At 45.3% G+C, this 71,232-nt stretch overlaps 4 protein-coding genes across 4 annotated transcripts; all 4 read left to right on the top strand.

Moving 5' to 3' along the window:
- The first annotated feature begins 15,432 nt into the window (after nucleotides 1-15,432).
- Nucleotides 15,433-17,993, top strand: LOC108177670 (uncharacterized). Its single transcript, XM_070076889.2, has 2 exons — nucleotides 15,433-15,886; nucleotides 17,272-17,993. The coding sequence occupies exon 2, from the start codon at nucleotides 17,293-17,295 to the stop codon at nucleotides 17,722-17,724; it is 432 nt and encodes a 143-aa protein (XP_069932990.2). The 5' UTR covers nucleotides 15,433-15,886; nucleotides 17,272-17,292; the 3' UTR covers nucleotides 17,725-17,993.
- Nucleotides 17,994-23,950: 5,957 nt separating this feature from the next.
- Nucleotides 23,951-25,023, top strand: KPLCE (KPRP N-terminal and LCE C-terminal like protein). Its single transcript, XM_008264426.5, has one exon. It carries the CDS (start codon nucleotides 23,967-23,969, stop codon nucleotides 24,819-24,821), a length of 855 nt encoding a protein of 284 aa, XP_008262648.1. The 5' UTR covers nucleotides 23,951-23,966; the 3' UTR covers nucleotides 24,822-25,023.
- Nucleotides 25,024-41,486: 16,463 nt separating this feature from the next.
- On the top strand, nucleotides 41,487-42,761 carry LOC149125515 (uncharacterized). Its single transcript, XM_089301646.1, has 2 exons — nucleotides 41,487-41,532; nucleotides 42,167-42,761. The coding sequence occupies exon 2, from the start codon at nucleotides 42,189-42,191 to the stop codon at nucleotides 42,552-42,554; it is 366 nt and encodes a 121-aa protein (XP_089157772.1). The 5' UTR covers nucleotides 41,487-41,532; nucleotides 42,167-42,188; the 3' UTR covers nucleotides 42,555-42,761.
- A 19,644-nt stretch (nucleotides 42,762-62,405) lies between these two features.
- Nucleotides 62,406-66,929, top strand: KPRP (keratinocyte proline rich protein). Its single transcript, XM_017345872.3, has 2 exons — nucleotides 62,406-62,521; nucleotides 63,827-66,929. Exon 2 carries the CDS (start codon nucleotides 63,855-63,857, stop codon nucleotides 65,625-65,627), a length of 1,773 nt encoding a protein of 590 aa, XP_017201361.3. The 5' UTR covers nucleotides 62,406-62,521; nucleotides 63,827-63,854; the 3' UTR covers nucleotides 65,628-66,929.
- The last annotated feature ends 4,303 nt before the right edge of the window (nucleotides 66,930-71,232 follow it).

Below are 71,232 nucleotides of genomic sequence, written 5' to 3'. Positions count from 1 at the left end.
TTCCATTCCAATTTTGATGTACTTTCTTTCTCTTCTCTAAGTGCTAACATTTGTGTTTCTGTGGTATTGGTTGTAATGTCTCCCTTTTCATCTCTAATTTTATTTATTTGAGGTTTCTTTCTATTTGTATTTGTTACTCTGGCTATACTGATCGTAATAGCGGTTCTGATCAATGATTTTGCTTGCATACAGCAGCCCAGTTAAATGAACCAGTGGTGAAACTTTTCTCCTCACCCTCCCTTCCCTCCTCCACTCCCTTCCCTTCTTAATCTTCTCTCCCCCTCCTTCCTCCCTTCTTTCCTTTCTTTCTCTTTCCTTTTTTCTTTCTCTTTCTTGCCTTCCTTCCTTCCTTCCTTCCTTCCTTCCTTCCTTCCTTCCTTCCTCTCTCCCTCCCTCCCTTTAATTTTCTTTCAGAGAAGTGTACCTACAATGACCCAGCTTTCTTCTCCACCGTCTGTCCTGGAGACACAAAGCCCTCATTACACACTGCTGACTTAGAACTCTCAGTAATGCACTAACACTACATAGGGACCGCACAGGACAGACTGGAAGTGCACCCCCTTCTGGTCTTGTAGGGAACACAAACGACTTCATCTAGAAGTTGTTGAAGAAGTTGTCATGGCTCGCTGAGAAATCTCTATTCAAATAAACTTTAGATTTAGATTAGATTTGTGATTGATTTAAAGTTTTGTCTCTTCAGGCTATTATAGTATATAAGATCTGTGAATATGGGGGCTGCACTGGTCATTGTCCAGTCAAAAATGCAGAACCACTGAGAATAAATATTTCAGAAAGAGAAGCATGTAAGGCAGAAATTCATTTCAAGCATCTTGGACTGATGAGAAAAGCCAAAGCACAGGGATTGTTTTCCAAATGTCAGGAACAATTAGCTTCCTATGATAGAGGAATAAAGTGACAAAGATGTTATCACGAGAAGATTAGGGAGCAGCCTCTAGCTCCGGCCACAGTCCACACTTACTACTGGCCTTGTGGCATTGCTCCCACTCCCCCTGCTGGAACTATGCATCTGCTGCTCCCCAGGACTGAGCTAAGGCCCATGCCACTGTTGATGCTCCTGGGACCACTGCTGCTGCCCTCCCACACCTGCTGCAGCACCGGATAGAAAATGGTCATTACCGGCCTCTCACCTCCCATGAACAGAACCAGCCAGCTGGTCAGGGCATCTGGTGCATGGCAGTACTCAGGCTTCTAGTCCTGGTAATCTGAAACAGCACACAGATACCAGGACAAGGATGCATGGTAACAGACAGCATTTGGCATAGGGGCCATCTCCGTCTCCCTCACCATCATAGCCCCAGTGTGCAGCACATGGTTCCGGGAACAAGTTAGGTTCCTAATATTAGTATTTAACTGAGGAATAGATGCTCTGATGCTTAAGCTCAGGGAAAGGAGTCAATTTAAAAACTGATACATTTCTTTAATATCACCTCAAGGAAAAAGTAATTATCTCTACTAAGTCTTAGAAGTCATAGCAGACACTATTCTTGTTTATGTGATCCCTTTGGTTCTTAGTCCTATCATTATGATCAGTTGTGAACAGAAATTGATCACTGGGACTAGTGAGATGGCATTGGTACATGCCACCTTGATGGGATTGAATTGGAATCCCCTGGTATGTTTCTAACTCTACCGTTTGAGGTAAGTCAGCTTGAGCATGTCCCGAATTGTACATCTCATCCCTCTCTTATTCCCACTCTCATATTTAACAACGATTACTTTTCAGTTAAGTTTCAGCACTTAAGAATAATTGTGTATTGATTACAGTATTCAACCAAAAGTATTAAGTAGAACAAACAAAAAAATACTAAGAGGGATAACATATCAAGTTGCTCATCAACAGTCAGGGTGAGGGCTGATCAAGTCACCGTTTCTCATAGTGTTCATTTCACTTTAACAGGTTTCCTTTTTGGTGCTCAGTTAGTTGTCACCTATCAGGGAGAACAAGTGGTATTTGTCCCTTTGGGACTGGCTTATTTCACTCAGCATAATGTTTTCCAAATTCCTAACAGGGATCACTTTTCAGTTAAAATTTAAACACCCAAGAATAGTTGTGTGTTAATTACAGAGTTCAACCAATGGTACTAGAACAAAAAAATACTAACATGGATAAAGTATTACATTGTACATCAACCGTCAGGACAAGAGCTGATCAAGTCACTGTTTCTCATAGTGTCCATTTCACAACAAGTTTCCCCTTTGGTGCTCCTTTAGTTGTCGCTGACCAGGGAGAACATATGATATTTGTCTAAGAACCAAAGGGATCACATAAACAAGAATAGTGTCTGCAAATACTAGCTGATAGAATCAAAAAGGGAGAGAACGATCCAACATGGGAAGTGAGATACACAGCAAACCCATAGAATGGCAGATGTCCTAAACAGCACTCTGGCCTCAGAATCAGCCCTTAAGGCATGTGGATCTGGCTGAAAAGCCCATGAGATTATTTCAGGCATGGAAAGCCAAGACACTCTGGCAAAAAAAAACAAAAAAAAAAAAACCTAAATGAAAGATCTCCACGAGTGAGATCCCAGTGGAAAGAATGGGTCATCATCAAAGAAGGAGGTACCTTTCTCTGAAGGGAGGAGAGAACTTCCACTTTGACCATGGCCTTGTCTAAATATGATCAGAGTCGGTGAACTCAGGGGGCTTCCACAGCCTTGGCAGCTCATGACAAGAGCCTAGGGTGATTACTGATGCCATAAACAAGAGTGTCGGTTTGTTAGGTCAACAACAGGAGTCACTGTGCACTTACTCCTCATGTAGGATCTTTGTCCTTAGTGTGCTGTACATTGAGATTTAATGCTATAACTAGTACTCAAACAGTATTTTTCACTTTATGTTTCTGTGTGAGAGCAAACTTGAAATCTTTACTCAATGTATGCTAAACTGATCTTCTGTATATAAAGCGAATCGAAAATGAATCTTGATGTGAATGGAAGAGGAGAGGGAGTGGGAAAGGGGAGGGTTGCAGGTGGGAGGGATGTTATGGGGGGGGGAAGCCATTGTAATCCACAAGCTGTACTTTGGAAATTCATATTCATTAAATAAAAGTTAAAAAAAGAAGAAGTCATAGCAATGATTGGAAGATAAAATACTTACACCACATCTGACTGGGATTTCTTGAAAGACTGCTAAATTACTATCAATCATAAACAAATATATGAATGTCATGAACCCACTGTTAGACAGTTAGACAGCAGTATGTAAAGAGGTGAACATATTGTTTCTAATTGCTGATTAGCCCAAGAATGCAAGGTAGGGATCACTGTTAGGAAACACACTTCTCTAAATTAGTGTGTGAGAAGAAGATGCAAGGATGAGACCTGATTACACCGCCGCTCTCTGGGAGCTTTCATTCTAGCTGGAAGGACAGATAACAGAAGATCAATTTGTAATGTGTGCTGATAGCAAAAAGGGAGCCAGGAGAGTTGAAATGGAGCATAATAGGGTTTATGTTTTGTTTTCTAATGTAGTCAAAGAAGGCCCTTTGGAGGGCTGGCATTAGGCAGGACACCAGTGGAATGTGTGAGTGGCCAATTCGCCATTTAGGAGAGACTTCTTCCAGGTAGCTGGAAGAGTAAGCATGAAGACTGTTAGTAGTGAGTGTGCGTGACAGGCTGGAAGATAAGCAAATGGAGTGAAGTGGGCAGAGACTAGAGACTGTGGGTAAGAGGCTAAGGAAATGCTGTCAGAAAAGAAAGCAGGATCAGACAAGACTCCGTCTCCCACAGCCTGGAGACCAATTTTGTTCTAAGTGTTGCTGTGGGGCGCATAGATTAAAAACACAGCAAGACTTTTGAAGTCTAATTAGGAGACTTTATTAGCCAGCCGATGTCCAACGTCTCACAGGACCCGGAGAAGTCAGCATCAATTTGCAGAAGCCGGCGCAGGATTTAAGTACAAAACCTTTTCTTATCAGTCACTTATTCAAGAGCAGGCACAGAGGCGAGAAGCCGCTAGCCAATCAGCCAGTTTCTCTCTAACTTTGTTTCTTTGAAGAATATGTAATGATTCAGGGCTGGTGCTCTGGTGTAGTGGGTAAGGCTGCTGCCTGCTGTGCTGGCAGCCCATATGGGCACTGGTTCGAGACCTGGCTGCTCCACTTCCGATCCAGCTCTCTGCTGTGGCCTGGGAAAGCAGTGGAAGATGGCCCAAGTCTTTGGGCCCCTGCACCCACGTGGGAGATCCAGAAGAAGCTCCTGGCTCCTGGCTTCGGATCAGCACAGCTCAAGCCCTAGTGGCCATTTGGGGAGTGAACCAGCGGAGGGAAGACCTCTCTCTCTCTCTCTCTCTCTCTCTCTCTCTCTGCCTCTCCTTCTCGCTCTCGGTGTAACTCTGACTTTCAAATAAACAAATAAATCTTAAAAAAAGTAACTATTCAATTTCTCCCTGTCAGGGTGAGGTGCCACCTGTGTTTTCCTGTGGCTGCAGCCAGGAGGCAAGAAGAACCATAGTCTGGTGGCTTTGGCCATTATCAAGCAAGCAGAGGTATGGAAGCCAGAAACAGGCCAGTTACAAACCAACATTTATTTTTATGAAGAACAGGCCCTGCTTTTAAAAGAACCAAACAAAATAACCTGTAGTCTGTAACCACCTGGGCATGCTATCCCTTGTAGACAGTTTAAACTTTTGAGTCACCTGTCACAGGGCAACTAGAGCAAGAGGAGATTTGAGAAGAAGAGGGAACACACACTGCTTCAGCACTGTGCACGATAAACACATTCATCAGAAACAGAAGGAGGCCCATGGGAGAAGCCCAGGCACACACTGCAGCTCCTGTTCAAATAGCTGTGGCCTTCTCTTCTACCTGCTGGTCAACATTGTATCAGATTCCCAAGCCATGTGAGAATGCAGAGAAAAATATATAAGCTACAATATTTTATTATTTACAAATGACATTGCCTGCTTTGGAACCTAATAAAACACTTGGGAAAATATTAGAACTAATGTGCAGGAAAATGTACCAATATCAAGATCAATATGCAGAAATCAGTAGATTTCCTAAATGTCTGGGAAAAAGAAAAACCATGGGTGGACCGGAGCATTCGACACCCAACACTGCTGGGTTAAGCTGGAACACGGTCCTCCAAAGGCTCTCATTCAAATCCTGGAGCCTGCGAAGGTCGGCTTCCAGGACAAGGAAGATTATTTGCAGATGTTATTAAATGATAAGTCCTGGATGAATCCGGATTATCTGAGTGAACCCTAAATTCACATGTATCCTTACAGAAGAGAGAGAGATGGAGATTTAAACCAGACAGAGGAGAAAGAGGCACCGACTGGGCTGAGGAAGCTCCGCGCTGCGCTGACAGGTGCTGGCAGCCCCTAGAAGCTGGAAGAGGCAAGGCTGGGATTGTCCCCCTGCAGCTGCCAGCAGAGCTGGGGCCCCACTGCCGGCTTCGTTTCTGCCCAGGGAAATGGATTTCAGACTCTGGCTCCAGAGCTGTGAGAAGATAGATTGCTGCGGTTTTAAGCCGCCACGTTGTGGTAATTTGTTACAGAAGCTACAGGAAACCAATGCAATTGCCAAATATTGTAAAGAGCACTGAAACACACCCAGGGAGAACTGGGAAGAAAGTCTGAAAACACTTTTTAAAACTGTGAAGAAGAACTGGATGGATGTTGAGAAATACACCATCTATATATTAGGTAACAAAAACTTGGAAATATATTAGTTTTCTTTAAAAGTAGCCTAAAATTTCAAAAAAACTTAATCAAAGGATTTTTTTACTTTAGTTTTAAAAATAGTGTTTGAAAAGCTGATTCCTGGGCATATTTGAAAAGGCCAGTGCTTGGTGATAGCTAGAAATGCTAGAGATAGCATAAAGAAGAGGAAATTTACGTTTCTAAAGCTTCACAGTGAATGTATGATTACTAGCAAAGACACAAAATAAAAGACTCAAACAACCCCACAGATATTTAATAAGTTTCCTATGTGATAATGTTGGCCTTCTGAGGTTACAGGGAGAGGACACTGCCCTCGCTTGTCATCCGGAGGCTCACTTGCCAGGAGCTGGGAGCTTGGTTCCCGCTGCGACCTTTAAAGTGACTGCAACTGTTTATAGTCTACAAAAACTTCATTCCTGCAGTTCACAAAAAACAGTTCTTGTCCTGCCTATAAATAATCAGTGCTCCGATTATTTTCTCCCTTATTGACACCATATTTTGGCATCTTTTGCATTTCCCTGTAACGGACTCATCTTCCTACCGTTCCTCTCCTGAAGACTGCCTCCTGTGGCCTTTTCTTCCCCCTGTCTTGATTACTCCTCCTTTCCTGCATAAGCAGGAATAAGAAAGAGAAAAAAAAGACAAACATTCGTTAAAGACTGGAATCTTTACATCGGCCGTGACTTGTTTCTAACCACGCTTGGAGCAGAATCGTTGCCATTTAAGGTGCTGGAGAACTGAATATGGTCATTCATTCAATCAAAAGGCAACACTGAAAGAAAACCTTTCACTGGGAAAATCAAGATGCCATATGAAATTTGAAGGAAGCCAATTTGCTGAAAGAATCAACATAAATAATGCCTGTGATTCATTCTTTCTGTCTCATTTGAAAACTTTAATTGGCATATAGAATTGTTCACATGTGTATATATTTATGGAGTAGCACATGATTTTCCAATATGTGTATATCATGTGAAACGCTGGAATCATAAGCATATCTGTAAGCATATCTGTCTCTTCAAAACATTCTGGTGTAAACATTCAACATCTTTTCTTCTGTCTTTTTTAAAACACAACACATTGCTATCTTAGTCACCCTTAGGTGCAGTAGGACACTAGAGCTTATTTCTCCTTAGTACCACTTAGTAACCGTTTGTGACTGAGTCTTCCCCAGCCCCTCCATCCCAGTCTCCCACGCTCCCCATATTCACTATTCTACTCTAAACTATTATGAAATCAACTTTTGTAGATTCCACATGTGAGTGAGATCATGGGATCATCTCTTTTTTTCCTTGTCATTCTGGCTGAAGGGTTGCAAAATGTATTGGTTTATTTTTAAAAAGTCAGTTTTTAGTAGTATTTTCTCTACTATTTTTCTGTTCTCAACATGATTGACTTATGATATTAATTCTTTTATTCTCTTCATTTTGTCTTTGGTTTCGTTTGATGTACCTTTCTTGGGTTCTTAAGAAACAGGTTACGTTATTAATTTGAGAGTTTTGTTATTTTCTACTATAAGCATTTAATGCCATAAATTACCCTTGGAGCACTGCTTTAGCTATATCCAATAATCTTTGATGCTCTGTATTTCAATTTTCATTCAAATAAAATATTTTCTAATTGCCTTTGCAACTTCTGCTTTGATTCTTAGGTCATTTAGAAGTGTGATCTTTTAAAATTTTTTTGTTTATTTATTTGAGGGGCAAAGAGAGAGACATGCATACGGAGCTGCTATCCACCAAACGACTCCATAAATACCCACAATGGCTGTGGTGGGCCAGGTCAATCCAGGTTTTCCCATGTAGATGGTAGAAGCCCAACTACTTGAGCCGTCACTGTTGCCTCGCCAGCTCCATATGAGCAGGAAGTTGGAATCGGGAATCAGAGCTGGGAATTGAACCCAAATCCTCTGATGTGAGACACGGTCATCCCAACCAGCATTTTAAGCACCATGATAAATGCCCACCTCAGATAAGATGTTTTATTATTCTATGTCTTCAGAGCCAGAGTTTATTTTATGTTTATAGCGTGTCTCAATTTATACTAGCTATTTTTAAGTGTTTAATTGACTCATGTGACTATAGGCTACTGTATTGGACAGAAAGATGAGTTAGAGAGAGAGAGATCTTCCATCCACTGGTTCACTCCCCAAATGGCCGCAATGGCCAGGGCAAAGCCAGGCCAAACCCAAGAGCCAGGAGCTTCAACCATGTCTCCCATGTGGATGCAGGGGCCCAAGCACTTGGGCCATCCTCCACCACTCTCTGAGGTGCATTAGCAGGGAGCTGGATTGGAGGTGGGGCAGCCAGGACTCAAACCAGTGCCCATATGGGATGCTATCACTGCAGGTGGAGGCTTTACCTGCTATGCCACAGCGCCGCCCCCTCACCTGCATTTTTCATGTAACAGGACATACTGGTCACATACCAAGTGCTCGTGTGTAGCTAGTTATTGCTTCTTACAACAGTTCTCTCTAGCTAATAATTGCCCAGTCATAAGAACCCAGGACTCGGGACATAGGATGGGAAGGGAGAGATACAGAGGGTGAGGACATTCCTACAGACAGATTTGCCGGAAAACAACCCCCTCTTCCCAAGCACTCCACCTCTGCTTTCCAAATGTTCATTTTCGGAGTTGGCTATAGCAGAAGTTGCTATAAAAGCAGATAATTACTGTCTTCATACTGAGAAAATGTAGGCTAGAGATTCAGTAGTCTTCCTTGCCATTATTATCAACTAAATTTGCAACCATTGGGCAACTGTCTAGTAGATATTTCCAGAAGTACTCTGTAATTAACTGTGTGTGTGCGTGTGTGTGCACATGTGTGTGTGCATGTGTGCGAGTGTGTATCTCTGTGTGTGCACGCGTGTGTGTGCATGTGTGTGTGTGTTCATATATAACCTGTGTGAGAATGGGAACAATGAATGAATCTTTTTGAGCTTCATGAAGAGTTGTTTACCTTGGAGACTTTACGTGGAGAGTGAGGGCCACTCGCAACACATTTCTTTATTTTTCTTGTCTGTTTGGAGTGACTTGGTGAATAAAAGAGAAGTTTTCTTTTCCTATCTCTTTGTAATAGTGACCTCTATGCATGTTTGTTGAGAAAATATTAATCATTACTTTTTAAATAGTTGTAAAGATGCAACACATGTACATGTATTTGTGTGTGCAGTTGACAGAGAGAAAATTTAATGAAAGGCTCCTAGATTGGTAGAAGTCTCAAAGCAACCTGACCTCATCTCATGAGCTACTTAAATGAGGCAGAACTGCATAGATAATATCCAACAGGGAAATGCAGAAATTCCTACTCAAATGACGTGTTAATATCTACACATATATTGGTAACAAGTGAAGTAGACAAACATAATAGTCTTTGAACTTCAGGCTGAAGGGTTCTTCAAAGAAAAATTCTAAAACTAGGGAAGCCTAACTCAGGGTATCCCTCTCCAGACACAGGAATGGGGTCTGTTCCTGAACTGAAAATATAGAGAATATTTTCTTTAAAAGAATAGATGAAACCTGGGACACTGGACCAGCCTCTCAGGACTACCAAACTGGAAAAGGCCTGAGTCTCTGACTGAAACTCGGCTAGAATACACTGGAGGACCAATCTGGGGGTAGCTTTGGAACCCTTGATGCCAAAAGATCTACCTGAGTTACTGAGTAAAGATCATTCAGGAGGGTGGTTAGGAAAGAAGGATTTCACATCATTAGACCCTTCTGCCTTTGTGACAAATTTTTTTGGTGATCCTACCCCTCAGGAGTCCTGTTTTGCTGATTCCTTAGTCACCAATGATGGAGCAGTGAGCAGAAGCAGCTGTTTATGCAACTTGGAGTTAGGGATCAGATCACATGGAAGAAGCTCCATTCTTGGTCAATATCATTAGTCCAAAATTGTTCCCACCTCAAGAAGCCAGGAGCTGTCCCGGGCGTTTTGATTGGAGGATCTCTTGGCAGAAGTAGTAGTGCTAGTCCCATAGTATGGCTATGAGTTATTTCTTTAAGTTGTCTCACAAAGCTTGTTTAAAGCCTGGCTTCTGGAATCTGGAAACCACACAACCCAGCCAAAGGGAGCCCCAGTCTTGAGGCTGTAGGGAATGAGAGTAGTCTAAACTTTGACTAATCATTGATGGAGTCACAAGGTGTGGGTTTGGGTATCCTCTGATGACAAAGTGTGGGTTTGAGTCCACTCTGTCATCACTGTGAAAGGGAAAGTGACACAGTGTGGACTGAGTCCCTCCAGGGCCACTGGGTGACTGAATCTTGTCAAGGATGCCCAACTTCTCTCTTGCAGCATTAACTGACAGACTGGATTTCATGTCCTGAAACTGTGAAATTTCTAGAAGAAAATGTAGGGGCAACATTTCAAGACATTGGTTTAGTTGATGACTTCTTCAATAAAAGCAAAATTAAATAATTATGATTATATCAAACTCAGAAGCTTTTGTACAGCAAAGGAAATAATCAACAAAGTGAGAAAACATCCAACAGAATGGCAGAATATATTTGCTAGCTCCGTATCCAACAAAGCATTAATAATCAGAATATACAGCAACTCAAAAAACTCAAACAAAATAATACCTGATCCAGTTAAGAAATGGGCAAAGGACATGAATAGACAGTTCTTAAAATAAGAAATACAAATGGTCAACAAATATATGAAAAAAATATGTTCAAATCACTAGCCATCAGGGAAATGCAAATCAAAAGCTCACCCCTGTAAGAATGGCTATTATCCAAAACACAGGGAGCAATAAATATTGGTGAGGATGTGGAGGAAGGGGAACACTTATCCACTGTTTGTGGGAGTGTAGATTAGTGCAGCCACTGTGGAAAACACTCCGGAGACTTCTTAAAAATCTAGATGTAGCCTTGCCATATGATCCAGGAATCCCACTACTGGGAATGAACTCATTGTATCAAAGAGATACCTGCTCCACCATGCTTGTAGAAATCCTGTTTATAACCAAAACATGGAATCAACCATCGTGTCCATTATCAGATAAATGGATAAAAGAAAATGTGATATACACATACGTATATATGTGTATATATATATATATATATATATATATAAATTCCTATCAGTTTGACAACGATTTAAAACAAAGTTAGACAAAACACTGTATTTGTGGTGAAACTGATACAGTCATTTATTTCTGCCCTTTTTTTAAGATTTTATTTATTTATTTGAGATACAGAGTTATAGACAGAGAGAGGGAGAGGCAGAGAGAGAAAGGTCTTCCACCCACTGGTTCACCCCCCAAATGGCCACAACTGCCAGAGCTGGGCAAATCCAAAGCCAGGAGCTAGGAACTTCTTCCAGGTCTCCCACATGGGTGCAGGGGCCCAAACACTTAGGCTGTTTTCCACTGCTTTCCCAGACCATAAGCAGACAGCTGGTTTAGAAGAGGAACAGCCAGGATATGAACTGGTACCCATATGGAATGCCAGCGCTACAGGTAGAGGCTTAACCTACTATGCCACAGCACCAGCCCCTTATTTCTTTTTCTAAAAAAAAAATTTAGATCCCACATATAAGGGAGAACCTGCAGTATTTATCTTTTTGTGTTTAGCTTATTTCACTCAACATTATGTCTTCCAGTTCCAAATATTTTTCTGCAAGTGATAAGATTTCATTCTTTTTTATATCTGGATTACATTTCATTATACATATACATATATATGTATAATGTAAAAGGAAAAAAATTCTCTAAATGTTCTGAGCCAAGTTAACTCGGAAATGTAGGCACAAGGACATGTGGAACAGGTGGCCTAGAATTAAAACAGATTATTCTGGAAAAAGCAGAATCCCTTAAAGCCAGGAGCTCTAAGAGGAATCTTTCCTGTTATCAGTAGGCTCTTAGAGTATGGATCAGGCAATGCAGATCCCCATGTTAACACTGTAATTTTGTCCATTAAAAAGCTAGGAGTAAGAAAATACAGATTTGCTCAAGACCTTAGGGCTATCAACACAGAGGCCAAGTCATACATCCCATGGTACTTGAACCTTACACCCTACAGGCTGATTTCCTTGGGGAAAATACATTACATACAGTATTAGATCTAAAAGATGCTTTTCCTCCCCAGATACCATAGGTGCTAAATCTAATGAGACATTTGCTTTTAACTGAGAGGACTCAGACTCCCTCCAGAGCAAAAGCAGCACTAGAATGTTTTACCCAAAGGGTTTACAAACTTCCCTGCTATCTTCCGGGAAGTTCTGGGTCAGGGTTTAGGGGAGTTAAGATTAAAACAGAGCTCTGTGTTACAGTATGTAGATGACATTCTGAGTATCAGTCCTACTAAGGAACTCTTGAATAAGGACACTGTAGCTATGCTGAACTTTCTAGCCAGAAAGGGATAAAAATTGTCTAAAGAGAAGCCCAAATACCTAAGAAAATTTTTGAAATACTTGAAAGTCAATATTTACAAAGGACAATACAACCTTCTTTAAAAAAAAAAAAAACAAAAGAAAACAAAGTAATATTCCAACTTGCTCTGCCAAAAACTCATAAACAGCTATAAGGATTCGTGGGGATGTTGACGTTTGCATTGTCTGACTGCATTTGGATCCTGAACTTTAGATTGATGGCAAAACTCTCCATAATAAACTACAGGGGCCAGAAACAGATCTGTTTGAATAGCATAAGTTATATGGCAACATTTTCAATATGCTCAAAATTCTGCTTATGAATACACCTGCACAGGATCGACTCAATTTTTTAAAAAAGTTTATTATATTATATTTTAAAGACAGGATGTGTGTGTGTGTGTGTGTGTGTGAGAGAGAGAGAGAGAGAGAGAGAGGATATCTTCCATCTGCTGGTTCACCCTCCAAATGCTCACAACAGCCAGGGCTGGGCCGGGTGAGCCAGGAGCCAGGAACTCTATTTGAGTCTCCCACGTGGCTAGCAGGGATCCAAGTACTTGCATCACTACCTGCTGCCTTCCAATGCATTATTAGGAAGCTGGATCAGAAGTGGACACGGGACTTGATCTCTTGTACTCTTACATTATTTGCAAGTATCCCCAGCAGTAGCTTAACCCTCTGTGTCACAATGCCTGCCTCAGCTTTACCCAATATAAATAAGCCATTTGATGCAGATGTCCATGAGAGGCAGGGAATAACTATGGGGGTTTTAGGTCAGATGTTGGGGTCTTTAAAAAGAGTATAAAATACTTTCAAAGCAATTAGACACCACAGCAAAAAGACAGCCCCCATGGTTAGGGTCTACAGCTGCCACTTGCTTCTTAATTAAAGAAGCAGGAAACATGACTACAGGCCAACCTTCGATGATATGGACTCCTCATCAGGTCTCCAGTCACTAGAGAGTAAAGAACATGTTTAGCTGTGTCCACATAGAGCACTACAATATCAAGCTATGCTGCCAGACGCTCCTCAGAACTCCTAAATACACTGTTATATCCTGAACTCAGCTACCCTGCCCCCTAATCCCGATGGGCCTATTACTCAGGCCTGCTCAGAGGTGACTGACAAAGTCCACTCTAGCTAGAAAATATCCAGAGTGAACTCCTCCTACCTAATGCTGAGGAAATATGGTTTGTGGATGGGAGAAGGTTCCTGAATAATGGGCAGAGAAATCCTTGCATCCTTGTATCCTAGTATCCTTGCATGCAAGCACAAAGGCCAAGGGACTAGCATCAGGCCTCAGCTCACAAGGCAGAAATGACTGCATTAACTAGAAATTTGGGATTGAGAAGCCGAACATAGTAACAATGCACTCAGATTCTAAGTATGCTTGCTATGTGGGTCACACATATGGAACCATTTAAAAAGAAAGAGGAATTCCTAAAATAGTAGTAAAAAATTAAACATGGGCTAGAAATTCTCAACTATTAGAAGCAGTACCTGCTTCCCTCTCCCCAAAAAGAAAGTAGTTGTGGTCATCAAAGCATCAAAGAAGGAATCAGAGGCCATAAAAAGAAATAATTCAGCACTTGCAGTGACAGAAATGCTGCTGTTTCCATGAATCCCCTTTACCTTTCTAAACTTTGGCTAACTGCTAGGAGACACAGGAACATTAACTAAAATTACTGCCAATAGCTCTGACTTGGATAAAGGCAGCTCCAATACAAACAGAAGCTTAGTTCCTCTGAAATAACTTATGGGAGGTCATTGCTTAACGATTCAAACTCCCTGTCGAATCCAGAACCACAGATCTCCATTTAATTAACAACCCACTTAACCGAAGAATTGTCTTAGATTATCCTTTGACACATCCCACTGTTTCTATGTCAGTACAAGTGACCCTATCAAAGACAGTACAACTCAACTGCCAGAAGAAGCCGCCTGGCTAACAAAAATGTCAGCCTGACCTTACAGAGCAAATATGAAATGGAATAAAAAGTCCTTCCTAGGGTCATTCATGGCCATTCTTTTCCTTTTGCCCTTCATACCCCATACACTTAATCACTTGTGCAGTTTATGACCAAATTAAAGCTATATAAATTACAGATGACTGTTACATGGGGATGTGTTAAATTAGGGTTTACTTCTTGGGAACCCTCAAAGCTATCTCAGGTTTGCAGGTGAACAGTTCTGCTGCTGCATTGGCACCATGATGATGTCCAATACCAGCAAGAGGCAGTTACGGAAGATGGACCTTTGTCGCATGCCCCCCCCCTTTAAGATTATTTATTTATTTGAAAGGCAGAGTTTCAGAGAGGCAGAGAGAGAGAGAGAGAGAGAGAGAGAGAGAGAGAGAAAGTCTTCCATCCTCTGGTTCACCTTCCAAATGGCCACAACAGCTGGGGCAGAGCCAGGCCAAAGCCAGGAGCCAGGAGTTTCATCTGGGTCTCCCATGTGGGCACGGGTGCCCAAGGACTTGGGTCATCCTCCGCTTCTTTCCCAGATGCATTAGCAGGGAGCTGGATTGGAAGTGGAGCAGCTGGAGCTTGAACTGGTGCCCAGATAAGATGCTGGCACTGCAGGTGGAGGCTTTACCAGCTATGCCACAGCACCAGCTGGCATTGTTGTGCAGTAGGTTAGGCTAATACCTGTGATACCAACATCCCACATCAGAGCATCGGCTCAAGCTCTGACTGCTTCTGATCTGGCTCCTTGATAATGCACTTGGGGAGGCAACAGAAGATACTTGGACTCTTGCCACCAATGTGCAAGACTTGGGTGGAATTCCTGGCTCATGGCTTTGGCCTGGCCCAGATATGGCTGTTGTAGTCATGTGGGGGATGAATCAGCAGATGGAAGATCTCTTTCTTTCTCTCCCTCTCGATCTCTCTTTCTCTTTCTCCCTCTCTCTGACAGTCGCCTTTCAAATAAACAAATAAATAAATTTTAAACAAAAGAGTGAAGAACAGGGTAAAATCAGAGGGAGATTTTCTAACTCACAAAATGAGAGTTTGCAAAAGTTCTGTCTTTGGGCAAGCAGGCAAAAGAGTAACATTTCCTCCAAGCTATTTTTTCAGTTCCAAACACAGGAAACAGGCACATCAACTGACTCAAGAATTTAGCTGGAACCAGTCATGACCACAGCCGCGATAACAGGATGTGCACATGACTGAGAGTTAACATTTTCCTCATTTTAGTGCTAAGATCTCTGCAACATGGGGAGCTTAAGCCTCATTGCCATAAACATGTGATTGAAGTGTTAGCCTGTCTTTGAATTGTCCCTGCGTGAGCCTCTGCCCACCCCTTCATGTGAAGACATGTACTTGCTCTTTTGCATATTCACATGTCCTAAGATAAAACACACCCACTTCCATTTGCTCGGGGAGCCGCGGCTTTGGGAATTATTCTCTGTGGTCTCTTTATTTGCTGCAAATGAATTACTTCATATGACATCTACTTATTTCTACTCCCTGAGAAGCAAACCTCCAACTTGGGTGGATAACACTTGGAGCCAAAGTTCCAAGGCTATGCCTTGAGACCTTTACCCGGGAAATGGATGAATTACATTAAGAATCCCATAGAAACCACCCTGTTGCACCCAGTCCCAGAGGGGCTGCCTGGGAATTTCAGGGCCCAGCTTAGGAGGAGACGAAATCAGAGACAAGGGCACATCAGGAACAACCCCACAAGCGCTTCCAGAAGCACGACTCATCCGAAGCCCAGCCCAGGATGCCCTGTAATATAAAAACATACTCCTACTGCTGACTCCTCATCTGCTGCACTCCTCAGGGACCATCTGTGGCTGTGGCTGTGGCTGAGACTAGGGTGAGTGCTTTTATGGGAACCCAGCGGGGAATGGGGATGGGCTGAAGAGTGACTTTGGGAGAAACAGAGAGAAGTATGAAGGTTGCAGTGTGGACAAGGAGAGAGGCCAGCAGTAATGGTTTGCTCCGGACAAAGCAGGGGCAGACCTGGGAAGGGTTGTCCTTGTGGTCAGATAGGGAGGTGGTAAGTGATCTGGGACTGCTGTAGCCCTGCCAGTGAGTGGCCTGCTGGTGCTCAGCCCATCCCTTCAAGGAAGCTTTTCTCTGACCATGGGTGCAGACCTCTCTCTCCCTCCCTCTCTCTCTTCTCTTTCTCTCTCCCTCTCTCCACCTCAATATATACATATAAATATGTATAAAATATTTATGTAAGCATGTGCATGTGTGCATGTATTTCCACTACTCTTTTTTTTTTTTTTAAAGATTTACTTATTTATTTGAAAGGCAGAGTTTAGAAAGAGGGAGGGAGACACAGAGAGAAAGGTCTTCCATCTGCTGCTTCACTCCCCAAATAGCCACAACTGCAGGAGCTGGGGTGTCCAAACCCAGGAGTTTCTTCTGGTCTTCCATGTGGGTTCAGGGGCCCAAGCACTTGGGTCATCTTCCACTGCCCTTTCAGGTATATTATCAGGGAGCTGGATTGGGAGTGGAGCAGCTAGGACTTGAACCAATGCCCATATGGGATGCTGGCATTGCAAGCAGCAGCTTTACTGGCTATGCCACAACACCGGCCATGACTACTTTCTTTTTTTAAAAAATATCTATTTGAAAGGGAGGGGGGAGGACTCATCTACCTATTGGTTCACTTCCCAATGACTGCAATAGTTGGGGCTGGGTCAGCTGAAGCCAAGAACCAGGGACTCATCTGGATGTCCCATGAGGGTGGCAGGGACTAAAGTACTTGAACCACCAACTGCTGGTTCCTAGGGGCATTAGTGGGGAGCTGGACCAGAAGCAGAGTAACCAGGACTTGAGTCAGCACTCTGATACAGGGATGTGGCCATTCCCAGTGGCAGTTTAACCTGCTGTGCCACAGCGCCTGCCCCTCTACCAAGCTATGGACTCCAGTTCTAGATAGATTCATGTGTGTAGAGTGGAATAAACTTAACATGTCTGAAATGAAATGATACAAAACATCCATTCTGGTATTTCCAGTGTTGCTCTATTTACTATTTTAGCAGCCATTTTTACTCACCTGATAAATAACCAAGAACAGTGGAAACCCCTAGAAGTGTAATGAAGACATATTCTTTACATCAAAGAGGTTTCTGTAGCTGTGTGTGTTTTTAGCTAGTTCTCTTCACTTTAGCGAGGGATTTAAAAAATAGGAACAGAATTAATGGCTCTGTATATTGAGTTTCTGTATAAATTTGTTTTGTCGTTCAGGTTGACCTAAATACCACCAAGATGTCCTGTGAGAAGACGCTGCAGCAGTCCCAGTCCCCTCCCAAATGTGCTGCACTCAAGTCCCCAGCCCCAAGCCCTCCTCTAGTTTCCTCCTCCTGTGACTCCAGCTCTGGGGATGGTGGCTGCTCCCTGGGTCACCACAGAGCCTGTCAGTCTCTTCAAGGCCAGCACCAGAGCTCCCGCTGCTGTTGCTGCAGCAGCACCAATGGCAATGGCAGCGGCAGCGGAAGTGGCAGTGGCAGCGGCAGCGGAAGCGGAAGCGGAAGTGGCAGCGGAAGCGGAAGCGGAAGCGGAAGCGGCAGCGGCAGTGGAAGTGGCAGCGGCAGCGGCAGCGGAAGCGGAAGCGGCAGCGGCAGCGGCAGCGGCAGCGGCAGCGGCAGCGGCAGCGGAAGCGGAAGTGGCAGCGGCAGCGGCCGAGGAAGCGGCCAGTAGTCCCGGGGCTCCCACTGCAGCCGTGGGAAGCACTGAGAAACCCCCTGGAGGAGTGAGAGGACCGTGGGCCCACTGCGAGGTCCCAACCCTTCTCTTTTCTCCGTTGCCACGCACCCCTCCAAGAAACGCGTGAGATTTGCTTCCTTAAACAGCCACTCACCCTGTGCCTTGGACCTACATTTTCAGTCCAGCGTTATCTGTAGTCCTCACTGGGGAAAAATACTGTGGAACATGTACTTTGCAACAGTAAATTTTGTTTCAAATCTCAATTTGGCAGGTTTTTTTAAAATTAAACTTTTCTTCCCTTTTACATAAATCCCAATTATTCTCCCTGAATATGAAGATGAATTTATAGCTTTCAGTGGACTGGAGAAATATCAACATATTGAACTTCAATAAATTAATTCTTAATGTGTTTATACCTTCAAGAAAATTAAAGTTGTGCTGGATTTGTGAAACCAAATAAATAAGGGTTAACTAGGATTCTAAGATGAAATAGCCATTCATTCAGATCATTCAGACAGAAAATGCTATTTACTTAAACAAAATGAATGTACTTACTGCTTCAGGCACACATTCACAAGGAAGTGCTTAATCTTCTTCCTTCCCCTGCTTTGCCTCTTCCTCCTCTTCCTCCTCTCTCTCTGTCTCTCTCTCTCTCTCTTTTTTTTTTTTTTTTTTGGCAGGCAGAGTTAGAGAGAGAGAGAGACAGAGAGAAGGGTCTTCCTTCCATTGGTTCACTCCCCAAAGACTTGGGCCATCCTCCACTGCCTTCCCAGGCCACATCAGAGAGCTGGATTGGAAGTGGAGCAGCTGGGACTTGAACCGATGCTCATATGAGATGCTGGCACTGAAGGCGTCAGCTTTCACCGCAGCGCTGGCCCCTCACTCTCTCTTCTTCCTTTCCCATTATGTGTTAAAATGGGAAAACTTTCTTTGTGGCTGCATTTAGTTGGGTTGTGCACACACAAGTTAAGTAAGATAGGATTGAACTTATTTTTTTTTAAAGATTTATTTTATTTATTTGAAAGACAGAGTTACAGGGAGAGGTAGAGACAGAGAGGTCCTCCATCTGCTGGCTCACTCCCCAGATGGCCACACGGCCAGAGCTGCACTGATCTGAAGCCAGGAGCCAGGAGCTTCTTCCAGGTCTCCCAAGGACTTGGGCCATCCCCCACTGCTTTCCCAGGCCACAGCAGTGACCTGGATCAGAAGAGGAACAGCTGGGACTAGAACCAGAGCCCATATGGGATGCCAGCGCTTCAGGCCAAGGCTTTGACACACTGTAGCACAGCGCCAGCCACTGGATTGAACTTATTTTTAAAGGAACCTGTTTACAGTGATCCATAGTGAGGGCTGGATTCCAATGACATGCTATCTTTCCTTTCCCTTTCTGTCCTGAAGACAAGGAGCCCTTGCTTACAAGGCTTTTCTGACTTAGGGTCCCCTCTTGTCAGAAGCACTGGGTATGATAGATCAGGTATTTTTTTTTAAAAAAAGAATTATTTATTTATTTTTGAAAGAGTTACACAGAGAGAGGAGAGGCAGAGAGGGAGAGAGATAAAGAGAGAGAGAGAGGTGTTCCATCCACTGGTTCACTCCCCAGTTGACCGCGCCAATCCAAAGCCAGGAGCCAAGAGCTTCTTCCAGGTCTCCCACGAGGGCACAGGGGCCCAAAGACTTGGGCCCTCTTCTACTGCTTTCTTAGGCCATAGCAGAGAGCTGGGTTGGAAGAGGAGCAACCAGGACTAGAACCGGCACCCATATGGGATGCCGGCACTTCAGGCCTGGGCATTAACCCACTGCACCACAGTGCCGGCCCAAATCAGGCAAGGTTTAAGCTTCATGGTTGTGCAGAAAGCTCAAATGCATGAACCAGTGGAAAGTGCAGAACTGAGCTGGACATCAGCTGGCTCTCTTGGGCCTTTCCAGAAAGCCCTGTTGAAATAAACTTTGGTTTTATTGCTGCTGTTATTATTTTCACACTTACCACCACTTGCGACCATGTTTTATTTTGTTTCCCATGTTCAGTGCCTTTTGCTTTCTTCCCATGCTGCAGGTTGCTGGTTTCCAGACATGAAAAATATGTGGCTATGTGTAGCAAGGAGAGGGTTAATGCAGAGGTTTTGTCGCAAAAGCCATGGAATGGCTGAGGTAGTAAAAGAAGAACGGGATTACCCAGATATCCCAAAGAAGCAATGGCAGAGCAGCAATACCCAGGCTCCCATCTGTGACCCTAGAACTTGCCAGATAGCTTCCCCCTGACAGAGGGCTCTAGTGTGACAGCTTTCAGGTCACATTTGCAATTCTCTTCTCCCAGTCTCCAGGACAATGTACTAGGATGGAGACAATGTACCTACCATGGCCAGAGCTGGTATGACTGGTCACAGCCTTTCTGGAATGCATCCAGCTGAATGGAAAGAAGTATCCTGTTTCTCACCCGAGTCGCAGGATTTAACCTCAGGAGAGCCAGGATTCATGGATGTGGATGTTCCCTGCGACCTGAGACATAATCTGGTGTTCTGTTTCTGACTATCTATGTGGTGAATCCTAAAATAAGCCAAGTGGAGGGTTTCGGATGACGCAGAGATCCAAGGAGAGCAGCCCATGAGTGTGGATGACACAGCTAATCACCTGCATCCTGGTAGGGACATTGTGTGCCTGTCTTGAACCCTGCATAGGAGATGATTCTCTCTGCCTATTACCCTATGAGTCTACTGGGCTATTATTTCATGAATCCACCAGTGTCCATGAGCCTGTGTCCAAAGAGATAAGTGGAAGGGAGGTTCTGGAGATTTTTAGGAATAACCCCATGACTCATCCTGGAACTGGAACCAGTCACCTTATTTCTCCATGCCTTGCCTTCTCAGCCTATAAAATGGGTGGGGCCCAACCCACCCACCTTTTTTGGCAGCACATGGATGCACCATCTTTCACCAGCATTGCTGGTGCTGCCTGCAGATGTTAAACCCATTAGTGAGGCCTGAGCTCATTGAGCAGGCCATGAGCCAATCAGAGCTCACAGGTGGAACAAGATGCAAAGACTTAACACATGGTGGTGGGAGATTGGTCTGGGCTGTACCACTAGTGTGAAGCACCCTGCTCATTCACTCGTTTTATCAGCACTTCCAGGTCCTGTGATGACATACAGAGTCCAGAGTTACCTATTTTGGAAAGTTACAGTCTAGTGGGAGTAACTCCATGGGCAGTGAGGCCAAGGAAGTACACAGATTATTTGGAGAGCTCTACCCCCCCAAGCATAAAATATCACAGCCAGAAGAGGCCTCTTCTGACTTCTTTACTTTGCAGGGAGAGAAAATGCCTAGAAGCCCAGAGACAGCAGGGGACAGGCAGGGGCAGACTCAGGACAAGAGCTCAAGTTATCCTACTTGTGCCTAAAATATCTGTCTTATTTTGCTGGCTGACCTTGGAAGGCATTTCTTCCCTGTAAAGTTGGCCTGTCCCATCCTACATACAGTGTAGACATCCTCTTAATGACTGTCTTCTGGCCTGTGAAAGGTACAGTTCCTAAAACATCATGGGTTTTAATACTAGAACATCATGTGGTGGTAGGAAAACAATAAAATTTGAAGTTGGTTCAAAGTCTGACTCCTTCTATCTGTATGAGCATGGGTAAGTTATCGATTGATTCGTTTGCTTATTTGAGACACTATTGTGAAGATTACATTTGAGAACTAGCTCATGTAAAGCATCTGACACAACCAGAGGTTGCTACTTTCTGCTTCCTCCACAAAGCATCAGGCATGGGTTACAACTGGGGTGGGACACTTAGGAGACCAGGAATAGAATGGCTTCCCTCCTCACTGACCCCATCTCCTGCGGACTTCTAGGAGGAAGCTGTGGACTGTGACAACCAGTAAGAGGCAGGAGTGGCGGGAAGAAGCAGGACCCTTTCCACACCCAAGGCTGAACCCCATCTTCTTCTTCCCTTCAAATTGTTCAGGGGCAGGTCTTGAATGACCCGACCCATGGAGAGGGAGGCATGGAAACTAGTGGGACTACGCATTTCCTTTGTTTAGGAAGCTTGCGAGTCCTTGGGCTGACAGGTCCTGGGAATGTGAAAATTTATTATGGACAAATACAGTGGGGCCTAGACTGGCTGATAGGAGGGAGTGACATTTGGAGCCAGTAGTTGGCTCAGGCTCAAGACACCCTTCTACAGTGAGAAACCCAGCATGGGTGAGTGAGAAGAGCATGGGTTCTGGAATGGGACCAGTTTGAATTCCAATGCTACTCTGTTATCTCCTAATCTGAAGATGCTGGTGGGTGAGACGTCTGAGTGTCAGTCTCCTCTTCTGTAGAAACAGGGCTAACATGGCCCAACTCACAGGCTTACTGAGAAGACCAGGTGGAACAGCACAGGTAAAGCCTAGGACAGTATCCAGCATACAGTAAGCGCTCAATAGCCATTGCTTCCATCTCTCCTTCTACATCTACTGCAGGGAATGAGAGGAAATAAATTCTAGGATAAAGCCATCTCCAGAAATACAATTATCACATATTGTAGTGATTAAGATCATGGCCTATAAAAACAGCCTGCCTGCACTAGAGTTCTGGTTTTTCAACTTACTTGCTTTGGAATGATGGGTAACGTCTTTAATCCTTCCATTGCATCCATTTATAATTCGTGCTTATGAATTGTTTGATATGTAAAATCTCTCATGCAGTGTTAGATTCTAGAATTCTTGCTGCATACAGTGTTCATTTGGGTATTCTGGACTCTAAGCCTGTAATAAGGTCGGGGGGGGGGGTGTCATGAGAGGGCTGAGAAGAGGCAGTCTAGACACAGTGCCTGGGGTCTGGGCTCATAAAACACCCACTCAGTTTCCCAGATGAGCTTCTAACAACTGATGGTCCACGGGACAACCTACTTCTTGAGGGGCTTGCTGCAGTGTTGAAACAGGGACCACTGGGCCAACCCACATCAGCATAAACACCAGTGGATCCTCAGAAAGAATACTTAGTGTAGATGGAGAAGACATAGTGTAGCTTTTGGTAATGTATATGAAAAAATGAGAATCTAACCAGATCTTGGATAAACTCGTCAAGCCCCAGATGACATAGAAGTTCTTCTAGGACAGATCACATAGGAATCACACAGCTTCTGGACAAAGAAGGTGGGGTTATTTCATGAAGAAGGCAACAGGAATCATTTATCGCACATTGGGAAAACTCATTGTCAAGCAGAGACATGCTCTGCCTCTTACTGAAGAGGCAGGAATACTGGGGTGGAATCTCACCTATGCAACGCCAGCCCTCGTCCTCGTGATCTCCGGTGCTTCATTTAGATGCCATTAAATTGCCTCACTGCTGCTCTATAAAAGTCTTGCCACCTGCCAGTTCCTCAGATCTTTGGCTTCTTCCAGTCTTGCTCCTGCCAGCGAAGAGGGTAAGTTGTTATACTTGAGATAAGGACAAGGCAAGAAGCAGAGCCAGAGTGAAGTTGGGGTGGAGAACCCTGGCTTGAAGAGTGAGCCAGGAACAGGCATTGGGGATAGCCATGAAGGAGGCTGCTAGCAGCAGCTGGTGGGAGGTGTGGAGTCCAGGGCAGAAGAGGAGAGGAGGAGGTGGGAGCTGAACTGGTAGACGAGTGTAGGAGGGAATTTCAGAGAAGGAGCTTCCCCACCCTTTGTCCAGGTGCACTTGTGCCATCTTCTCTTGGGTTCATGTGCTGATTAGGTGCAGTGATGGTTGAGCTGATCCAAAGAGCAAATGGTGAAACTTATCAAACTTGGTCTTGTTCTTTGCTCCTTGTAAGGTTCAGCTTGAGACTTCTATTGGGTACGGGTCTATTGACAAATTGGGTACTCCCTGGCGAGGCAGGAGATGGGACTGGTGGCAGACGGGAAATCAGCTGGGGAACTGAAATCTCCTAAGGATAATTCATAATGCAGACACTGAAAAGAACAGAGAGGAAGTGTGGAGAGTTGGGTAGGATTGCAACGTTCTTTCAATCCCTTCATTTCCCTTTGTGGGCACTGATGAGAGAGCTGAGCAGTGGCTTGGCTGGCATCACATGGTCAGGCGAAGGCCTGAGTTTCCTGACCCTGAGTCCATCCCTCTTCCAAGCATGCAGCCTCTGCCTGTCTGTGTCTCAAACATATCAGTACTTATAGATGCTTCTATCCACAAGGGATGCTGCAGGTATCCCGGAAACCTTCCCAGTCCCACTGTTCTGATGAATCGGTTTTGTTTTGCAGAACTTTCAAAGCCACAGCAAGATGTGTGACCAGCAGAAGCAGCCACAGTTCCCTCCATCATGTGTGAAAGGGTCAGGATCGGGAGTTTTGCAAGGGACCAACGGCGCTTCTGTGAAATGCTCACCTCCCTGCCAGACCCAAACCGTCTATGTGACGGGCCCTGCTGGGGGCTCTGGCCCAGGTCCTGCTGCAGGCTCTGCTGCGGGACTCACTCTGGGTCCAGCTCAAACCTTTGTGAAATGTCCGGCTCCAGTCCCAGCTCAAACATACGTGAAGTGCCAAGTTCCATGCCAGACTCAAACCTATGTGCAGTGTCTGGCTCCTTGCCAGCCTAAAACTTATGTGAAATGCCCAGCTCCCTGCCAGACCTATGTGAAGTGCCCAGCTCCATGCCAGACGACCTGCGTGAAATGCCCGGCCCCATGTCAGACGACCTATGTGAAGTGCCCACCTCCTTGTCAGACATACGTGAAGTGCCCAGTTCCCTGCCAGACTCAGACATATTATGTCCAGTACCCTACTACTCGCCAGAGCTACTACGTTCAAGCTCCTGCAGGTGGCTCAGCCTCCCAGGGCTGTGCCCCTGACCCATGCTCTGCACCCTGTTCTACCAGCTACTGCTGTCTGGCTCCTCGGACCTTCGGGGTGAGTCCCCTGAGACGCTGGGTCCAGAGACCTCAGAGCTGCAACACAGGATCATCTGGCTGCTGCGAGGATTCCGGGTGCTGCAGCTCTGGGTGCTGCAGCTCTGGGGGCTGTGGCTCTGGGTGCTGCAGCTCTGGGGGCTGTGGCTCTGGGTGTTGCTGTTTGGGTATTATCCCCATGAGGTCCCGAGGTCCTGCATGCTGTGACCATGGAGATGACTGCTGCTGTTAAACACAGAAGGAGAGCCCTGCTCCAGGATTTGCTACCCTGCTCTGCCTTTTGGAACACTCACCTGCCTCTGGCCCCTTTCCTGTCATTCCTAGCAACATAGGACCTCACCACTTCTCTCCGTACTTTGCTTCTTCACCAAGGCAGCCTGCCAGAGATTGCACAATCTTCAAACTTTGGCAAGAATAAAGCTCTGAATGCAATTCACAGTGACTTCCTATTTCTTTGGTGCATTTTTTAAAAAAGATTTTATTTATTTGACAGAGTTACAGATGGAGAGAGACAGAAACAGAGAGAAAGGTCTTCTATCTGCTGGTTCACTCCCCTAAAAGGCCAAAATGGTCAGAGCAGAGCTGATTCAGAGCCAGGAGCCAGGAGCCAGGTGCTTCCTCCAGGTCTCCCATGCGGGCACAGGGGCCCAAGCACTTGGGCCACCTTCTACTGCTTTTCCAGGCCATAAGCAGAGAGCTGGATTGGAAGAGGAGCAGCTGGGACTCAAATCAGAGCCCATATGGGATGTTAGCTCTGCAGGTGGAAACTTAGCCTACTGTGCCACAGTGATGCCCCCTTTGGTCCGTGTTTATACTTACCTGTCAAAAACGCTCCTGCCTCTCTCTCTCTCTTCTTATTCTTGTTTCTCAATCAGAAGAGAGACCTACATGAATGTGAACAAGCAGACTCAATTGAGTGTACTCTCAGCCTGGGAATCCCATGACTTCTAGAATTCTGTGAATACACTTTCCTACATAAATTAGCAAGATCTGAGGCAAGAGACTTCGGGGTGGAGGGCTGCCTCTTTCCTGCTCTCTGGTTGGTCTGAGAAGAGGGTTTTCAGACTGAGGTCCTCATGGCAGCATGGGGGCTTTATGCAGTTCCACAGTTTGTCTTCCTGGATGTGGGAGGGATCGTGAAATCCTGTCTTTCTGGGAGCATCGATGGATGACGTCCCTGCTACTGTGCAAGTGCCTTGAACCCAGGGTGAGTTTTCTGGATTATGTTTTCTCATTTAATTGGCTTTCCCTCTTGAGGGCATGGAGTAAAGGCAAGAAGAAAGAGGCTAGAGCTCCCCTGAAGCAGGTAGATATCCTGCAGGTTCACCCTGGGGGTAAATGAGGAATCTTCTGGCAAAAGGTGAGTCTTGTGGGATGAGAATCCTGGCCCCAAGTCCACTTATCCACAGTGATTGGCACTTCCTTATCCTTGTGTAGACAGTTCCAGAGGGTTTGAAGTGGATTTTTATCATGAGAGACTCTACAATACATATAATAAAAATAGACAGGAGGATAACCATTGCACAAAACAACCCGAAGTCCTGCTGCATGGGAGACAGCATGCTTGGAGAATGCATAGATGAAGAGACAATGAGAACAGGGGATGGTGGCGTTTCTGAGCAGTCTTGGATTCACCGACAGGGACACCAGCACAAGGTCATCTTGACAACTTTGCTGCTTTGAACATCTGAACACCTGTGGCCTTGAAGGTCATTTTCCACTTCCCCACCCAAATCCTGAAACTTGCAGCCCAGTCACTGGACACTCAGAGTGGGGAGGAGCCTTGCCCAGGACAATGAGTTCCTCTTTTTTTTTTTTTTTTTAAGATTTACTTATTTATTTGAAAGGCAGAGTTACAGAGAGAGAGAGAAGGAGAGGGAGAGAGGGAGAGAGAGGGAGAGAGAGGGAGAGAGAGGGAGAGAGAGGGAGAGAGAGGGAGAGAGAGAAAGAGAGGTCTTCCATCCGCTGGTTCGCTCCCCAATTGCCTGCAAGGTTGGAGCTGTGCCAATCCGAAGTCAGGAGTCAGGAGCCTCTTCTGGGTCTCCCACATGGGTGCAGGGGCCCAAGGACTTGGGCCACCTTCCACTGCTTTCCCAGGCCATAGCAGAGAGCTGGATCAGAAGTAGAGCAGCCAGGACTTGAACTGGCCCCCATACGGGTTGCTGCACTGCAGGCAGTAGCTTTACCCATAATGCCACAGCGCCGGCCCCTCCATGAGTTCCTCTTACACCACAAGTGGTACCTGCAATGTAGGCAGATGGGACACTGCTTATGCTGCAGTTGACGTGAACAAACGATGGTTCTTAAAATATTTAAAAGTCATACAAGCAGCATGAACTATGTAAAAATGTTGATAGTGCAGAAGCATAGGTAAAATTAAAATTCAACTTCCAGTTCCACAGTTTGCCATGGATGGCATCGCTCATCTAGATCTTTGTCTGGGTGCTACTTTTACATGAGCTGTGGAAAGATAAATGACTCCTGAAGAGAGTGGAGCCCACAAACCTCTTCCCAGTACTGACGTGTCGTGTGCTGTAGGGAACCCGTGTGATAGGTCGTGACACATTTCTAAATGCTCAGATTTCTCCCATATTGCACGACTGTCCAGGAGACACTCCCTGGACTCCCCACCCCCACCCCACCCCATGCTCTCCAACATCCAGACACTACAGCTTCTTTGTCTCTTTCTCCCCTAGCCTCCTTTTCTGTCCTCCTCCACCCAGCCCAGGCCCTGGTCCTGCACGTGTAGATAGTTTGAGTCTTTGGGGCTTCCTTGTTGGTTTTCTGTGTGTTTTACCCACCCTTGATCTCCTCTCTTCCGGAGGCATTGACACACATAGAAACCTCTTTTCCTTTCTCTGGTCTCTCTATCCTATTATGTTGATTTGGGATAGGGAGGAGGGGAAGATTTATTATCTTTAGAGGTGAAAGTATAATCTAGGAAGCAGGGAGTAAAGGTGGAAAGAAAATCAGGGAACAAACACACATTAATATATCTCAATTGATTTCATATATTAGAACTTTCCCCATTTTATTAAATGGAATTATATGTACTGACTATGATTAACTATTTTAATTTAATAAATTAATATGGGGCATAAATTTTTGTAAGTGCATATAATTGTATCTTGTTCTTTTTGTTGCTTGGTTTTTAATATTTCTATATTGTGGCCAAAAATTTATTAACCACTAATTATTGTTATCCTTTTTGTTCTCTCTCTCTCTCTCTCTTCTTTCCTCTATTTTCCTATTTCTTTCCCTTTCTTTTATTATGATGGGGGTTTTATTTAGGCTTTTTTCAAATTTTATATTGAATTTAATGAACTTTCAGAAAGTATACAAAATATAACTACATTGCTCAATAAACAAGCTGTATAACCATGACCTAAACCCCAGAAAGTTAATATCATTTTGAAAACATAATCCCCGATAGCCAAGAAGTAGGGGCCTGGGTGTGGAAACAGAAGATGGAGTACGACAGAAACAGCTTTCTGTTTGGGAAGGCCCAGTTGTGTGTTAGGTGCATTTATGGAAAAGACGAAGTAAAGAGATACAGCTGCTGAAGGCTCTGGGCTCCCCAAGCACCCAGAGCGCGTGTCCAGGAGCATCTCCCAGTGAGCCCTGGCACCCGGGAGTGAGGACCTCCCCCTCTTCAAGCTTCAGGAAGCAGGGCTTGGGAACCCTCAAGAACCTGGCTATTCTGAAAGGTCCACAGAAGAAAATTTTATGTAGAATTTTCAATCTTTCATCTAATAAATTATTATTTAACATCTATTTTAGTCCAGGTATCATTTCTATTAATTCAGAGTTTACAACACACACATACATACTAAACAACACATACACTGGGGGAGAGAGAGAGAGAGAGAACCAAATAACCCAATACCAAATGTAAAGATGCATCTATGAAGCTATGAGCTATGAAGGAGGGATATAAAATACTCTGTAAGATGAGATTTTACTTGTTCAGGGAGAGCAAACAAGACTTCCCTGAGAAAGTACAGCTTGACACCAAGGTGGGGCAGAGTTGATTGCAGAGCAATGAGAGGGGACTTCTCTGTGCAGAGGCCAGGGCTCTGTGGGAGGAGAGAACTTGACAAGCAGAGAGAGCTGGGTGACCAGAGAGAGGAACAGAGGAGGCCGAAGGGCGGGAGGGCTTGGTGATACCGTGGAGCACAGCATCGTCAGTGGAGCTGTCCAAGCAGCCACTGTGAAATTTCAAGCAGGCAGGTGATACAAATGATTTGTGGCTCTGAAAGTTTATCTTTCTCTACAGAAAGATATTCACGCTTTTTAGAGCATGTAAAGGCCACTCTGAAACAATTTCCCAGTGGTTTTAGTTACATTGCTCTCTCCCAGCCCTACCACAGGTAACCTCCCCATCTCAGGTTCTAGTTGTCACGTCTGTGAAATATCAGCTTGGGTCATATCCTGAGTGACAGGACTTCAAATGCCAGCAGTAGGTGATTTTTGTCTCCCAGTGTAGGAACTTCACACTGAGTAATCCTGGCTATTTTATCTCTGTAATTGCTGGTCCAGAGATGTGACTTCCAGAATACTCATTTTCAAGACATTTTTTATGTTAAATGAAAGTGCTACCATAGCCCATTTTCAAAATAACACACGACATCTTGATGCAGCGGATCTTATGTAAAACAATCCAGATTTCCCCACTTCTAGTCCCTTTTCAATATGTCTCGGACACTTAACACTGAATGATTCAGGGAGAATGCAAGTCCGGAACACAGAACCAACCCCATGGGAAACTGGCAACAGCCTGAGGTGCTGCCGCCCTGGGATCTAGGACGAGTATACTATCCAACAATTTCTCTGGAATAGAAAAGTCCACTGAATAGAATCCAACCCTTTCCTTGGCCAAGATAGTTTTTATAATGTTTTTGCTTCCAGGAAAAGCCTCTGTCAAAATTATTGATAGGTAAGGTTGGTGTACACACACACACACACACACACACACACATGCATATATATATATATATATAATGTTTCCCAAAAGAGACTGCTAAAAATAGCCATGCACATCTCAGTGTTTGAGTCTTACACATATACTATACATATACTCTATATGAAAGTATAACCAGTATTGTTGAATACCCAGAAGATAAGCAACAGTAATCCATTTATTCTTGACTGCAAAATGGAAGGGCAGAGAGAAGCAGTTTTGATTTATTGGGGCCTGCTGCGTGCTGGGCATCTTGTGCTGCTCTCCTGCTGGAGCGATGCAATGTCTGATCTGAGCTACCTGGTGAGTGATGGAGGAGCAGCAGGTAGGGCTGTGGTGACATCTGGACTTGCGAGCCAGGCAGATCTGTTTGCTAGCTCTGTGGGTCCAGGTGAGATACGTGATCCCTCCGCTCAGAGGCTGTGTGCCATCAAGCCACATACAACAGCACCCAGCACATCTAAGGTACACGATGTGCTAAGCCACCAGGTTCTGTCCTTGGTTGGAGGGGTTGTGTCACTAAGTAGAAAGGAAGAGGGTGACAGAGGAATCAGATGAAAAGTATCAAGGGCTTCTTACAATGTGAAATGTTTAGTCCTATAATAAAATGCAACAAGATTTTCATTATGGATAAAATTATGAGAATGAGTGACCTGACATTACAAAGGACCAGTGTCTCACAGCTTCTCGTGTCTGTTATCTCCCATCTCTGCCACTAATTCCCTTTGTGACACTGAAGAAGCCACTTTGTCTCTGGGTCTGTTTCATCCTCTCTAAAATGGGGAGGCAGAGGCGCCGGCATTGTGGTGTAGCAGGTAAAGCCACTACTGCCTGCAGTGCCAGCATCCCATATAGGTGCCAGATCAAGACTTGGCTGCTCTATTTCCAGTCCAGATCTCTGTTATGGCATGGGAAAGCAATAGAAAGTGGCCCAAGTGCTTGGGCCCCTGTACCCATGTGGGAGACCCAGAAGCAGCTCCTGGCTCCTGGCTTCAGATCAGCCCAGTTCTGACTGTTGCGGCCATGTGGGAAGTGAACCAATGGATGGAAGACCTTTCTCTCTCTCTGCTTCTGCCTCTGCCTCTCTGTAACTCTGCCTTTCAAATAAATAAATAACTCTTTTAACAAAATGGGGAGGTGGGGCAGGATGATTACTGAGAGCCTTGTCCAGCTCTAATAGTCTGTACTTCCATTATGCAGATTCTCCTCAGAGTGCAGAGAGAATATCTTCCTAAGACAGTGGAGACAGGGCAGCGTTTGATGGATAAACCACTTGTTTCCCTTGAAGGGGCATAGGGAGTGGGGCACCCAGATGACGGTTTCCCACCTGGAGTCAGCATTTGACGTGAAGGGGGAGTCTAGACCAGGTCCCCAGACAGAAGTTGGCTGGGAAGATGTCCTACTCAGATAACATTCCCTGCCGTCTGTATAAGCATCTCCACCCAGCTGATGGCAGCTGGTGACCTGATGACCACGTCTGCCGTGTCATGTTAGGGTGGGCTGAGCCACGGTAAGAGAAGAGGGGGTGGAATAGTGTCTGCAGCACCAAAGGGCTGAGCAAGGCAGGCACTGAGTAATAGTCTCAGACATCCCCATGGGCAGCCTCGTGTGCAGCCCACACAGGTGCTCTGCTCTGAGACCTGTTCATCATGACACTGGGGAAGAGCTGGGACCAGGCCTTCTTCTCTCTGATGTCTCCAGAGCCAAGCACAGGGTGGCACTCACCCTGTTCTTGTCAAATAAAGGGATGACTTTTCCCCATTTTTGTGTTTGTCTTAAGGGCTCTTTCCTATATTGTGTGAATCCAATCTGATGACCCCAGAAGCACCAGGAAAGACTCATGGGCTTAGCTTCCATGGATTTTTCAGACAGAAAAAAATCCAATGTAAATAATGTCTACTATTCATCGAGCTGTCATAGTGCTAAGGACTCCATGGACCCCACCTCTGACAGCCCTGACTCAGAGAGTGCTCAGACCCTGCTCATCATCCTACCTTACTTTATTTTTCTTTCTAGATTGTTATACTACTTAAAACTATATGACATATTTATTTCCTAGTGTTTTGCATTTTGTTAGAATGGAATCAGGGCCCTTGTGTTTCTTATTGACTATTTGTATGCCCTGTGCCTAGAACAGCATCTGGCAGGTAACAAACAGTTAATGTGTATTTGTTGGAAGAATATTTGGGTCTCATTTATTACTCAAGAGGTAGATACACTTTCTATACTCAGTTGCTGGGATATTGAGACACCTAAGCCTAGACAACTTGTCTGAAGTCTCATTAATGGTAGGTCAGACTTTAGCCAGGTTTACACGAGGGTGCAACTAGGGTGTGACTGTCCCCCACACTAGAACTTGAATTCCAATGCATGGAGGGATTCTGGGCCCCATGACTTTTGAGAATCTGATTTCTGACAAAGAAACTGAGTTTTGTCTTCCACTTCTCTTCACTTTGTGCTTCTTTTACTTTCCACATCTACTTTTAGATTCTACTGTGATGATAACTAAGAACTGCAAGGTAAATCTGGTTTACATGCTCTTTTTTAAATTGCCAAGCGATTTATTTATTTCAGAGGGAGGGAGGGATGGGGGGGGAGAGAGAGAGAGAGAGAGAGAAACAGAGAGGGATAGAGTGCTCCTATATGCTGGTGCTCCCCTAACCCCCAAAATGTCACAGTGGTTGCAGCTGAACTGGAATCAAAGCTGGGGGCAGGGTCTCCTATGTGGATGTCAGAAACCCAACTACTTCAGCCATCACCGCTACCTCTCAGAGTCTTCATTAGCAGGAAGCTGGAGTCAGGAGCTGCAGCCAGGCATTGATACCAAGCACCCTGATGAGGGACTCATGCATCTTAGCCAGTGTCCTAACCATTAGGTCCAATGCCCATCCCCAGGCAATTTAAATCCATGACCTCATTTAAAAGGCAGCAGGATGCAATAGGAAAGGAAATATTGATATCCTTCCTGCTCCAGTGTAAGGGATGAGAAAACTGGAGTTCAGAGAAATCACAGGAATGACCTGGTTGGTCCTGGGTATGGTGGGGCAGGACTCAAATCTGAATGGTTCCAGGTATGGTGGGGCAGGACGATGGGGCAGGACTCAGGTCCAGATGGTTCTGGGTATGGTGGGACAGGACTCAGATCTGATGGTTCGAGGTATGATGGGGCAGGACTCAGATCCGGGTGGCTTTGGGTATGGTGGGGCAGGACTCAGGTCTGGATGGTTCCAGATATGATGGGGCAGGACTCAGATCTGATGGTTCCGGGTATGATGGGATAGAACTCAGATCTGATGGTTCCAGGTTTGATGGGTCGGGACTCAGGACAGGACTTCCATCCTCACAGCCCATTCTCTTGCTCACAGCAGTTGAAGCCCTTTGGTTCCCACCACTGTGTGGCCTCTTGTCCTCATGCTGCTCCTGTCCCCGCTGACTCCCACGCTGCTCCTTTTGTACTGTAGGGGCTCTTCAGGAAAACTCCATGCCTTCTAGCACAGCACTCCTGCAAAACATGAATTACATCATCCCATGACTGGGCATTTGTTGTCTGGGGAGCTACCAAGGAGGCCCTGGGCAGCCCTGGAGGAGGTGGAGTTTGGCCTCATATCTCAGGAGTCACCTTCCTTGTTCACTTGGGATTCTCCTCCTCAGTGTCCGCACCCTCAGGAAGGTGTAATCACTCATTGAATAAGCGCCTATGCAATAAGCACTCTGGACTCAGGGCTGGGCCTGGGGAAGACCAAGATGAAGAATACCTGCCCCTGTCTCTGAGGAATCCGTAGTCTTCTGCTTAAGCCACACAGAGGATGTCGAGTACAGTAAATAAGACCTCATGGGAACACAGAGGAAAGATGGGCAACTTGGGTAGCAGGAGGAGGCTGGGGTCAGGACAACTATGGCGAGTCTACCTTCAAATCTTCCTGAGCCAGAGAGATGCAGCACCTCAACCACACAGAGTGCAGACAGGCATCACTTGTTTGAAAATGTCCCTGTGGCAGCCACTGAGGGCCTCCTCTCCAGAGATGTTCCTGTCCCCTGTTCTTTCCCCAAAGACATGGGCACAGTGTGCTTGGATCACAGCGGCTGTGTGAGCAGCCAGAGTCTTCTGGTCCAGCCTCACCCTGGGAGTGGGCCAGCTGACCCCGGGATGGTGGCTCTCCCACCCAACTCTCCATCCTGTTGGGGGTCTGGGCTCTGACTTCCTCCTCAACTAGCAAGGGCACCAAAAGGAAATCTGATGAGCTTGATTTAACCCTTAGAGCAGACAGCTTGCTCCACCCCTTTCTCTGGTTTCTGTTTTTTTCTTTCATTCTAGCCTAGTAATTCCTATCCCTAAGTAATGTGTATGAATGTGAGTGTGCTCGCACATACACACATAGACAGAGGTATGCACACAAAAACACAAGAGTGTAATGAATCTATACCTACACACATGTAGTACACACATATCCATAGGGATGCATGTGTTTGTATAAATATAAATATATAGGTTTGCATTATTCATTTATTTTTAAATACTTTCTTTTTTAAAGATTTATTTATTTATTTGGAAGGTAGAGGTTCAGCAATGGCCTGGGCTAGGCTAGGCTGAATGAAGTCAGAAGCCAGGAACTCCACATGAGTGGCAGGGGCCTCCATTTTGATTTTAACCTTTAAATTAAAAGTTTAAAGGTTAAAGGTTATGTTAAGCTGTTGCTTTAGTGTGAGAGTTTATCTGAATAATATGTCCTACCATTACTGGGATCTACAGGTTTGATCAGGTCTCTGAAATTCTAATATGCATAGTATGAGTTCCATAAATCCACCACAAAAATGGCTTCCATGTTCAAATCCATCAGGAGAGCATGCGTGGTCTGAGACAGCATTGTGATGAGCCGCCTGACTATGGTCATGTGTGATCACTTAACAGAGGGTCTGAAAGTCCTGATGCAGAGAAAATAGTTTCATTTTATAAAACCTCTTGTTTCCTAGGTTAACTCAATTGTTGAGTCCTGCCCTGTGTGCCGCTGTTTCATGGTGTGACCTGCGTTACAAAAATGCTACATCAAACACAAAATGATTATAAAATATTGGAAGTTTTCTATAAAAGATAACTGACAGGTGTCTGCTCAATTCAAGCAATCCTAATGCCAATTCCCTTATTGTATAGGATACATTGTATAAAGTTCACCAGTAAACTCTCCTCTTGTGCTATGGTGGGAAGAACACAAGCTTTGAGTCAAATGCCTCTGGATTATAATTTCACTACTACTACCTCCTGGAGCAGTGAATTTAGGCAAGGTATTTTAGCTTCAATGGGTCTTGACTTCTTCACTTGTAAAAGAGAAATATCGTTTCTTCCTTGCTGCGTTATTGTAAGGATTAAATGAAATAGTACCATTCGCAGACCATTTGAACCGCTAGGGACATTGAGCTGTTGTGTTCTCCTTGCTGTCTCCTCTCATCCGTGTTTCTGATTCACGGCCCCTCTTGCCTTCCAAGGAGAAAAGAGGTTTGCCAGAGTCTGAGAGAGAAGTGTTTGGGGGAGCAGAGTGACTAGTGGCTGAGCGCTGTATTACATTGGTCCCCACTATTGCTCTCTGTTATTTTTCTGGGGGAAATGGGCAGATCGGGACTCGACTCTGCTGTGTGTATTCTAGGGAAGCCACAAGTTGCCTAAGGCCACGTAAATGGCAGGTGTAACCTCCAAGTACATGGAATTCTTGCTGGTAATGATTTGTAGATGAGATAAATATTCTGACAGTTGAATGGAAATTTGGAAGATGTGGAAACAGGTATTTAGCTCTCTCTCTCTGTGATCTTTGGAATTCCAGAATATATGCTGGGGAGCCTTCCTGGGTTTGGGGAAAGGTAACTTCTGCCACACGGTAGAAAGCTGTGTGAAAAGATGGAGAGATAGCCTCCTGCAACCCCGCCACCAAACTTGGAGAGGGAACTCATTGTGAGGAAGATTATCTACTAGGAGTACTCTGCTCTTACTCAAGCCTCCTCCGTTTCTGTAGCTCCCTCATCTTTAAATAATACTGTTTTCTTAATTGACCTCTTCTCGTTCTGCCATAGAAGATTAAGAAAAGAGTTCAGGGAAAATTTTTAAGCTTTCAACATGCTCTTGGACTAGAAATATCATTATGGGGGTCAGTGCTGCGATGCAGAGGATAAAGCTGCTGCTTGCAGTGCCAGCATCCTATATGGGTGCCTATTCAAGTCCCAGCTGCTCCACTTCTAATCCAGTTCTCTGCCATGGCCTGGGAAAGCAGTAGAAGATGACCCAAGTGCTTCTGCCTCTGCGTCTATGTGAGAGACCTGGAAGAAGCTCCTGGCTCCTGGCTTTGGATCAGCTCAGCTCTGACCATTTTGCCCATTTAGGGAGTGAACCAGTTGATGGAAAGCCTCTCTTCTCTCTCTCTCTCTCTCTCTCTCTCTCTCTCTCTCTCTCTTTCTGCCTCTACCTATATAACCCTGCCTTTCAAATAAATAAATGAATCTCAAAAAAAAAAAAAAAAAAAGAAGAAGAAGAAAAAGAAATCTCATAATAGAATAGTCCTTCTGTTGAGGATTGTGTGACCAGATCCAAGTTTCTGACGATGTGACCCTACCCTCTGGGACTGTTGTTACTGGGGACATGGCTTAAAGGAGGGCTGGGACATTCGGAAGGGAACAAAGAGGTCATCGAAGGACAAGATGACTTTTAGGATTAAAGTTTTAGCCTTGGATCTAGCGTAAACTGTCTTGTTCTCGCATTGTTTCATAGAAAGCATATCCGTTATCTAAGGCAAATTCATCAATTAGCTGCACGTTTAGATCAGGCTTTGATCTGCATCCTCTGATTCACAGATCTGTATCCTTTCCATGTTCTCCATAGCCAAGGAATTGAAAGAGAAATTTCCACAACAGAATAAGAACAGGAATCTCCACAATGGAACTAAGAAAGCACATACAGAAAGATGTTATTAGAACACCAAACTGAGTTCCATTTACAACTCAGTCAAGACCGCAAGAGATAATTTTTCTGGGAAGCCGCGGAAGATGGTTCAAGTGCTTGGGCCCCTGCACCCATGTGGGAGACCCAGAAGAAGTTCCTGGCTCCTGGCTTTGGATCTGCTCAGCTCTGGCCATTGAGGCCATTTGGGGAGTGAATCATTGGATGGAAGACCTTTCTCTCTGACTTTCCTTCTCTGTTTATAACTCTACCTCTCAAATAAATAAACAAAATGTTATAAAAAAAAGAATTCTCTTAAGTTTCAGACTAGATAAACTTGTCAAGATTCTCATTATTATCCCCCAGGTGTTTAAGGGACCGGGGTCACTAGAAGGAGTGTCCTAGAGGTGAGTAGTGCTGGGTGGTGCTCCTGCTCTATGCGGTGGGGTGTGGTCACCTCTGGTCTCATACTCATTCCATTCCTGACCTCCCCTGGCCATACCTTGGGCATCACATGTTAGGATGTCTGCTTTGTAGGTGAGACCTGTGGGGTGGTGACTGTCATGGTATGTTTGTACGTGTGCATGCTCTGTATGTCGGGCACATGTCACTCTGCAACCTAAACTTTTGAAAAAAAAAAAGGCTATGTGGGTGGGAGGGGAAGGAGGGTGGCTTTGGGGGGACAGCAGGATACTGAGGTATCTGGGGCTGGGGTTCAAAGGGTTGGAAAAAATGATGCAAAAGTTTGCTCTCTCACTGTCTGTAACTCTTCCTGTCAAATAAAAAAAAAATCGTTTGCATTTCTTGAAGAACAAGGACTCTTCCATTTCTAGGATCTTTGTGTCTTGCTTGTTACCAACTATTTACCTAGTTCTCTGATGGCTACTTTTTCCTTCAAAATGAAAAGGGTCTGTATGCCCCTTTATGAAAAACCATTGTGACAAGTGAGTCAGAATTCGCTTCTTCAGCCAGATTTAGAAGGAAGGAAAACTGAAGGAAAGTGGTTGGGAGATCAGGTCTCTCTTCCACATGCTGATTTCATTTCCTTCAGCTATAGACCCAGCAGCGGGAGAGTGAGGTCGGATGGTAGGTCTGTTTGAAGGGTTTTGAGGAATCTCCACACCATTCTCCTTAGGGTGGTCCTCCTGCTCTGTGTGGTGGTTACCTTTGGTTCTCCTAGTTATGTCATTCCTGCCATACCCTGGCCATACCTCAGCCATTTTAGATCACAATGTCCGTTCTGTAGCTGGTGCCTTGGGGGCAATGCCAACCCACCCTGAAAATCACATAGCCTCTACATTGCAGATGTACTCGTAACAGTCAGGATTTAGAATCACCTAAATGTGCATCAATGGATAAAGAACATGTGCTACACGTATACAGTGTCATATTATTCTGCCACAAAAAATAAAATCTTGACATATCCAGCAAAATAAATGGAACTAGAGATCTGTAAGTTAAGTGAAATAAGGCAGACACAGAAAGCCAAATATCATATGTTCCCCCTCATATTGGAAGTTAAACACACACGCATGCACACACACACACAAAATGAATTCAAAATACTGATTACCAAGAGGCCAGGAGGGAGGGGAAGGCTGTAGTGCGGGAGACTGGGTAACGGGTACCAAAACACAGTGGGACGAATGTAGAACATTCTGGTGTTGTGTAGCACATTGAGAGTGACCATGGCTCATGCTGATACATTATAGTTGGTATAAACAATTGAAACAGAGAAGTAGGATTCCACATAAATAATTGAAACAGAGAAACAGATCGGCTACAAACATGAAGAACAGATAAGGAAACATAGAGTCTGGTTTCCTGGTATAACTGGTTGAAGCTATGTATATGTGTTGAAATATTGTATAGTATCCCTTAAAAAATGTTCAAGTATTCGATGCGAATACAAAATTTAAACATTTTAAAATTGAACAAGAAAAAGTGGTCGTAATGCTTCTTTGTAGCTTTGACAATTTTTTTTCAAATTTTCATTTAAAAATCATTTATTTGAGAGAGAGATAGAGGAAGAGACGGTAACCATCTGCTGGTTCACTGTCCAAATGACGGCAATGGCCAGGACTGGATCAGGCCAAAGCCAGGAGTTAGAAACTCAGTCTGGGTCTACTGTATGGGTGTCAGAGACCAAAACACTTGAGTCATCACTTGCTGCTTCCCAAAGGCTAAAACCTTGCCCAGAATGCTTGGATCTTAATCTCTGGTCCAGCACCAGTTCTGGGACTTGGAATAAGTTTCTTAATGTGTTTTTGCCTCAGTCTCCACAATCTTTACTGTTGTATATATAGGCTGCCGTGGACATTAGGTAACCACAGCATGTGCAATGACTGGAGAGGCCCTGGCTTACAGTATGTGGTACTCCATAGATGTTATCTTTAATGGTTGACACCTGAGCTGGAAAGGAGAAGTGTTGAAGTCTTTGGAACACAAGAAAGAGTCCAATCCATCCAGTGAGCCAGATGTGGGTATAGAACTGGAACAGAGCCCAGAGGTGGCCTGGACCCAAACCCACAGAGATCCTTCCAACTGCCTCTTTGGCCCATCCTCTCTGAAAGCAGCTCTCAGTAAAATGGTGTTCTCTCCGATATGTCATTCTAGACTTGCTGCCTGCACCAGAAGGTCAGAAAGCATTTCCTATTTCTTGTAAGTGTCTTCCCATGGATGAAGAGATCTATTAAAACCATCTATTAAAAATAATCTGGGGTCCAGCACTGTGGCGTAGCGGGTAAAGCCGCCGCCTGCAGTGCTGGCATCTTATATGGGCGCCAGTTCGCTTCCCGGCTGCTCCACTTCCAGTCCAGCTCTCTGCTATGGCCTGGGAAAGCAGTAGAGGATGGCCCAAGTCCTTGGGCCCCTGCACCCACGTGGGAGACTGGGAAGAAGCTCCTGGCTCCTGGCTTCGGATCGGCACAGCTCTGGCTGTTGCAGTCATCTGGGGAGTGAAACATTGATGGAAGACCTTTCTCTCTCTCTGCCTCTCCTCTCTCTGTGTAACTCTGACTTTCAAATAAATAAATAAATCTAAAAAAATTGATTTCAAGAGAACAGACTTTTTTCTCTTTTTGAATATCTGTATCTGACACATGATAATTATACATAGTTACAGATTCAATGTGACATATCAGTACATTAACATGTTTTGTAATCATCAGATCCAAGTAATGGGCATATCCACCGTCACAGATGTTTAGCCTTTCTTTCTGTTGGTGCCATTCAACCTTTTCTCTATTTTGAAATATTCAGTTAATTGTTGTCACCCATAGTTATCTTCCTGTGTCATAGGACACGAGAGATTATTCCTCCTCTCCAATGGGACCCTTACACCTGCTGACCGTGCTCCCTCCCCTCCCCCCTCACACCCTCCACAGGCTCTGGGAACCACGATTTCATTCTCCACCTCTTAAATCCTTGGAAATAGTGATCTTTGTTCCACTTGCTCTAATCCTTTCTGAAATTACTATGGTTTCAGCCCTTGCCACTGAACAAGTATTTCCAATGCCATTAATGGACCCCATCTCCATGCGTTCATCTTTTGAAATTTCTTTCTCCATTTCTCCCAGAATGCCAGGATTTTCTCTTGATTTTTTTTCCACTAAGCCTCTCAACTTTGCCTACCCATTCGGTTCCACCTGATTCTGCCTCTTATTCAACCCTGTCTCCTCGTAGTGTGCACGTTCTCCATCAGTGGGTGCAGCCTCTCACACGCCTTCACATTGTTAATTAATTACCAAGGATCCGATCCAGCCTGCATAATGTGATGCTCTCTCATACATGACCATGAAAGCCTGGCAAATTTCTCTAGGAGAATTACTGTTTTCTTAAAATACAGAAACAAACAAAAACCAACAGCCCAACTACAATATGTGCTCATTAAAGTTAATGAGGATTCCTTATTCACAGCAATGTAACCCTGTTTACCAATTAGTAGGTGCTGAACTAATGTCAAGTGAAAGAAATCCTTTATTCTATTTTTCTTGCTAGGAGAGCCTACCTATAGACATGCAACAGCTTAATAATGTAGTTATTCTAATTCAGCCCTCAGCTCCAGCCCTGAGGCAAAAAGACTGTTAGAACTTCCAAGTTCAAAATAGCATTTATCTCTCTCCCAGACCCCTTTGCAAGCCCCCCTCTCCTGGGATGGTGGCACCACACCCTCCACGTGGCTGCTACCTTCCGGGGTCATCAAGGCTTGCCAAGGTCTTCACTCCCCGGTGGATTCCCCTTCTAGTCCACACTGCCAATCTGACCTCGTTCCCAGGAGTCATGCTCCCAATTTATCTCTTGGGAATTAATATTCAGTATTAGTGGAAATAACGTTAAGCCTCCCTGGGAATCTGTCTTGGATTCCGAAAACAGAAGACCTGCCATACTGTGGCTGGAATCCCTGCCTCTGTGCTCTGGAAATGCCCGCCTTCCTGTTCCCTGATGTCCAGTCTTCATCCTCTGCTTCTTGTGCCAGATACTGTCCCAAGCACATAGAATTCAGGGCTGAATAAAACATAGGCTACACTCGAATGGCTCCTAGGTTGGAAAGACATGTAGAAAGCTTATGAAACTGTTCTGGAGAAAAGCTATAAGGGACCCGGACCAAAGACCAAGACCACATAGCCCAGAAACTTACAGATCCTTGCTTATACATTCATGCTCTGAGATGGCAAGGAACTCAGAGCATTCTGTGTCATATTTGTGTCATTGATATCTTGCAAAATTATGGGCCCAGGAAAGACAGTACATATTTATTGAATTAATGAATGAGTGAATGCATGAATGTGGAATGGCTGGACTGCATCAGGTCTGTGGAGCAGATACCTGGGCAGTCTCTAGCTTCCAGATTCCTCTTAGCCTCTCTCCCCAGAGGTCCCCGGGGGCCCCAGGGCTGGGAGTGTGAGGACCCGCCCTCATCTGGGTTGTGAAAGTGACTGGTCTGCATACACAGGCCGTGCCTCACTCCCAGGGGCTCATCAGGCCCAGGATAAAAGGGCTCCAGCGCCCTGCTCCTCAGTCCTCAGCCTTCCACTGACAGCTTCCACTTCCTCCACTGATCAGGTGAGTGTCAGGCTGTGGGCAGCGCTGGGTGGGGAGAGGGCAGAGGAAGGCAGGGAGGAGGAAGGAGTTCCCGGGGGAGAAGGGAGCTGCTGGCAGAGGTTCTCCAAACTGCGGTTGAACCAGGCCTGGGCTGGCTTTGTGTAACTTTGTCAATGCCAGCCTTTCCTGACTTCTGAGCATCCGGCCGGGAGCTGGCTGTGGGACTGTGTCCCAGCCTGGAACCGGACACCAATAGAACCAGGGGGTAAAGGTAGAAGAGAAGGAACAAGCCGACAAGTCATGGGCCTTGAGCCGCCAGAGTCGGGGTCGGCAAGAGCTTTTCCTGATCCATCTACTGATCCATCCCAGGAAAGTTTCAAAACACACAACCAGCCGTGTTACCAAGTGCTTAGGAAGCTTTATAACGGGGCTGATTCTGGAGCTCATGTGGGAAGATGGTCAGTGTCTCTCAGTGGGGGCAGCAAAGAATTGCGAGGGAAGGAGCTTTTACTGCACTAGATTTTACTGCACATTCGTTTCCACATTCAACTTATAGATTGCAAAGAACCTTGTGCCAGAGTGAGCATCTCCAGGAAGGACAGAGCAGCTTGATAGCTGTGCGGCCGTCTCTTCCATCTCTTCCATTTCTCCTTAGGTTCACGGACTTCCCCTCGAAGATGTCCTGCCAGCAGAGCCAGAAGCAGTGCCAGCCCCCTCCTAAGTGCCAATCCCCGAAATGTCCCCCCAAATGCCCTCCGGTGTCCTCCTGCTGCGGCTCCAGCTCCGGGGGCTGCTGCAGCTCCGGGGGCGGCGGCTGCTGCCTGAGCCACCACAGGCCCCGCCGGTCCCTTCGTCGCCGACACCAGAGCTCTGGTTGCTGCAGCAGTGGTGGTGGCAGTAGCTGCTGTAGCAGTAGCTGCTGTAGCATTAGCAGCGGCGGCGGCAGCAGCTGTGGTGGCGGCAGCAGCAGCGGCAGTGGCTGCTGTGGCAGCAGCGGCGGCGGTGGCAGCGGCCAGCAGTCTGGGGGCTCCGGCTGCTGCTGACCTGGGCCGTGAGGAGCGCAGACAAGCAGGGCTGGAGGAACCAAAGTGCAGGACACCCATGCCAGCCTGCTGCTTCCCCACCTTCCTTCCTCGCTGGCCATGCCCTGGCTCGGAGATGCTGAGATCTTCCTCCTGAAGGTGCTGAATTTTCTCCTACATGGTCGGCTCCCCTATTCTGTGCTGTGAAAGAATAAACTCTTCCCTGCAGAACCTCACCAGGCTCTTGCTTATTTTTTTTGCCAGCAGCATCCCCACAGATCAGTGTTAGCAACTTGGTGCTCAGCCATGTGCTGACTGAGGACGAAGTCTGGCTCCTTCACCTTTCCAAAATGTAACTATGAATTCATCAGTCCCAGAGTTCAGCCCAGCCCTCGGGTGTCAGGATGTCTGGGTGTTCTTATATGAGGTACATGGCTGCTCTGGGGGACATCTGGGCTTCCATATCCTTCAATGCATCACATTGCTCATGGCGGAACAAGGGAAGCACCAGGATCCCTCCTGACCACAATTTCATCAGCTCCTATGTTGTGTTCTACGTTCTTACTCAGAAATGTAGGGGTCCCATTGTGCATAACTCTGAGAGAACCTGAGGGGGCAATGGCCAGAGACACAGCATGTGTGTGAACCACCTCCTACGCAAGGTGTCCCAGGAGAGGAGGCACAAACCCTGCAGGAGAAGCACAGGACAGCAGCCTGCAATCTTGGACAGACAATTTGACAGATGGGGCAGTGATAGGTCTTCTCCACTGGGGAATTGCTGTTCAAGCATGACCAAAAAAAAAAAAAAAATGTTAACCCAAGCTCCTCTTCTAGAAGGGGAGAATTTTATTTGTATTACAAGGGAGACACAAAATGATATCAAAAGATGATTGGAATTGCTGATTGCAAGCACGCTGGCTCAGGGCTCCGTCTCAGGTTCTGCTCGTGCCCAGGGGCTTCTTTCTGGGTGGGCCAAGCAGAGGCTTGAAGTGTCTCCAAATCAAATGACGCTTGGGCCACTATCCAGGAATGTTTTTACATAAAAGAATGATTTTTACTCACTTAAAGTGGTCTTCAAAACTGTTATTAGTGATATAGAAGAATTATACATGTGCATATTATCTCAATAAAATTCGGGTTGCATAACCTTGAAGTAAATTATTAACTTCTCTGTGCTTCGCTATACTCCTTGTACAAGATTTCAGTATGTAGACATGACTGAATCATTGGCCATTGGTGGTGAAACTCAGTCTCCAGCCCTAACCATGTGCGAAGTCTTTCTGGAGACCATGCCCCAATCTTGAAGCTCTCTAGAGGACCCAACAGAAGTCACCTCATTAGCAGACACTGAGGTGTGGTCTCAAGGGGCTTGCTGTGCATACCAAAAGATACTCCTATCACCTCACCAGAGATTCCAAGGGTTTTAGGAGCTGGGGGCCAGCAATCACAGGCAAACACCAAGTAACAAAACACACAGGCAAACATACAGTAACGTGCTGTCATCACTGTAATACAAAGGCCTCAGAAAGACATTTAGTCTATGCAGTGAGGTTCTTCTGCCATCACCATCATGACCGAAATGATTCGCATTACTGACAAGAGCATCATCCCTGTGATGACGCACACTACCACTGCTGGCCTTGACCCTGTGCATGCCTTCCTTAGCCCCCACAGCCCTCGTTATTCAGTGAGACGCTGGCAATGAGTTCCATATTTCTGGTGCTGGCTTGGAGACTGCTCCGAGTCCAAAGTTCTTGCATTTTTTCATTTCTTAGAAATGGTGGTCTTCTTATATCTGTCCGTTCCGGTTCCCTGGGAGGCTGTTTTCGCCTCTTGATGACCGTTTTCTCAAGCACACTCATTGATAGGCTAAGCAGTGACCTCTGTGTTCACATCTGCTCTGAGACCAGTCTCTCTGCAGTTACAATTCATGCTGAAGCAGCTCAGTGGAGTGGGTTCACTAGAACATTTAACAGGGGGTGATTATATTCACCCTAGAATGTTCTCTTTTCTTGAATAATAACACACCTCTTTATCTTTTCCCTCTCTCAGGCTAGCACCGCGGCCAGCGCACCGTGCTGATCCGATGGCAGGAGCCAGGTGCTTATCCTGGTCTCCCATGGGGTGCAGGGCCCAAGCACTTGGGCCATCCTCCACTGCACTTCCCTGGCCACAGCAGAGAGCTGGCCTGGAAGAGGGGCAACCGGGACAGAATCTGGTGCCCTGACCGGGACTAGAACCCGGTGTGCCGGCGCCGCAAGGCGGAGGATTAGCCTAGTGAGCCGCAGCACCGGCCCACAATATCCTTTTATTTTGAGTACTAAGTAGAATGCTATCAGCCTAGTGAACTCTTCTTGTCTTTAATTTCAGATATAGCAATAAGAAAGATTAGATTTTCACCAGTGTGAGCATTCTCTATCCTAGACCTTGCCTTAGAACAAAGTCTGAAGGGACCTCCCATGAATAAATGGTGGCATTTGCCACCATTCCAAGTTCCCGCAGTCCCTCACTGCACTGACCCCAAGCTGATTCTCCAGTCTCATAGACTCTCTCCAGGCCTCTGCTTCATCACCTCTGGGATCTTCCCTTGTCAGTGACCTGAGCTTCCCCTGCATTCCTAGTGGGTTTCCCCATACCCCTTCTGAATGTCATCTCCTCAATTCTGTGCTCTCAGTTAATGCAGATCCAAGGAGGTCCTGGTAGATGACCTCCAAGGGCCTGTCACATTTGACCTTGGGTGTGTCCTCCTTTAGGTCATTGCTGAGGCCTGAAGGATGGCACCTGAAACACAAGCTTTGGCTCATGGATCTAAAAAGCAGCCAATCGGGGCTGGCACCGTGGTATAGTGGGTAAAGCTGTCGCCTGCAGTGCCAGCATCCTATATGGGTGCCAGTTCGAGTCCCAGCTGCTCCACTTCTGATCCAGTTCTCTGCTATGGCCTGGGAAAGCAGCAACAGATGACCCAAGTCCTTGGGCCTCTACACCTATGTGGGAGACCTGGAGGAAGCTCCTGGCTCCTGGCTTCAGATGGGCACAGCTGCAGCTGTTGCAGCCAATTGGGGAGTGAACCAGAGGATGGAAGATTTCTTTCTTTCTTTCTTTCTTTCTTTCTCTCTCTCTCTCTCTCTCTCTCTCTCTCTGCCTCTCCTTCTCTCTCTGTGTAACTCTGACTTTCAAATAAATAACTCTTTTTTTTTTTAAAGTAACCAATCATCCATTATTTTATTTTATCAGTAAATCCTCAACTCGTCTGTTTTTCAAGGCTACACATTCTGTTGATAGTGTTCCTGGTGTAAGGAGATGAATAAGGTCTGGTATGGACCTTGCCTTCAACAGGTTTTCCACATGGAAGAGCAGAAAGACACATGCGTGGGAATGACATTGAGTTGATGTAAGAACTGTTAGGAGCTTGTCCCTTGGCCTCACCACATAATAGATTGCTTTACTGTGCATTGTTTACACCTATGTTTGCAAGGCAATTTAGTTCACCTTTATGACAAAAAGCATCTTGCAAAACCCAGGCTCCAGACAGATAATGCATACTTACTAAATGAACAAGTGAGTGAATGCATGAAGCTGGAATGGCCAGCCTGCATCAGGCCTGGTGAACAGATATCTGGTAGTTTCTGGCTTCCGGGATTCCTCTTGGCCTCTGTCCAGGGACATCCTGGATCCCCAGGGCTGGGAGTGTGAGAAGAGCCACCATTATCCGGGTTGTGAAAGTGACTGCACAGACAGGCTGTGCCTCACTCCCAGGAGCTCATCAGGCACAAGATGCGAGGGCTCCAGTGCCACATATCTCAGTCCTCAATCTTGTCATTTATCAGTGACAGCTGCTGCTTCCTCCACCAGGTCAAGTGGATGGTGGGCAAAGAAGGCTTCATAGGGGATAGGATTGGGTATAGGGAGGGAGAGAAGGAGGCAAGAGAAGAGAAAGGATTCATTAGGGGCTGGGAGGGAGGTGACGAATGGTGCAATCTACAGAGGTCTTGGTTTTCCACATCATCATTGTATGTTCATGTTCTTGTATATGCCATACATATGATGCATGTTCTTGTACATGTCTTACCCCACTGATATCCTTGAAATGAATAAATGGCCTTGTTTCCTTTGGGGACAAGAGGGCTTATGTAGGGTTGGCAGTATAGGGAAAGGCCAGAATACCTCAGTGGGAGCAAACTGGAGAGGGTTACAGTGTTTATTGCCATTGATTTCCCCAAGTCATTTTCTGAGTCCCTTTGTAGAAGTTAGCTCGTGAACAAACTAGTAGGGGGTAGACTTCCATGAAATCCTATGAAAGAGAATAACAATCAGTTTTTGATATTGTGCACTATTTCCTTGTCATTCCTCTTAGGCTAACTGCTAACTTTGGTTTGCATGTTCTGCCGGCAAAACTAGCAGCAGTGCCAAGCCCTTCCAGGTATCCCCACCGCCAATGCTACACTCAAAAATGTATCCCGGTGCTCTCCAAAGTGCCCCCCACAGTGCCCAGTGCATGTCTCCCTCCAGAATCTTCTTGCTGTTGCGCTGGCTAGCAGGAGCTGTGGCAGCTCTGGGGGTGGAGCTGCTACCTGAGTCAACCAGGCTGCTGGCACTGCTGCCGGGGCCCCTACTGCTGGCTTTGTACTTCCACAGGCCGGGGGGCCGCTGCTCACCCGGGCCCTTTTTGCCCAGGAGCAATGCTGGGAGGACCCAGGTGGACATAGATCTGCCTTTGAACACTCCCTTCCTCACATCTTTGCTTCTGCCTTGGAGTTGGAGGTGCTAGAAGGGACTTTTCGCACAGGGCTTGTATTGGTTTTACACTACTACAACCAAGTCCCTGAGCCAAACTACTGGTGAAGGAGAGAGTGGTTTACAGTGTTGGAGGCTGAGAGTTGAAGCAGCATGGTGGATGGCAGAGTGAGTGTGGAGGAAGCCAGGAAGCAGAGAGAACACTTAGGCCTAGCTCAGGATCTTGTAACAAACTTCTCGAGATGCCATACTCCCCCAAATCTAAGGGCCTCCGGTTGGGCCCCACCTCCAAACTAATGGGATGAAGTGTCTACTATTTCTTTCTTTTTTTTTTTTTCTGAACAAGTAAGTTCCTTTATTCACCAAAGAAGTTGCATATTAGGTTCACAGATCTGTGTAGGTATCAAGTCCAGGATGAGTAGGTGTTTTTTGGTACACACACAAAATGGATTTATAGCAAAAAGATAAACACTGTTCAAATTCTTGAAACCAGGTCCACTGTTGCCTCCTTGCCAAAACTCTCATCTGTTTTAACGAAGAACATGAAGGAATAGTTTCATTCATGTTGAAAATCTGTGATCAGGCGGGTGCCGCGGCTCACTAGGCTAATCCTCCGCCTTACGGCGCCGGCACACCAGGTTCTAGTCCCGGTCGGGGCGCCGGATTCTGTCCCGGTTGCCCCTCTTCCAGGCCAGCTCTCTGCTGTGGCCAGGGAGTGTAGTGGAGGATAGCCCAAGTGCTTGGGCCCTGCACCCCATGGGAGACCAGGATAAGCACCTGGCTCCTGCCATTGGATCAGCACGGTGCGCTGGCCACAGAGCGCCGGCCGCGGCAGCCATTGGAGGGTGAACCAATGGCAAAAGAAGACCTTTCTCTCTGTCTCTCTCTCACTATCCACTCTGCCTGTCAGAAAGAAAAAAAAAAAAAAAGAAAATCTGTGATCAGCCACAACCCTCTAGGCACTGTGGAGATAACCACATGTTCATCCTCCCAGCACCACCTCTCCTGTGGTTGCGAAGAGCAATGCAGCTCTGAACCTAAGCATTGGTACAAAACACGTTTCGTCAGTTGTCCTTGACAATCACCTCATGTTCTTTTGAATGAGCATTTGCTTAATGGGCTTTTGACGTTAGCTCTGATCTTCTACCTACACACTCAGAACTGTTCTATTTTGTCCACCACCATTCCTATGTTATTTTCTTTTCTTTCTTTTTTTTTTTTTTTTGCTTTCAAACTTTTATTTAATGAATATAAATTTCCAAAGTACGGCTTATGGATTACAATGGCTTCCCCCCCATAACGTCCCTCCCACCCACAACCCTCCCCTTTCCCACTCCCTCTCCCCTTCCATTCACATCAAGATTCATTTTCAATTTTCTTTATATACAGAAGATCAGTTTAGCATACATTAAGTAAAGATTTCAACAGTTTGCTCCCACACAGAAACACAAAGTGAAAAATACTGTTTGAGTACTAGTTATAGCATTAAATCTCAATGTACAGCACACTAAGGACAAAAATCCTACATGAGGAGTAAGTGCACAGTGACTCCTGTTGTTGACTTAACAAATTGACACTCTTGTTTATGGCATCAGTAATCACCCTAGGCTCTTGTCATGAGCTGCCAAGGCTATGGAAGCCCCCTGAGTTCACTGACTCTGATCATATTTAGACAAGGCCATGGTCAAAGTGGAAGTTCTCTCCTCCCTTCAGAGAAAGGTACCTCCTTCTTTGATGACCCATTCTTTCCACTGGGATCTCACTCATGGAGATCTTTCATTTAGGTTTTTTTTTTTCCCCCAGAGTGTCTTGGCTTTCCATGCCTGTAATACTCTCATGGGCTTTTCAGCCAGATCCGCATGCCTTAAGGGCTGATTCTGAGGCCAGAGTGCTGTTTAGGACATCTGCCATTCTATGGGTCTGCTGTATATCTCACTTCCCATGTTGGATCGTTCTCTCCCTTTTTTATTCTATCAGCTAGTATTTGCAGACACTAGTCTTTTTTATGTGATCCCTTTGGTTCTTAGTCCTATCATTATGATCAATTGTGAACAGAAATTGATCACCGGGACTAGTGAGATGGCATTGGTACATGCCACCTTGATGGGATTGAATTGGAGTCCCCTGGTATGTTTCTACCTCTACCGTTTGAGGTAAGTCAGCTTGAGCATGTCCTGAATTGCACATCTCTTCCCTCTCTTATTCCCACTCTTACATTTAACAACGATCACTTTTCAGTTAAGTTTCAGCACTTAAGAATAATTGTGTATTGATTACAGTATTCAAGCAAAAGTATTATGTAGAACAAACAAACAAAAATACTAAGAGGGATAACATATCAAGTTGCTCATCAACAGTCAGGGTGAGGGCTGATCAAGTCACCGTTTCTCATAGTGTTCATTTCACTTTAACAGGTTTCCTTTTTGGTGCTCAGTTAGTTGTCACCTATCAAGGAGAACAAGTGGTATTTGTCCCTTTGGGATTGGCTTATTTCACTCAGCATAATGTTTTCCAAATTCCTAACAGGGATCACTTTTCAGTTAAAATTTAAACACCCAAGAATAGTTGTGTGTTAATTACAGAGTTCAACCAATGGTACTAGAACAAAAAAAAATACTAAAATGGATAAAGTATTACATTGTACATCAACCGTCAGGACAAGAGCTGATCAAGTCACTGTTTCTCATAGTGTCCATTTCATTTCAATAAGTTTCCCCCTTGGTGCTCAGTTAGTAGTTGCCGATCAGGGAGAACATATGATATACTTCTTGACTTAATACCTTGAGGCTTAAAGTCCCGCATGATTTTGGGGGCCATATCCTATCCAAGCCATGGCAGGGCTCATCCCTGCCCTCCTCACAAACTCATATCCTCCAGCTCCATGTCCCAGCAAACCAATCCTAAATCATACCTTGGCAAACAATTATTTCTTCTTGCATTGTCTCCTCCACTTTGCTCCTGATTCTCACCCACACAAACCACCTCCCCAGCATTCCTGCCCCATGCTGCTGTGCACTGTTCCTCCAAGCCCAGTGGAGGAATGTGGCCCAGCTCAGGCTGCAAACACCCCAGAGTGTACCTCTTTCTCCTGACAACTCCCTAGGACAGGGCTCAGGGCAATTCAGTGACCTCACCATTTAATCCAGAATCTTCCCCTCTATCACTCCCAAGATTGGGGACTAGAAACCTACTTGTATTTAGGGGTGGAAACTATAATGCTTATGGTGACTTATATTTACATTAAAAATGTAATATTTATCACATTTTATTTTTCTAACATTATTTGATATGTAAACAAGCAAAATAAAATCAACAGAATGGAGAGATGTAGAGTAAGAAGCAGAGAGACCACCTGGAGAACACACGTGAAGCTGAATCCTGGATGAAACTTCTGTTTTAACTCTTCCACTGAGACCCAGGGGCACAGAATCAGCCTGGGTGAACTCACACTCCAAATATTTTGGCTCATTGTAACCTGTTTCGGAAATAATTACTTTTCCATTAGGTGAGCAACATGAAGTAATAAAAGTGACTATAATGTTGAGTAATAAAAATAATATAATGAAGATAATAAGATAATTACCTACGGTGAGGACCTCTTCATGGCTCCAGTCTTCACAGACCTTTTATTTAGGTTTTTCAACAATGTGGAAGGCAGATGTTGTTTACCTTTTAGATATTATGAAGCCAGCACCAGAGAGAGTCCGCCACCCACTTTGCCACATGGTTGACTGTAGGGAGAGCCCCAGGAGAAGCCAAATATGTCCAACCCCGGAGACCTTGGCATTTCCCATGACCTCAGCCACCAACCTGCAGTTTTCAGTTCTTGAGATCAAATAAGATGGCGTTCATCCTGTCTGATGGTGCCTGCCATTCACACAGGGTCAAATATCCCTTCCCTGGGTGCAGAAAGACAGTCCTTTGGCTCCCACTCCAGCTCCCCACCCCGACTCCCACTTCTCGAGGGATGGATTCATGATCTGAGTGCCAGTGCTATAAGGACATAGACCTGGGTTTTATGAACTGGTCCCTTCTGCTCGCTCATCACTGGCAACTTTAGCTCTGTGAATTTGTGGCAATCCATCTGCTCACCTCCATCCCTTCCCACATGCAATTCTCTATTCTAATTTGTATCTCAGCCCCACATCATTTCTGCAGGAAAGCCCTCTCTGCTCCCATACAACTCCAGCCAGCTGTGCACCCAGCTCAAGGGAGTGTTCATTGCCTTTTGGATGTCTCTTATTAAACAATAGCCAGGAATCTGATTGATTATTTATCCACGTGATCCTTTAATTAATGTTTGTACACTCAACTAAAAATATCTCACTAAGTGTTGAAGCTACATTTGTTTCTTTGTCCTACCAGGGTATCTGCAGGATATGGTACAATGTTTCTAGTTATTAAACACTGAATAAATATTTGCTGCATGATTTATCCACCATGATGGATACATCAACATTATTACCACTGTCACCATCATCCTTTTAATCTGTATTGGTTTTGAAATGTCTTTCTTAACTATTCTAGCTCCACAGGACACACATGCATTAAAAGCCATTTGTAGTCTATCTAAAACTCAAATTCAGCTGAGCAGCTTGTGTTTTTATTTGCTCTAACTGGCAAACCTACCCCATGCACTAGCATTTTTGCAACATGAGCATTCAGTTTTGTGGCTGGAGGCTCAAAGTCCCTTCTCTCACTTGCTTATCATTTATACGTGTGGATTTCTTTCCAGAGGGGAAAGTAAAGTCTTTGGAAGGCAGTGTCTGATGAGTCTTCTTTCTTGAAATGCTTCCTTTCTGTGCTCCTACTCTCTGCTCACATCTCAATGATTGCATTTCATTGTAGTACACTTGTCTGTTTATCGTTGTGTTTTCCTCATCAGGCTGTAAGATCCTTGAGAGCAGAGGCTGTGAGTAGGTGCTCAGAGAGTGTTCAGTGAATGGATGGTGATAATTCTTAACCCAGTTCTAAGAACCTAATAGGTGATCTACAAATACTTGTTGAGTGAACTGAATTCTAATAAGCTCCACTTAATGAACTGAGAAATAACCTATTACGTGAGATAATGACTATCAGCAGGGAAGATATAAGATAAGAAGTCATTTTCAAGATAATACACTATTTCCTTGGATTGCAGTTTGCTTTCCAGTGAGCGTGTCAGTCTGGGTGATTTTTACTGCTACAGTGCTTGAGGAAGATGCTCACTGAGGTTCAAGCAGAAGCTGACCCCGAGGGATATTGTTAGACCTCATGAAGTTTGTGATTCAGTTTCATAAATGTGATTTAAGTTTCACTAAGATTTGTGAACACAAACATGCACCTTTCGCTGTCTTTCTACATCTGTGTATATGCAAAAAATATTTGTATACTGATTGAGATATCCCATGTCATGAAGGCCATCCATTTAAAGTGTAAGATTCAATGTTCGATATATTCAGAACTGTGTAGTCATCACCATAATCTAATTTTAGAATATTTTTATCACCTATAGTCATTAGCTGTCACATCCTATTCCCCTCAAGTCCTGCTTTCTAATGATTTCATATAAATGGAATCATATAGTATGTGATCTTTGTAACTGGCATTTTTTTTTTTTTGCTTAGTATAATGTTTGCAAGGTTCAGCCATTTTGTAGAATTATCAGGAATTCTTTCCTTTTTATGGTCAATTAATATTTCATTGTGTGAGTGTATCATATCATATTTATCCATTCAGTGGCTGATGGAAGCTTGGGTTGTTCTCACATTTGGGTTATTTTGAATATAGTGTTACGAAAAATTCATGTATAAGTTTTGAGTGGATGTATGTTTTCATTTTACTTGGGTGGGATGTTCATCTTGCAAAAGCAGGCATGATGAATCATATAATATGTCTGCACCTTTTTGACTATTTGCAGAACTGTCAAGTTGTTTTCCATGGCACTATGTCATGTACATTCAAACTAGCAATGCACTGAAGGTTCCAATTCCTAAATATCTTCCACAACACTTGCTGTCATCTATCTTTTTAAAAAATCAGAGCCAAGTTGGTAGATGTGAAATGGTATGTCATTGTTTTGATTTTCATTTACTTAATGACTAATTACATTGACTACCTTTTCATGTGTTTATTGAATATTTGGATATGTACTGTATAGAAATGTCTATTCATATTCATTGTCCATTTTCAAGGATTTTTTTAAAAGGTTTATTTATTTATTTGAAAGTCAGAGTTAACAGAGAGAGAAGTAGAGAGAGAGAGGTCTTCCATCCGATGGTTCACTCCCCAATTGGCTGCAACTGCTGGAACTGTGCCGATCCAAAGCCAGGAGACAGGAGCTTCTTCAGGGTCTCCCATGTGGATGCAGGGGCCCAAGGACTCAGGGCATCTTCCACTGCTTTCCCAGACCATAGCAGAGAGCTGGATCAGAAGAGGAGCAGTCAGGACTAGAACCAGAGCCCATAGGGGATGCTGGTGCTTCAGGTCAGGCTGTTAACCCGCTGCACCACATTTTTAAACAACATTATCTTCTTGTTTTTGCTGTAAGAGTTTGTATATTCTAGACATAAGTTTCTTTGCAGATCCATGATTTCCAGATGTTTTCTCCAATTCTGTATCATTTCTTCACTTAAAAAATAGTTATTTAATACGTTATCCCTCAGTATTTTTTTTGTTTGTTCTAGTTAATACTTTTGGTTGAATACTGTAATCAATACACAGTTATTCTCAAGTGTTGAAACTTAACTGAAAAGTGATTGCTGTTAAATTTAAGAGTGGGAATAAGAGAGGGAAGAGATGTGCAATTCAGGACATGCTCAAGATGACTTACCTCAAACGGTAGAGGTAGAAACATACCAGGGGATTCCAATTCAATCCCATCAAGGTGGCATGTACCAATGCCATCTCACTAGTCCCGGTGATCAATTTCTGTTCACAATTGATCATAATGATAGGACTAAGAACCAAAGGGATCACATAAAAAAGACTAGTGTCTGCAAATACTAGCTGATAGAATAAAAAAGGGAGAGAACGATCCAACATGGGAAGTGAGATACACAGCAGACCCATAGAATGGCAGATGTCCTAAACAGCACTCTGGCCTCAGAATCAGCCCTTAAGGCATGCGGATCTGGCTGAAAAGCCCATGAGAGTATTACAGGCATGGAAAGCCAAAACATTCTGGGGGAAAAAAAAAAAAAACTAAATGAAAGATCTCCGCGAGTGAGATCCCAATGAAAAGAACAGGTTTTCTGAAGGGAAGAGAGAACTTCCACTTTGACTACGACCTTGTCTAAATATGATCAGAGTTGGTGAACTCAAAAGGATTCCATAGCCTTGGCAACTCACGACAAGAGCCTAGGGTGATTACTGATGCCATAAACAAGAATGTCAATTCGTTAAGTCAACAACAGGAGTCACTGTGCACTTACTCCTCATGTAGGATCTCTGTCCTTAGTGTGCTGTACATTGAGATTTAATGCTATAACTAGTACTCAAACAGTATTTTTCACTTTATGTTTCTATGTGGGTGCAAACTGTTGAAAGCTTTAATTAATGTATGCTAAACTGATCTTCTGTATAGAAAGTGAATTGAAAATGAATCTTGATGTGAATGGAAGGGGGGAGGGAGAGGGAAAGGGGAGGGTTGGGGGTGGGAGGGACGTTATGGGGGGGAAGCCGTTGTAATCCATAAGCTGTACTTTGGAAATTTATATTCATTAAATAAAAGTTAAAAAAATAGTTATTTATTTGAAGGGCAGAGTGACCAAGAGAGAGACAGAGAGGCAGAGAGGGAGGGCTATATCTTCCAACCACTGATTCACTCACAAATGACCACAGTCAGGTCTGGGCCAGGATGAAGCCAGGAGCCAGGAACTCCATCTAGATCTCCCATGTGGATGGAAGGAATCTAAGTACCTGGGTCATCTTCCAGTGCCTTTTCCAGGTACATTAGCAGGAAGCTGAATCAGAAATGGAGCAGCCAGGACTTGAACTGGCACTCCAATATGGGATCAAATGTGGTGGCTTATCCTGATATACCACCATGTCAGCCCCATACTTTCATTTTTTAAATGTTATTATCTTCAGTATGATGGTTCACAATTTCTGTATAGTGCAATTTTCCCATATTTTGCTGTGTCAATTGTACTTTTGGTTTTGCATGTAAAAACCCATTATCTAACTCAATGGCGTGAAAATTTTTTCCTACGTTTTCTGCAAAGAATTATATAGTTTTAGCTTTTACATTTAGATCTACAATATATTCTGATTTAATTTTTTCAAAAGATTTATTTGTTTATTTAAAACCAGAGGGAGAGGGAGAGATCTATTTTCCATCTGCTGGTTCACTCTTCAAATGCCTGCAACAACCAAAGCTGGACCAGGCCAAACCCAGAACCCAAAAACTCCATCTGGGTTTCCTGAATCCATCCAGGTGCCATCATCCACTGCCTTCCAGGTGCATTAGCAGGAAGCTTGATCAGAAGTGTGGAGTAGCTGGGAGTAGAGCCGGGCTCTATTAAGGAAGTAAGTATATCAAGCAGTGCCTTAACCAGCTGCACCACAATGCCTGCTGCTACTTTGAATTATGTTTTTACATGTTTGGTGTGAGTATTTGCAGGTAAAAGAAGACACTTCGGGGTCTTCCAAGGTACCCATTCTATCTGGATTGTTGGTGAGGAGAAAGCGACATGAGACTGAGGGAGATATTGGTGTTCATGCTAAATGTGTTGGAAATACTGCCAGATGTTTGGCATATAGTGTGGGAGAAGAGAGAGTGGCTGAGCCAAGGAAAGAACTCTGAGAAAATGCAGCGAATGAAGCACCAGCCTACACTGGAAGCAATTTTGAAGAATCAGATGTAGCTAAAAGCTTTTCTATAACTGAAGACTTAGTCGACAGATAAGTTCTTTGTGGCTTAGACATACATATCATTAACTGAAGCTGGGATTAGGGAGCTAAACTCAATGACACCTTCATGCCAAGGTAAATCCCTGAATTATTTAGTGCTTAAACACAGAGGTCACAAGACAGTAGAATTCATATGGAAAGACTGGGAGCTCAGATGACAATAATATCTCCGTTTTGAGCATGAATCCCAGGACCTCAGGCTGTTATGTGATAGAAGGGAGATTAAAATGGATGAATGGTGTTGTGGCACAGCGAGCTAAGCTACTGCCTACAATGCTGACATCCATATGGGCTGCTCTGCTTCCAATCCAGTTCCCTGCTAATGTGACTGGGAAAGTAGCAGAAGATGGCTCAAGTGCTTGGGCCCCTCTGTCCACATGGTGGACATGGTTGGAGCTCTGGACTCCTGTCTTCAGCCAGTAGTAGTTCCAACCATTGTGGCTATCTGGATTTGGGGAGTTAAAAAGTGGATGGAAGATGTTTTTGTTGCTATCTCTCTCTCCTTCAAATAAATAAATCTTACAGAATGGAAAGAAGATTGTAAAATTACACAAAGGGAGACAAGGCTTTATTAATCTATTGAAAACATCTGTGTCAGGATCAAGGTATCACTGAGACATCAGTAAGTCATTTTCATTGAGAACCAGAGTCCTGCGAGAGATTTCGAGGTATAGTAAAACACAAGAGGGGCAGAGTGAACTTACCCAGGGTAACTTCATCTCATTACATATTTACTTCCAAGAACCTCTATTGCTGGGCCACTTGGCTATGAATCTTGGTTCTGCTGTTTCCCATCTTGTGTCTCAAAACAAATTACTTTCTCTTTGAACCTTTGATGTCTTAATTATGAAATAATGATAACGATACCTACACTGCAGGAATGGTTAATATATGCCAAATTCTTAGCTAAAGGACAGTTACATAGCCAATCCTTAATGAATCACATGTTTTTCAAGTTGTCTCCATTTTAAAAAGTTAATGCATCCATACACACTAGTATCGATGTGCTTCTGTATCTCTCTCATGATCTGTTCCATTCCCATTGGTATCATTTATACTTCTGTGTTTATAGTTTTTTTTAATTTACTTTTATTTTATTTGAAAGACATGTCTTTCATCTGCTGATTCACTCTCCAAATGCCTGTAACAGCTGAGGCTGGGCCGGGTAATGATGAGCTTAGAACTCAGTCAGGGTTCCCATGTGGGTGGTAAAGATCTAAGTACTTGAGCCATCACATGCTGCCTCCCCAGGTGTGCATTAGCAGAACACTGGAATCAGAAGCAGAGCCAGAACCTGCACTCTGGCTCTCCAATATAGAAGGCAGCCATCTTAAGTGGTGTCTTTTATTATTATTATTATTATTATTAATTTGAAAGACAGAGTTACAGAGATAGGTAGAGACAGACAAAGAGGTCTTCCATCTGCTGGTTCACTCCCCAGATGGCTGCAACAGCCAGAGCTGTGTCGATCCAAAGCCAGGAGCCAGGAGTTTCTTCTGGGTCTCCCACGTGGGTTCAGGGGCCCTAGGACTTGGGCCATCTTTCCCAGGCCATAGCAGAGAGCTAGACAGGAAGAGGACCAGCTGAGACTAGAATCAGCGCCCATATGGGATGCTGGCACTTCAGGCCAGGGCTTTAACCCACTGCACCACAGCGCTGGCCCCCTTAAATGGTGTCTTAACTGCTAAGCCAAATGCCTGCCCCTCACTTGTATATTTTCAGATTTATAACTTCCATCTGTCTATTTTGATGTGTACCTAATTACATTTAAATATCTATATTGTAATTTTATAAATCTCATAGATATATTTATGTAAATCACTAGCTAATTATCACTTAGTCTTATATTTACATCATTTTGTATTTACACCAACTATATTGCAATCTACATTGCTATTTCTTTTTTAATTTAAGTTATAAAAGTCACATATTTCATATGTACAGATTTAGGAACACAGTGGGACGTCCCCCCCTACACTCCCTCCCGCCCATGCTCCTACATTACTATTTCTAAATATTGCTAACTATCTAAATGGCTTCTACATCTTTTCTTCTACATCTGCACTCTTGGGGCCAGTGCCGTGGCTCACTTGGTTAATCCTCTGCCTGCAGCGCCAGCATCCCATATGGATGCCAAGTTCTAGTCCTGGTTGCTCCTCTTCCAGTCCAGCTCTCTGCTGTGGTCCGGGAAGTCAGTGGAGGATGGCCCAAGTGCTTGGGCCCTGCACCCGCATGGGAGACCAGAAAGAAGCACCTGGCTCCTGGCTTTGGATCGGCGCAGTGCGCTGGCCATAGCAACCATTTGGGTGGTGAACCAGCGGAAGGAAGGCCTTTCTCTCTGTCTCTCTCTCACTGTCTAACTCTGCCTGTCAAAAAAAAAAAAAATTAAAATGAATGCTCTCTCTCTGGACATAACTCCTCTCATTAGCACTATAGCATCCTTTGCTACTATTGTGACTTTCCACATGGTCCTTTTATTGTGCAGTCATGTGTTATATTTCAGCGTATAATAAAAACAAATCAAACTATAAAGTGCACTATGAGGTGTAAATATGATAAGCTTGTGTCTGTATATGCATCTGTGTGTATGGGTGTATACATTTTTATTAATGTGTATTGTGTGATTTGATCAACATGGTGAAATGAAAACTATGTTCTGGCACAGTGCCTAGTTTTTATACATGCTTGTTTTCCTTGAGGAACTTCACGGTGTGGAGGACAGGAATGTAAATAATCACAAAGCTCCTTATGACTTTAATGATGGGTGTATCTGAAGTGCTGCCCGAGCAAAGAGTGAATCATGGCTTTGGGAGTCAGGGAATTCTACAAAGGAAGTGACATTGGAATTAGATCAAATGCTGAGCAACATAGAATTCCAGACGTGGGGACGAGATGAAAGGACATTCCAAGAAGAGAAAAAAAATATTTGCAAAGGTCTGCCATTAAGAAATATCAAGGCACATTTGGAGAATGCAAACCACTCTGTGTTTTCACTTGATGCTATGTAGGGTGGGAGGTGAGTGAGGAGATAATGGAGAGGAGAGGGCATAAACATGGAAGGGTATTTGGAGCCAGTTTATGAAGGGATTTGTATGCTTTCCTAAGTAGTTTGAACATTTTTCAGTGGAAAAAGGGAAGCACAGAAAATAAGATATTTAGTGCTGCATACCAATTTTATTTTTTAAGGATGATTATTCTATGGCTATTTGGACATTAAAAGGAAGAAGGAAAGGCTAGAAGCATAGGAAGAGTTTATTGCACAACGTAAGAGATCCTGAAGATCTGAGATATGACAGTGGCAGTGGAGTTGGGGAGAGGGGAGTGTAACTGAGAGCAGTTATGAAGTAGAATGAACAGTGTATGGTGACTACACGTTGGGATAAGGTAGAAGGAGATTCTAGAATGTCTCCAGGCTTCCTGGGCTAAAAGGGGGGGAGGCATGGATTGGCCATTGTCTGAAATGGGAACTTGGGAGGAAGCACTTTCTAGAGGAAGATGATATTGCCTTATTTATGTCCACATTGAGTTGGTTGAGCCAAAAAGCAAAAATCTTAAAAATATGTGCAGACTCACTAAGGCTAGAAGTGCACAGAGAAATCTAATTGAAGACATCATCAAATAAAAATTGTCCTTTGGAAGTGTTCTAAATCTAACTGGACAAAAGCAAAATAAGAACATACCATGTTTATCCTGGACTTTAGACAATCTGAGTAGTAATTCTAGGGCTTTAACCCATGAAAAGTTTTTAATGCTAGAGCCTTATCCTTTAGAGTCAGGAGAATGTCAGGAGTTAAATCTTTTACTTTCAGCTTAATACTTGTCTCTGATATCATACTGCTGCAAGCTATCACCTAGCCTCATTGTCATCTCTAAGACTTCAATTCTGGGACTTTTCCATAACTGCTTGCCCTTCATTTCTCTTTGTAAGAAGCAAGGAGTTGCAGTGCTCTTTGGTCTCCAGTTTAGCGATTTTAGATACATGAACCCATCCCAGTTTTGTGCCATCCTTCCACTCACGTATCATCCATCATCAACAGATTCATATTATGTCAGGGTATAGAGATACAAAGATGAATAAGATAGACATTACCCCTTCAAGAAGTACGTATTTCATCCAGAGATGAGTGGGAAAAACACAGCCTCTAGGATTCACATTCTAGTAGAGCAAGCTGGCCTACGTCCTCAGTTTTCCTTGTTTCCTGCTTTGTAGACTACTTTCTCAATGCACAACAAACTCCAATGCTATTCAAGGTCAGAGAACCTAGGCCAAAGTGTGTGTTCAGAGAAGTAACTGGCAGAGGGAGAAGTCCTGGTCCAGTTCAAGTCTGGAGTGGTACCTGGAGATCCCTTTGCAATGAATGATGGAATCAAGAATTAGGACTTTGGAGTTACATCGAACTGAGTAGACTTCCCCAGGGGAGAGGTTTCAAAGACATGATCGGTGTGTGCACTGCAGGTTATAGAACTTTCATACTATTGTCTGATTTGATCTTCATGAGAACCTGGTGAAGTATTATCACTTCCATCTTCATCCAAGGAAACCAACACCCAGACAACTGAATGGATAGTTCCATGCTGAATACTTTAGGTTAGTTTTCTTATTTCATGCACACAGGAATTCCATGATTTGCTATGCCTCCTCTTTTTCTTCCTTCTCCCTCCCATTTCACAGATAATGAATGAGGCTAAGGGAGGCTAATGGCATTTTCCACCCATTAGTAAGTACTTGAGCTCAGATTCAACTCCAAATGTGCAAAAATCCAAAGTCTCTGCTCTCAAGCTTGGTCAGAATTACACTGTGCACTTACTCCTCATGTAGGATCTCTGTCCTTAGTGTACTGTACATTGAGATTTAATGCTATAACTAGTACTCAAACAGTATTTTTCACTTTGTGTTTCTGTGTGGGAGCAAACTGTTGAAATCTTTACTTAATGTATGCTAAACTGATCTTCTGTATATAAAGAAAATCGAAAATGAATCTTGATGTGAATGGAAGGGGAGAGGGAGTGGGAAAGGGGAGGGTTGTGGGTGGGAGGGACGTTATGGGGGGGAAGCCATTGTAATCCATAACCTGACTTTGGAAATTTATATTCATTAAATAAAAGTTAAAAAACAAACAAACAAACAAAAAAACAAAAAAAAAAAAAATAAATGCCCACAAGAGCTGGAAGGTGACATAATCAGATAAAATGATCCAGGCACTAAGGATTATTTCAGTTTCCTCTTAGTTTCCACAAAGAAAAATAAGAGAAGAAAAATAATTTAAGAAATTTACATTTTGAATTCAATTATAGATGTAGTAAAGACTGGTGGTACATTATAAAATGGAAAGTATATACCTTATCTAAATCTGGCAGTTGTTAATCTCATTGATGGAAGGTGGGTTTGTCTATGACTATGGATTTAGAAAAATTTTTTTTTATTTTTGGAATCTTAAGTAAAACATATTTCTAATACTAATGATCAATATAATATTAAACCAATAAAAGATATCCATCTTGATGGTACCTGGCTCACAGGATGCAGTTTATTACTTCTATCCTACACTGTTGCTTCAAAGACTTCTCTGTAGCATCAGCTAAGCACCTGCTATGCAGGCATCAGTGTGCTGAGCTCAGGACTGGTATGGGGCAGGCACCTGTTGATCAGGTATGCCTATGGCTGATGACCAATTTTTACTCTGAGAGGATTTTGGATACTTTAAATATCATTCTTAGCTGTGCAGCTTTATATAAAATAATTGCCTTAATCCTCATAGCAGCTCAGCAAAGGAGACTTAATTATTTCTATTTCATAGTGCAGGAAATTAATAAACAGGTTGGTTGTTGGTTACAGAGATTATGCTGCAGCAAGTAGCTGATGTGGAATGTTGGATTCAGACCTGACTCTGCCTTCTCTTCATTCTGTAGTCACCCTTCTCACAGAGGCAATCTTGGCTGTTTCAGGTTAGGGAAGTTTCCCTCTTATACATATCTAGTGGAAATGTGTGGCAAGGTGGAAGGAAGGGGGTAGAATTATCTTTCAGGAGAGAATACTCCTCTGCCACCCCTTGCCACTGCCAACATCAGTTCTTGTAGGGATGGAGAAGCTGATAGGGTGAAGAGGGGAAAGAGAACAAGACTCTGCTCCTTCATAGCACAGAAGCTTCGACACTGAGGCGAGACACTCCCACACTCAGCAGGTGACTGCAGGGATAGGGTGATACAGGGAGGCAACCAGCTGCTGGAATGCCAACCTGGGTGATGAGCCAGGAAGATACCAAGTGGTTGTCTCATGGCTCAAGCCAGGCCAGAACCCTTTATATAAAGGCAGCCTTCTGCCAACACTCCTTAGCCTGAATGCCTACGTGCCTATGAGAAAGGTGAGTCTAAGAGTTGGGATTGGGATTGGGATGGGGATGAAGCTTGGTAAACTTATAGGGGACCTGAGAAGCATAACTATGGAGCTTATGAGAAGATCTAGGGCTATGGCATCAGTGTAGTTCACCTTGGTACCCTTGACTGCACCCTTGGGTGCTGTTTTCTCTCCCCAGGACCTGGAAAAGGTGCACTAGTAATTTACAGCTTACGAACAGTCAGATGAGGGTAGGAGATTCTCTCCAGGGGAGTATGTTCCAAGATAATCGCTACAGGTGCTTCATTAGAAGCATTTTCAGAATGTGGGAGTTTATCAAGAGGTGTGGTGTTGGATGAACCAATTGCCACTGCTGTTGGTTGCTGGGCTGCGGAACACATGGATTTTGATGAGTGCAGAAGAGTGGAGGCTGCCCTGTGTCTCCCTGGTGGAGCATCCCCCAGGCCATGTTTATGATGCTCCTGCTGCCCAGATCTTTAAGAGTGACTGAATGTCAGTCTTGTGATCAAGTACCTTGCGTTTTCTAGGTCACCCCATCTTAGGGAACTGCTGTGCCTCTGACAGCGGCTGGGGAGAGAACATTTCTCAAGGCAGCAGACTGCCACACTTCAAATTATTGACAACTGCAACCTGCCTGAGCTAGTTACCATTTTGATTTCAATTCCTTTCAAGCCTGGTGTGTTTTGTCTGTGCAAGCTTTTGCATATGTGTGGGCATCTGTCTTAATGAGTACATGTGAAAAACATTAAATATAGATAACATTTAACGTGAAGGGGGAGCTGCCCAATAATTGATTGCATCCTTTACCTTCCCATGGATGTTTTGAGATATGAGGGCAGATGGTGCCTGAGGGATTGTTCCCACATGCACCTTTTTTAAAAAAATGTTTGCACAAATGTGTGTGCTTCCAGTATGTGTGTGAGAGGAAATCCAAGCTCCTGTGGGTGTGGAGTCCCCACTTCGGGCTGCAGCCTTGGGAGCCAGGGCTGCTTCTTCCACTTAGGACGTGCACCAGTGTGAATTCTTTTGTCTTCAGTGCCCTCTGGTGCTGGACACTGGTATATCCTCCCTCCAGGGATGGATCCCAGATACCAGCGACCCTGGAAGAGCACAATCTGGCCCTTTGGTAGACCAAGGGCAGATCTCACGGACAGTCAGGACTGATCACGTGTTTACCTAAATCAGTAAGCGTTCTTGGGTGAAGGTTGAGGAGGGAGGGGAAAAGATCAAGGAAGATGCAGGGTGTCCTCCCCGGGGTTCTGTCCCCTGCTCTCCAACTCTCATCTTCTTTGTCTTGGTCTGCCCACCTCAGATCCCACTCACCTGCCTGCATCAGGACCATGTGCGACCAGCAGCAGATTCAGTGTTGCCTGCCACTCCCCCAGTGCTGCGTCAAGGGTTCCTCTTTCTATGCCAACGGCCAGTCCCCCTATGCCAACAGCCAGATGGTGATCCAAGCCCCTTGTGAGATGCAAATTGTGGAGTGCCCCACGCTATGCCCAGTTCAAGTTTCCCAGGCTCCATGCCAGGCTAAGACTACCGAAGTGAAATGCCAGGCTCCCTGCAAGTCTAAAACCACCCAGGTGAAGAGCCAAGCTCCCTGCAAGTCTAAGACCACCCAGGTGAAGGGCCAGGCTCCAGTTGCTTGTGTTCAGTGCCAGGCTCCTTGCCAATCGGAGGTGTCCTATGTGCAATGTGAAGTCCCACACCCTATTCAGACTTGCTATGTAGAATGTGCTCCAGTTTGTTATACAGAAACACGTTACGTGGAGTGCCCAGTCCAGACCTATGTACCCTATGCAGCACCTCAGCCCGTCCACACGTATGTAGAATGTCCCCCAGTGCACCAGGCTCAGGGAAGATTCTCCACCCAGGCCCAGTATCGGGGATCATACAGCAGCTGTGCCCCGCAACGCCAGCCTCAGGCTTCCTACAGCAGCTGCATCCCCCAGCGCCAGTCCCAGGCTTCCTATGGTAGCTGCAGCCCCCAGCGCCAGTCCCAGGCTTCCTATGGCAGCTGCGCTCCCCAAAGACAGTCAAGGCCTTCGTTTAGCTCCTTTGAACCCCAGTGTCAGAACCAGGGCTACTATGGCAGCTTCACTGGGCAGCGCCGATCTCAGAGTGCCAGCAGGTGCCTCCCTCCTCGCCGGCTGCAGCCTTCTCCTCGGAGCTGTTCCCCACCACGCCGCTCTGGGGCCTGTTACAGCAGCTGCCTGCCATCAAGATGCTCGTCCGGCTCCTACAACTACTGCACCCCACCCCGCCGCTCTGAACCCATCTACGGCAGCCGCTGTCCTCGCGGCCCTCCTCCCAGCTGCTCTCAGAGACGCGGACCCAAGTGCCGCATAGAGATTTCCTCGCCCTGCTGCCCCAGGCAGGTTCCCCCACAGAGGTGCCCTGTGCGGATTCCCCCCATCAGAGGCTGCTCCCAGAGCTGTGCCCCCCAGTCCTCCTGGGGTGCCTCCTGTCCGGAGCTGAGGCCACGTGTAGAGCCGCGTCCACTGCCAAGCGCCTGTCCTCCACGCCGTCTTGAGCAGTGTCCGGAGCCCTCACGTCAGCGATGCCCACGTCCTGCCCCACGTCAGTGTCCACGTCCAGAACCCCTCCCACGTCCTCCAGCACGGCAGTGTTCAGAGCCTTGTTTGTATCCAGAGCCACGTCCAACGCCACGCCCTCATCCAGTGCGGTGTGAGAGTCCGGAGCCACGCCCTCATCCAGGGCGGTGTGAGAGTCCGGAGCCACGCCCATATCCACAGCCCTGTGAACGCCTAGAGCCTTGTGCGTTTCCAGAGCCCATCCCCCTTCCAGCGCCTTGCTCAAGCTCAGAGCCATGTGGAGAGCCTCCACGCTGCCCCAGCCCCTGTTCATTCCCAAATCCAAGCTCATGCCCACAAGACCTAGGCTGCAATGAGTCCGATCCATGCCGCCTAGACACCGAGGCTCCCGGCTGTGGCCCGTCGAGTTACCACCAAGGGCAAGAGAGTGGTGCTGGCTGTGGAGCTGCTGAGCTGTTTCCAGAGCCTTGGGGTCCGGGGGGTTGTGGAGACCAGGGAAACGCCCCTACTGGAGTGAAAGGTGGGACTTGTGTCGGAGCGAAAGGTGCCTATTTTTAAGGGACATGTGGCTGAGTGTCCCCTGCCTCTTGGTCTGAAAATACTGCTGCTACTCTTCAAACAGCCGTAGTTTCCAGCATACTCTTGTTTGCTTCTCTCCGAAGACACTCAGGGGCTCCCTGCTAGCCTGTCCCACTCCTCTGCATATCATCTCAGTACCTGGTGTGGCTCTCCCAAGTCTCTCCAGTGGCACACCTGACGCCTGCCCTGCACACATCCTCAGTCTAGCTAGAGCAGTCTGGCCATGAGGACACATCTCGGGTGTTCCCAGGACATTCCTTGGGAATCTGTGCCTCCAAGCTTCTGCCCATGCGTCTCTCCTCTGCCTGGACCGCTAAATACAACCCAACGTCAAGGCCTCCTCCTGGGAGCCCTCCTTGCTTGCTCCCCTCCCCTGCCTTAGGAGCCTTTGCTGACTTTCTAGAACTCACTGTATCACCCACAACATCCATTTAGCGACTGCTTTACAACTCTTGGGTTTTTATGTCACTTGGCAGGGGTGTCTCCATTATTGATACAGCTAGATGAAAAACTCCCATCCTAGTGGGGTCAGAAATCCCTAAATTTCTGAGTCTCTCCTGGAACAAGTAGTTGCTTACCTGAGCTGTGGGTTGGCAAGTTGAGCCATGTTTTGTCCTGGTGGACACCATAGGGAGTGAGGCAAGAGGAGGCCTTGCAACAATAAAGATGATGTTATATGCACAGTCCGAGTCTTGAGTAATGACTTTTTTTTCTCCTTCCTGACTGAGATGGATTTTTTGAGTTGTGATAAAAAATACATAAAATCTAATTGTACGTGTACCATGCGATGGCATTAAGTGCGTTCACACTGTTACACCTTCACCACCATCCTCCCACAGAACTCTCTTCCTCTTGCAGAACTAAAACTCTACCGACTCCATCACAGCATCTCATTCCCTACTCCCTCATCCCCTAGTAACCACCACTCTACTTTAAGAGTTTATCTAGTATGGCCAGCACTGTGGCACAGCCAGTAAAGCTACCGCCTGCAGAGCTGGCATATCATATGGGTGTCAGTTCCCAGTTTGAGTCCTGGCTGTTCCAGCTCTCTACTATGGCCTGGGAAAGCAGTAGAAGATGGCCCAAGTCCTTGGGCCTCTGCACCCACATAGGAGACCCGGAAGAAGCTCCTGGGTCCTGGCTTCTGATCGGCCCAGCTCCAGCCATTGTAGCCATCTGGGGAGTGAGCCAGCGGATGGAAGATTTCTCTCTCTCTCTCTCTCTCTCTCTCTCTCTCTCTCTCTCTCTTCCTGCTTCTGCCTCTCTGTAACTCAGCCTTTCAAATAAATAAGAAAATAAATCTTAAAAGAAGAGTTTGTCTAGCTACCTACCTTATATAATTGGCTCACACAGTGTTTGTCCTTTTGTGACTGACAATTCACTTGGCGTGATGTTCTCTGGGTTCATCCACATTGGAGCGTGTATGAGAATCATATTCCTTTCAAAGGCTGAGTAATCGATCTCTGTCGCATGTGTATACCACTTTTAGTTTATTTTTTCCATTGATAGATGAATGCACAGTTGGATTGCATTGACACTGTGGCTATGGGTGAACAAATACCTCCTGAGTACCTGATTGAAATTCTTTTGAGCAGATATCTAGGAGTGGAATTGCAGGATCCTATGCCAATTGTTGGAGGAATTGCCTTTCTGGTTTTTATATTGGCTGTACCATTTTACCTTCCCATCAACAGTGTGCAAGTCTAATTTCCCCCACATCCTTGCCAACTTTTGTTATTTTCCCCCTTCTCTGTTTTGTGAGGTGACATAGTTTTAATCTAATTTTCCTCCTTTTTCTCTTGGGTTTCTTGTACAATGGCCTGAGTTTTCCTTGGCATAGACCAGCTGAGTTGCCTGTGGGTTTTCCGTGTGCCCTCAGCATTCCTGGCCTCTGCTGTAAAGGATGGAGGCAAAGGCACGCGGAACGAGAGGACAGGGAGGCTAAGTCTTGCTCCACAGGCGAGGAGGGAGGCTCTGCATGCCTGTGTTCGGCAGCTCACCCAGCTCCAAGGTCATGGTCACAGCTATGTTACTTACAGAAGCAGGGGCCGGAGAGAAGGGAGCACCTGGAAGCTCTCTGGGGATGCTCCACGTGGTGTAACCTCTTCTTACAGAACTAAAGTAGTTTCTGTTTTAAATCTTGAGATAAGGGAACAGAACCTCTGAGCTTGCATCCCTGAATTGCTCTCAAATCCCACAAGGTGGAGTGCTCTTGGCAGGGTATGGGAAGGAGAGGCAGATGAAATGGAGGTGCCGCTTCCTCTTATTCCCTGCAGAGATGAGTGTTGCATGCATTTGGTTGTGGAGGGTGAATGTTGGGGAGGACAGGGCTTTCCCATGGGCAGGTGGGCACCCAGGCCACAGTGCTCTGCAGAGGATCAAAGGGCTCCTCTTAGGAGGCTGACAGCAGGGGGCCGCTCTGGTCTGGAACCCAGAGTCCTCCTCCTCACAGGCCATGCCTGAAGCTCCTCACAGCTACAGAGCCCCAGCTGGGAATCGCAGACCCAGAGTTCGGCTCTGGGAATGCCTTTCTCTTGCCCAGGGGGTTTGTCCTGCAGTGTTGGTGGTGGGGACTCGAGAGACTGCCTAGCAAACCCTGCATTGAATAAAGGAAAACCAGAGCTCCTCTGTGAAATCCACTCATTCACGTTCCTATTGACAAACACGCGTGCTCCCCTGCTGGAAAGTCACTGGTTGGAGGAAGAGATGTGGCCCTTGTTAACTGTCAGTGACAACCTAGCGCACTGGCTCTCAAAGCCAGTCTCTTAGACCAGCAGCAGCGGTAGCACCCAGGACCTCATTAGAAAGGCAAATGTGTATTACCCAAGACCTGCTGAATAAGATGCAGGAAGAGAGACCAGGCACCTGTTCCAGCCAACCTCCAAGTGTTTCTGATGCCCAGTAACCTTTGGTCATCACTGGGTTAGTGAAATGCATTATATGGGTGGACTGTGAATACCAATGCCTACAGATGTCTGTCTATCATCTATCAATCTATCTAGGTATCTATGTATCTGTAGCCATCCATCATCCATCCAACCACACATCTATCTACCCTCTGATTCCCACAACAGCCCATCAGGGGGCATTATTTTCTTGCCATTTTGCAGTCAGTACCTAAACACACTGGACTTTAGTGACTTGCCACAGTCATGAGCCAGACTTAACTCTCCATACCCTTGTCACTACGAACAGGGTCTGTGATTTTAGTCACAGTCTCTGCCTCTTCCAGAGATCTCTCTTGTATTAACCCAATCATTTTCCAGCAGTCTTGGAGTTCTCTCAATTATGGAGTGAGTTATTCTCATCAATTTCGCATTTGCATCTGCTCTTCAAATGCAGGCTGCTCTGTGGCACGCTCTATAAGCTGGGCATAGCCTCAATCACCCTCACCGGGTATCCCTATGTTTCCATTGCCAGGGCCCTGGGTGGGCTGATAAGGGCAGGGGAGGGAGAGATTTGAAAGCCCCTCATGAAGAATTCACATTTGATTTCTCCCTCATTGTCTCAGACATGAGGGAGGCAGGTGGGAGCAGACCATGCCCTTCACACAGAAGAAAGCCAAGGCTGGCTGTGAGGAAAAGACATTCACTCCTGGGAAGCCTCGGCTTCCCTGGGCTCAGGAGGCACATCTCCACCCAGGCTCTTTCCTGGGATGAATGGTACTCTGCGGCCTGGAAAAAGACTGACCCTTAGCCAAACTACACCCCATGATGGAAAGGAACTGGGTGACAGGGTGACAGCTGAATGGAGGGCTCTCTGGATGAGGCAGGCTGGCGCTGAGCCAGGGAACTTCAAGCGACCCAGCACTGTCCCACTGACCAGGGCTGTGCGGGAGCCTCCAGGACATTTCCACAGCCAGAGACAATCAACTCACAGCAAGGGGATATCTAGGAGTGCGGGTGTGCCCATCCTTTGGGGAGTTTTGCATGTTCTCTCTCTCTCTCTCTCTCTCTCTCTCTCTCTCTCTCTCTTTCTGTGTGTGTGTGTGTGTGTGTGTGTGTGTGTCTTTCTGTCTGCAGCCTTGAAGGCTGTGGGGCTATGACCTCAGGAGCATGGTTCAGGATCTCCCCCAGCCTGATGAGCCTACCCCCATCATTTTCCTGACCACGTGTCTCCTGACTGTGCATTTTCCTTCTACATCAACCATTTGAACAAAACTTAGAGTGTCTCTAGGACCAGGGCTGAGGACCCAAAAAAGCAAAAGGGACCGTTTACAAAGCACTTCAAGGTGCTCAAAGACCCATCAGGGAGACTGGGCTTTGAATCCTTTTATGATTTTTATTTTTAAAATTATTTAAATTTTTGATTTAAAGTTTTTGACAATTCATTGATGCTATTCTAACCCTTCCTTCCTCCCTCCTCCTCTCTCCCTCCCTCTCCCTTTCTCTTTTCTTTCTTTTTTTAGTTTTTGAGAAAACATATTTTTGATTTAAATTATAGTCAGGGGCTTAGTGCTCCACCAAATAAATGAAAAAGCAAAAAGATCCTACTTTACCGGAATATAGGCAAAGGCTATAAAAATAATCAAATGGAAAAATGACCATTTTTCCCATATACAGCAGATTTTAAGGTAATTACAGATCATTAAAACTATAGTAGTACAACATTCTTAACCATTGGTTTGACAGAAGCATAAAACAAAGATGAACAAAACCATATTGGCAGTAGGCTGGCGCCATGGCCTACTAGGCTAATCCTCCACCTGAGGCGCCGGCACCCTGGGGTTCTAGTCCCGGTTGCTCCTCTTCCAGGCCAGCTCTCTGCTGTGGCTCAGGAGGGCAGTGGAGGATGGCCCAGGTCCTTGGGCCCCGCACCCGCATGGGAGACCAGGGGGAGGCACCTGGCTCCTGGCTTTGGATCGGCGCAGTACGCCATTTGGGGGGTGAACCAAAGGAAGGAAGACCTCTCTCTCTGCCTCTCTCCCTCTCACTGTCTAATTCTGCCTGTCAAAAACAAACAAATAAACAAAAAAACTATATTGGCACCAATTCGGATGCCCACGTGGCCTTTGAATCTTAGGCTGAGGCTGCCCACAGGTCACCTCACATTTTTTCTGCTGCAGAGTTTGGGAGACTGCTGCCCAGAAGTCCAATGCATTGGCCAAGTCACAGACAGTGTGAGGAGGACTCAGGCCACACTCCCAGGCCTGACACCCAGCCAGGCTGCCTGAGGACAAGGGCCTGGCTTCCAGAGATGAGGGGCTCCTGAATGCAAGTGGATGTAGGAGGCATGGGACTTAATGGGACTTAAAGATCACGCTTCCCGCTTGGAATCCTGCTTATATCTCTGCAGTCTGCTTATCTGTTTTCCCTTTTTAGATCTCTTGCTCTGGAATCCTCACTAGAATGAAGACAATGTGTCAGATGAGGTTCCTTGCAGGCAGGGTGGGTTACACCGAAGCCCTTGTTGTGGCAGGCTCTATGCTGAGTGAAACTACCCGGGGGTACTCCACGAAAGACACAGAGTTTCAAGAGCCATCCCAAACCTACTTACTTTGAATTTCCAGAATAACCATCTGGGCCTGACACTTGGAGATTACTCTGATCAGCTGGAGAAGGAAACTGTTTCCATAATAGGAGCT

The sequence above is a fragment of the Oryctolagus cuniculus genome, chromosome 7, assembly GCF_051225735.1.
Source record: "Oryctolagus cuniculus isolate XC-2025 breed Fujian yellow rabbit chromosome 7, ASM5122573v1, whole genome shotgun sequence".
Lineage (NCBI taxonomy): Eukaryota > Metazoa > Chordata > Mammalia > Lagomorpha > Leporidae > Oryctolagus > Oryctolagus cuniculus.
This window is presented reverse-complemented; position numbering and strand designations above follow the sequence as displayed.

What these genes read in the sequence shown, in the direction of transcription:
- LOC108177670 (XM_070076889.2), top strand. Translation starts at nt 17,293, where the DNA reads ATGTCCTGTGAGAAGACGCTGCAGCAGTCCCAGTCCCCTCCCAAATGT.
- KPLCE (XM_008264426.5), top strand. Translation starts at nt 23,967, where the DNA reads ATGTGTGACCAGCAGAAGCAGCCACAGTTCCCTCCATCATGTGTGAAA.
- LOC149125515 (XM_089301646.1), top strand. Translation starts at nt 42,189, where the DNA reads ATGTCCTGCCAGCAGAGCCAGAAGCAGTGCCAGCCCCCTCCTAAGTGC.
- KPRP (XM_017345872.3), top strand. Translation starts at nt 63,855, where the DNA reads ATGTGCGACCAGCAGCAGATTCAGTGTTGCCTGCCACTCCCCCAGTGC.